This window comes from Vanessa atalanta, chromosome 24, assembly GCF_905147765.1.
Source record: "Vanessa atalanta chromosome 24, ilVanAtal1.2, whole genome shotgun sequence".
Classification (NCBI taxonomy): Eukaryota; Metazoa; Arthropoda; class Insecta; order Lepidoptera; family Nymphalidae; genus Vanessa; species Vanessa atalanta.
Window position 1 is genome coordinate 1507388 of NC_061894.1, and position 72089 is coordinate 1579476.

Here is a 72089-nt window from a genome sequence, read left to right on the forward strand (position 1 = left end):
GTATGTGGGACTCGCCGGTGCCCAAGATGTTAGCGGTACAGCGGAATACCCACTAAAAAACCCTCTCCGTCTCATCGGTGGGCGCCACGGGATCGCTTTCGCATGCTACCGTGACGGAGTTGGTGGTACCTACCCAGACTGCCTTGCACAAAACCCTACAATTAAGTTGCGTTGAGCGTGTAAGGCGTTTGGGAGATTTTGCACTATCATGCGTCGCATGAAAATCAAAATGTTTAACCACCAACCCGCAATATAATATCGTGGTGGAATAAGCTTGAAAATGGGTGACGTCGTGAGGCAATAAAAATACTGTATGTTGTGTGTAATTAAAATGATTTTATTATTTCAATTTTGAAATAAATTTATTTTATTTATCTATTATTTTAGCCACACTCATATTAAACAGACACAAATTTAAATAATATATTATTATAATGTTTAAAACATGCGAACTATAAAAATAGTAAAATTTCTAAGATAAAAATTTACTCATTCAAATTTTAATATTAATTAAATAAATATTGTAATTTGTTTTATTTCTTATCTTTAAGAAAATTCATATTTCATTTAGATGCATTTTTCATGAGTTGTGTGTTGGTTGGGCAGTAAAATAAAATTGCGGAATACAAAGCGTAAATATTATTGTTAAATAACACTCTTAATTTGACGTTATGAAAATGCTGATGTATTGCGTAATAAAATTCCTAGAATAGAATTATTCCAACAGTTTTACTATTGCTTTTTTTTATTATATATGTTGACGGACAAGTAAATGGTATCTGATGATAATTAGTCACCGCCCATAGACAATGGTGCTGTAAGAAATATTCCTTACATCGTCAATGTGACAAGTGACCTTCAAGCCGGAACACAACAATACTGAGTTCTACTGTTTGGCGGTAGAATATTTTAGAGTGGATGGTGCCAACCCAGATTGACTTGCACAAAGCCCTACCACCAAGTATATTTAAATCACATGTTAAGAAAATTTTGATCAATAAGCCGTTTTACTCGTTATAAAGTATTATGAAGATGATACAAAATTGTAAAGTCTATTAGTTTGTTAATTTCCATGGACTGTTCACTTAAGTTTAATTTAAATATATTATATCACAATTTTGAAAAAGTGTTCGCAAGAGTCTTCTCGAATAAAGTCAATTGTGATTTTGATAGTTTTACTGGTCGTTTAATTTTTTATGCCTGGGCGTCTTCATGCTCTTGGTTAACTGTGCCTTTCTAATATTTTGATTGGGGTTGTTTCATTTGCCTGCATGAAATATCGCATATAAATATATGGGATGTTAATATTTATATTAACATCCCATATTATATATCACAAAATTCACTGACTAATATTTCTAGGAAATTTAAAGTGAAAGATTCAAATAACAAAAATAAATACAGCTATACGAATATGCCAATCCACAATTTAGATTTATTAAAAATACACAAATGCACACACATCTACTGAGATATATGTACATAACACGTACGCACGCCTGCAAGATTCAAATTACACACACGCATACACACAAAGAGAGATAGAAATAGAGAAAGAAAGAGACCAGAGTTCATTGTAAAGATATTCTAAAATTATATGAGCATGCTAGTAGTTTAGGGTATGATGCAATTTGTGTGAACAAAACTACGAGCGGGGCCGGCGTTTACCATCTAAGCGCCCCGGGCTGAACATGCTTTCGGCACCCCCTTTATATTCCACCAGGGTCGGACTGGGCCGCAATGGCCCGGCTGGATCCAGGGCCGTCTTTGACAGTAATAATCGTGCATGAACTTTTTTTTTCGTAGCAACGAAGACAAACTCTGAACGGTTACCTCTTTTGTAATATCAATTAATTTACATTGACGTCTTCTATCTTCAGACCATTATTAAAAAAATTGCAAGGCTGTATAAGTAATGAATTAAGACGCTAAATATTATATAATTAGTGTACTGTATTAGGGACTTAATTTACAACTAGTAGCAAAATTTGCAGTCTATAAAGTTCTAAAGGTTTCGACATCAGTCAGTGAGTGAACGGTATTTGACATTTATAGATGATTTCAACAGAATTTGTACAATGATTTAGGAAACATTAAAATGATTTACATCAATATTACATTGTTTTAATAACTTGAAAGATCAAACGTTACAACGGGAATAGTATTACAGAACCCATCTTCGAGACTGTCTATATGTAACTTTTCATAATGACAGCAAATTTTGTTTTTTGTAATGTAAAACGAATTCCATTCCAGTTTCTATTGAATATAGTATTCTCTCTCTCTTTCAGACATATTGTTATAGAAAAAGTTTATCGCCGAGACTGTTTGTCTGTCTGTCATAACTCGATAAACTCAAAAAATGCCGAACGGATTTTCATAGGTTTTTTCCGGCCGACCGTAAGTTTAGGCCTTGGGCTAATAAGACATCTCTGAACGTAAACTTGAATTAAATTAATTGAATGGGTTTGATTGTTGAATTGCAGGACTTCAAACCATACGATCTGTTTAATTAAATATAGTTATGGATTCTTTCGCATTATCGTCTATTTTGACTTTGACTTGACTTAGCTGGGGGCCATTTGGATCCACGGGGCCCTGGGCTGAAGCCCAAAAAGCTATATGGTAGATCCGATCCTAGGTTTTTTATTAATGTACGGATTGAAAAGTTTAGGTATACAATTAAGTATATAGTGTTAATTGAAATATTTACTTCGTTCATGTTCGTCTGCGTAGATACCACCCACTTATTCGTTTATTCTACCGCTAAACAGTACTATAACTTAGTAATGTTGTGTTTGGTTTTCAAGGATGAGCTAGTATAATTATAGGGACAAGACACAAATTCTTGGTTTCAAAGGTTGGCGGCGCAATGGCGGTATAAGTAATAGTTAAGGTTGTTACTCTGGTGTTGGTGGTGACCACTGAACTATTAGGTGTTCCATTTACAATACCGCACACCTTGTATAAATGTTTGATACATTCATAAAACATACAGTATTTTTTTATCTTTTTCGTCTTGTTTATTTATGTACATATTCAGTTGAAATTGACTATATGTAGATTTTAAACATTAATGCAATATAAAAACATGCAATAAAGGTTAAACTAGCGGCATTTGTCACGTCCATAACTAATATTACTGCCTACGACCAAAATGATGTTGTGACCATCGCGAATAATGACAGGTCGATAAAACCTTCGAGATTGATGATACGTGCCAACAGAACTGAATTATCTGTTTCGGTACATAATAAGTATATTACGAACGTCCTTTTTGAATGGAAATTGATCTGGGTTTGACGTATGGTCCTAATGACTTTATTTAATATTGAAACTTTTATTCCTATGCTTATATTGGATGACGACCTAGGTCCTAGGAGGATTTTTAGGCCATAATTCCACTTTGATTGTAAAAGATCATTTTCTGTACTGTTTTGAGTTTATTTCATTGTTTGCTATTTAATACGTGTAATGATATAATAAATGTACTGAGAGGATAGACAAATATAATGAAGGCGCGCTAAAATCGAAAAAAGTTTTGTTGATTTTTCACGTATTTAATTTATGCAATTCGCACTTAGCCGTCAGAGTAGACTCGCACAGTATATTCACAACGTATGTATTTCAGTCAAAATTGACGTGTTTACGTTTTTTTTTTTATGTGGTAGGTGGCAAACGGGCAGGAGTCTCAACTGATGGAAAGTGACTACTACCGCCCATGGACATCTGCAACACCGGGGTGCTTGCAAGTGCGTTGCCGGCCTTTAAGGAAGGAGTACGTTCTTCCCTTGAAGGTTTCCAAGTCGTATCGGTAAAAATCGCCGGCGAAAGCTGATTCAACAGAGTGGTTGTGCGAGGCAGAAAATGTCTTAAAAATCGAGCTGTTGTGGTGTTTCGGACATGTGTTTTTATCGTTTGAGATCTTGAATAATTTACGTTTACGAAAATTTATTTTTAAATGTGACGTTCGAATTTTCAAAGTGGATAAGCGAATTGACATAAAGTTGTTCTATAATCTAAAGAAAAAATCAGATATTCTACCGCCAAATAACAGTACTCTGTATTGTTGTGTTCCGGCTAGAAGGGTGAGTGAGCCAGTGTAATCACAGGCACAAGGGACATAACATCTTAGTTCCCGAGGTTGGTGGCGCATAGGATATGTAAGGAATGGTTAATATTTCTTACAGCGCCTTTGTCTATGGGCGGTGGTGACCACTTACCATCAGGTGGCCCATATGCACGTCCGCCAACCAATGCCATAAAAAAAAAAAATCAAGATAAAAAAACTTTAAATTTCTAAACATTAAATTTCCTTATTTTACTAACCAAGATTATTCTTCAAGTTACATATTTTAAGCGTCATTAAGATGATAACATAGAATTACGACGTAATTAATGCACGTATGAAGATTACAAGCTGAATGCAAATCACTACACTTCAGTTTTATGAAAGACGCGTTCAAGTTCCGGGTGTGTTTTCTCTCATATATGCTCATTGGCATAATTTATTACTTAAAAAAAAATACATATATCTTATATTCTTATAAATGCGAAAGTAACTCTGTCTGTCTGTTGCTCTTCCAACAATTGAACCGATTTTGATTACATTGGTTATGAATATTAATAGTTTTGCTACGAGAAGCTAAGTAAACCTTTTGTCAATTCAAAATTAGAATTGATTATTTCTATTATTGGACAGTTTTGTGCGGAAATGAAGAAACACTAATAAAATTTGTCAAGATCTATGTTATCAACAAAGTTACGATATAAATAAATGTTTCGAAATATCTTTAGAATAATGCACAACATTATAGTTTTAGAGTTTGTGCACCCGTCTGGGTACAAATCATCAGGTATTCTACCCCCAAACAATGACTGAGTCAGTTTAGTTGGTGGCGCATTAGATAAGTAAAAAAGTATTAAAATTTCTTACAATGTCTTTGGGCGGTGATGACCACTTGCCATCGAGTGGTCCATTATCACGTCCCCCTACCATTTAAATGAAAAAAAGTATACAGTATTTAGGCATCAGCATCTCTAAAAGCTAGCTACTAAACCAACGAAGCGAAGCGATAACTTAATGTAATTAAATCGTAAACAAAAGATTATATAACAAAATATACAGAGTCTTATGTCTGTTAATAAATTTAAAAGGTCGTTTAAAGTAACAAGTACGCGTCAAAGGTGAGATGCTCGAGTTTATTGCAACACAAAATGGCGCACACATTAAAGAATGAATGATGAATTTATTACCTTCATAACTGTACAAAGTTAATATGAACAAACTCGATATTAACTAATTTTTATAATTTATGATTTATAAATTATAATACTGAATACAAATCGTCTTCTAGCAACCAAAGTATGACCCAGTGGGCATACACACGGACAGACAGACAGCGGGAAGCGACTTTGTTTTATACTATGTAGTGATAGCCCTTCAGTACACTCATCTATTAACTAGTTACGATATTGTAACCAAAATCGGGTACTACAAATAAAAACGTAATACGTTTTTAATTTTAATTTTCGTAATAAGTAGCAAAAATAATTAATTAGCATATATTAGTTTAATAAAAAGAAAGATTTGAACAGTACGTAACAGTTCCGTGTTAAATATGTATATACATACATATGTATATGTCTGTATATCTACGTTCTGATAAAACGATATTATCTAAGCTATAATCAAGGCATTCTAAACGATGTAAATAGGTATTTCTTTTGATTAAATTATTTTTCACTAAATTTTTTATTTGCATATTATATTAGTTTTAGAGATACGCAAACTTTATGAGTACATTTTTATAGTCCAGTCATTGTATACAAAAATATGACCGACATTGCAAATAATCCGCGAATGATTTTTGATGATGATGATGAAAATGGCATAACAGCAGGTGAAAATGTAATCGCCAAAAAACTTAAGCCTTTTTTCAAGATGGCGGCGCACGCACATAGAACATCGGAGTCGACAATTTCAAGTTAAGCTTTCCTAAGCCTTTACAAGATAACCAAAAATCAGCCTTCTAGGTTGACTTCATGACTGGACTAGTAATATATATTGTGAAATACATGTATATTTTATATTATTAATTATTGTTTTTTTTTTTAAATAAAATTATCACTACGCCTGAGTTAAGATCACAAAGGAGGACGAACTCTGGATATGTAATTAGGACCTAAACTATCAAAACATACTAGAAGTTAAAGATCAGATCAGATAAAGCACTTTAGAAAAACCTACAAAAAATATTTTATTACAACATAATTTAAAAAAAAAATTATACGAAACCCTCAAGACTGTATACCACGATTGGCATAAATTTCCGACGAATTATTCAGTGTAGACGGTTCAGATAAAAGAATTAACGAATATAAATTACTGTTTAAACTTATGTAATTGTAGATTACAATTCGTTAAGTATTTGAATATATTAAACATTCTATATGCACTGTTTCGTATAACTTTACTTCGAACTTACTTATGTATGACAGAATGTAATTTGAGATTCTAAAATATTGACTTACGACCATTTTTGGAATCATACCAGTTAATACATTTAAATTTAATGTTTAGTAACAAGCTTTTTAAATCTATTATAATAGGAAAAATATACTTTAAAGTAAATTAATCCCCGTCATTTTGTTTAGATTCTTAGAATAGACACAAGTCAAGTATTTATAAAAATCCAAATGACTTCTATATCTATTAATATTATTTGAAGAGATGATGTGTATTCCACCATGATGATGATGTGTATTTTTTTATGGCATTGTTTGGCGGACGAGCATATGGGCCACCTGATGGTAAGTGGTCACCACCGCCCATATACAAAAGCGCTGTAAGAAATATTAACCATTCCTTACATCACCTATGCGCCACCAACCTTGGGAACTAAGATGTTATGTCCCTTGTGCCTGTGATTACACTGGCTCACTCACCCTTCTAACCGGAACACGACAATACAGTGTACTGTTATTTGGCGGTAGAATATCTGATGAGTGTTGTCAATGTCAGAGTCTTGCACAAAGCCCTAGCACCAAGATCATCCAGTGATGATTAACCAGTGGTTAAAACACGTGCATCTTAAGCACCACTGAATTACATGTGCTTATTTGTATTTATAATTTATCTCGTGCTAAAAACAATATATTATAAAACATTAGAAAATGATCAGTCTTTACGCCCCTCCGTACAATGTAATCTTTACTTAACATACGACCTTTTAAACTAGGCGTACATAATTATATTGACATATGGCACACTTTTCATATACATTATTCTTTTAAAAATATTTACGTAAATTTATTAAGTCTTAATAGCTCTAAGATATACGAGCCGAGCAGCTTCGATCCTGACCCTCGGGTTATTCTCGTATCGAGGCCTAACATAAGCGCAATGTTTTACTAGACATATGTAACTGCGAATATAATTAAGAAAAATTTGTTTAGAAAACGGCTACCTAAGAAGACTATATAATAAATATTTCATAGGCAAAATATATACATAGTCATCCTAGGTAGACTAGAGAAACTACAGAGAAACTAAAGAGTAACTACTGAGTTTTCTACCGTTACTATTCAATACCTGTACCTGTTTTAAGGCATATGTAGTTTTTATTAGGTACCAATCATGGTAGAACAAAAAAATTACGCAGGACATATTCGTGTGTGCGCAAACACTGGTTCAATTTCTAGTCTCTCACTCTCAAAATCCGATGGGACGGCAAACCCAACACGACCGGAACCATTCAGGGGCTGGACTGGAGAATTTTTCGACAAAAGAAACCCAGTAAGTTTATCGGCCCGATATAGGGTTCGAACCTAGAATCTGTGACGTTATATCTCGCCACTAGAGCAACGAGGCATTTATTATGTATGTACATCATCAAAATGATTTACTTGTATTTTAAGAAAAAATCTTTTGCTTCATTCATTACAATTTTTTTTTAATGTTATACGTGGCAAATGAGCAGGAGGCACACCTGATGGAAAGTGATTACCACCGGCCATGGACATCTGCATCAACGGGGGTTTGCAGGTGCGTTGTCGGCATTTAATTAGCACTTTCAGCCAAAACCACAATAGTTTTAAAAAACTTAATGAAAGCACATAATTAGAGATTTTTATTTGATTCTTATTCTTTCTTCATTAACCTGAGTGTAGTGTCATTATAATTTTATTGTTTATTATAATAAGTGTAGAGTAATTTAATTTATCTTGTAAGCGCCTCTGACGTTGTGCTGGCCTACAATTCGTAATTTTTTCTAGTTTACTTTTTGAAAATCGATGTTATTTCTTCTATAATCATAAATAAATTTATTAATGGTTTTTCAGAATCAAAGCATTAAGCCAATGAAATGAAATGCTTTCTTAAAGCAAAGGTGACCTGGGTTGAGTTTACTTGGCGGTAGGGCTTTGTGCAAGCCCATCTGGGTAGGTACCACCCATTCACCAGATATTCTACCGCCAAAGAGCAGTACTCAGTATTGTTGTGTTCCGGTTTGAAGGGTGAGTGAGCCAGTGTAACTTCAGGCACGAGGGACGTAATCTCTAAATCTTAGTTCCGTTCTTAGGTGATGTAAGGAATGGTTTATATTTCTTCCAACGCCATTGTCTATGGGCGGTGACCACTTACCGATTCATCACCTACCGATTTCATAAAAAAAATGCTCATAGAGCTTGGTCACGTAAGATATGTGATTGCTGATATCGAAGATGCGCAACAAAAATTTGAAACTGATGTGTGATGTTGGTAACTTGATCCTGTAGTTATACATATATTCACCTCAACTATTCGTGCATAGGAACCTCGTTTTATGAAAACCTCAATAGCATTACACAGACTAGATTACATAACTTCCTAATCGTAAAAATATTGAAATTGTCTCCAAAGCTTACCTTCCGAATGATCAAATAACAGCTGCATACTAAATAAGTCACGATCAACGCTGAAGATACGTTTATAACGAATAAGAATACGATCGGTTGGCATAAAGAACTTTTTTGAGCGATAAGCATTCTTTAGAAATAATCTGTGCCCCTTGGCACAAATAAAAGCCAAAATTAAAAAAAAAAATCTTTAGAAAACAATCTTAATCATGAGCTAACTATAAATAAGAAATCGGGATATTACAAGTAATAACAGTAATTAATAATGCTCTGTTCCGGTTTAAAGAGTAAGTAATTATAAATGTGAAAATGACTCTGTCTGTCTGTCTGACTGTCTGTCTGTCTGTCGCTCTTTCACTGCCAAGCCAATGAACCGAATATGACGAAATTTGGTATGAAGCAAACTTGAACTCCAAGGAAGGACATATGCTACTTTTTTGCTTAACACAAGCCAAGTAACCCCTAAAACGCGAGCGAAGCCGCGGGCGACAACTAGTCTAATTACAGAAACAAGACCGTGACGTCTTAGTTCCAATGGTTGGCGTGAGTTAGTAGTGAATGGAATGATTAAAATTATTATAATATAGGTAAATATTTTAATGCATTTAAAATATTTACCGAGAAAGCCTTTGAATGTTATCCAGGCTCATGCGAGTCGAAGAAGTTTTTATGTAAAATTATCGGCTACGGGTTTGTTCAAACAAAAGTGATCTCGCCTCTCGCCTCTCGCACTCCTTAGTAGTGCCGAGTACGTACGGCAGCGCGAGTTTATGCCAGGCTGTCATATTTATAACCTAAATAAATTACCAGCTTCAACAGGACATGTTCAGTTTGTATGGTTGTGTCCTGAAATTTATGTTTTTCGTCTGGCCGGACCTCTATGAACAGTATGCCGTCTTTATTATGCTTATTTTCAGCGCGTGGTAGTGCCTGTGCAACATGAAATATCCGGAATCGTTAGTTAACATATTTATATACATACCTATTTATTTTCTATTATAGAAGACTAAACAAGTAACTCTACATTTATGTCATGATGACATAAACGAATTGAAATGACATTTACGTTTTTTTTTTTTTATTTATCACTTCTACGACCAAATGTAAACAGTACTAAATAAAGTAAGTCTGTAAATAATCCACAACTGTGTAAAGACTTTACCTGAAGGATGCCAAAAAGCGGAATTGTCGATACACATTCAGGCATCACTCCATCCTTACTAGCTAAACTAATCCAACAGGAAATTATAAGTCAATCTTTCTATATACAACTGGTCTATACATGTGTATGTAACTGGAACCTTCTATTTTTTTTTAAATCGTTGGTTGGTGGATGAGAAAGAAATATTTGAGTGGATACCCGATTTTATGAGATCCGGTAAGTGACGCGACATATATATTATTCTTATTTTACTCGGACAAAGTCGAGGCGGTCAACTTGTATTTAGTTTATATTAAATATTAGTGAGTAATAATAATATTACATCATTTTCTAATTATTTATTAAGAGTAGACTCTCCTCATGCATAGCCTACCAGCGTCTTATCAAATATATTATGTATATATATTAAAAGAGATTTAGTCATAGACAATTTTACTAATTTTTAATAATTCGTTTAAATCCTAAAATAATAAATTTTAAAAATTCTTAACCATAAACAAATCAAACATGTATCATACAAAATCATCATTTAAGAATAAACAGTAAATTAACATATATATATTTGTTGAATACATAATACACCATGCGACAGGTTATATGCCTAAGGTAAGATTTGAATGGTTTGTTGTATAACAGTCAATGTTTACAGAACAGCAATCAAACAGTAGTTGTAGTCTCGTTCAAGTGAATTGTAGACGATGTTACGTTATGGTGAAAGCTACCGTCGAGATGGATCTTTGTGTATCGTATAAGTTTACTAAAGCTAACAATTGCTACTTGAAACTGTCACTGAACCGCATTATAAATAATAGTATTTACTAAGTAATAAATATATACAAACCATAGATTTACATATTCCATGTGATTTGATGATAAGTATTCATCACAGTCCGTAGACAGATCTGAGACAAATTAACGATCCTTTACGTCGCTAAACCATCCTTGGGAACTAAGATGTTATATCCCTTGGCCTATACACAATATTCGATGGCAAGATGGTAATAATAAATAATAGCGATGATATCAATACTGTTCATACTTTGTGTAATATCAGCAGTGCCGGACAAGGTATTCTCAGTATGAGAATAGTTAGGCCAGTCCACACCGCTGGAGTGGGCCGGGTTGGTGGCAGTTTGACTTGGCAAACGTAAAGTTTCGTCATTCAACGTTAAGTCCATACAGTTATTCATAAAGCCATTGAAAAATCACTAATGATTTAATAGTAATAATTAAAATATACAATCTATGCATAATTCAAAAATATATTATTATGATTACATAATAATTTAATATAAAACAAAAAATTAAACCGAATCAAAATTTTTTCTTCATATTTAAATCGGAACCGGTGTATAAATAACTAAATTTGCGGAGTTCTGATGTAACGAACATAAATAAAATACAATAAAATTGATAACCTTCTTCTATGTAGGTTAAAATGACAGATTTTGATGGACTTCGATCCTAAATTGAATTCCACTCGTTTATTAAGTAGGTTTTCATTATATTTTATTTTATTTTTTTATATTTAAAGAAAATATTCTAATTCTGTTGCCTCTATAAATACCTAAATTATAAGATAAGAGATGTATTATTATTCTAAAAATAAAATCAATTATATACTATTCCTAAAAAAATTTTGTGTTATCATTGATAGTAATGACCATTTTCAATTATTATTTATAGGAAAAAATAATGCTCATCACTAGATACTTATTAATTTATCTCTTTTCTCATTAAAATAAAGTAATAAATAACTAAAGAAATGTAAAAGTATGTTTCCGCCCGGGATCGAACCGGGGGCCTTCTGCGTGTTAGGCAGATGTGATAACCGCTACACCACGGAAACGTTGACGAAGAATCTGAATTAGTGCAATATTAAAAAAATGTAACTCTGTTTTATTTAATACTATAATATCCTATATATATAATAATCGTGAAAATTTTATTCATTCTGGCATACTATAAAAACGAAATTTAAAAAAAAATCTCATAAAATAAAACATACATTATTGAGTACATAAATATACTTATCACAAAATTATTTTTTAAGAAAATTCCAATTTCAAAAATAACAGATATATGCGTATAGAATACAATGCATGCTGAAATATAAAACTAAGTTTTAATAATATCGATATATAATTGGTTCAGTAGGTATATACATAGATATGTAAGTAATAAATAAGATTAGTAAGTATAATTTATAAAATAATCAGTGTCAACCAAATTATTTATTACCTACGCTATATTTATTATTTATTTATTGGCTAAATTTGGATGATCATTGTTGAGAGGTCCCACGTATAATTCTTTGACACATATGCCATTTTACGGGACTAAAAGAAAAGTTTATAGCTTTGTCTAGGTAATGGTATTCTAATATTGTAAATACGATAGCAACTCTGTCAAATAGTCTAAGAGCTGACAAACAACCCCCAAAACGCGAGCGAAGCCGTCGGAAACTACTTTATTATGAGACACAAAAAATCTGAGCAAAAACACGTAAACGAAACTACAGTTTCTTAGCTATAAATTTAATGCAGCTTACCTTAAAGCTTATAAAATAATTATCATTTCTGAGCATCACCTAGAAAAAAATTACTGCACATATATTTTACAATTTGAGACTGGTATTTTCGAATATATTACACAATATTTTAATATATTTTTTTTCACTTTAAATTTACGTTTAATTGAAAGTTTAATTTTACGTTGAAAAGTAATAAAACTAATTAATCCTATACTTAATCGCAGGGTAACAAATAAATAATCAAATTAGAAGATCATACGATTTATTTTCAATACATTTTTATACAAAACTAATTTGCAAACTCGTTTTTACAAAAAAACGGCTTAGATGTTTTCAATATTACAATAAATAATTTAAAATTATTTTGTTGTAGAAATGGAACATGAAATAATAATACAATATTTTTATTATTTAATATCTTTTAAGAAAATTATGCCAGATTATTTAAATCTCATTCAAATTATTAATTAAACAATAATTATTATATATTTAAAGCAGGGATGCATCGATACGCCTTTTTGCTGATACGATATCGATACCGATACTCTTAGAAAAATATCGGCGATACACTTATCGAATTTAAATAAAGGTAAAATAAATGTAAGTAGACATGTTGATTGATTGTTTTTATTTTAAAAAATATATTAAAATCTAGACACGCGGTAGCGTGTCAGCCAAGTTCTAGTAACAGAACTGGCGTGCAGCACCGTGTGTAATATTACACGAACCATTTGGAGCCACTTTTGACCTCCTCATAACTTAAAAACTATTTGACATAAATGTGTCAAATTTGGCTCATATATTGAGACTCGTGAGATACATATGTGTTCCAAATTTCATAAACGCATCTCAAATGGTTATTTAGATATTAACGTCTAAAAATCGTCATTTTTATCACTGACTGACCTATAGATCAAAACTATAACCTACTTCCAGGTGACCTAGAAAGTTCAAATTTGGCATGCAGGTAGATAATAAGGCCATTATAAAGGAAAAAATCTGAAACTGGTAATTTTTTATCATTTTATTATAATTTTTCATTTTATTGGGTCTATAGGAACACTTATATACTTATTAGTTCCTGTAATAACTCTAATAAAAAAAAAATGATGTAAGAACCAGCAATCAAAACTTATAACAGCCGGTCTTAATGTAGATTTTAAGGTCTCCACGTGAATATATAACAAGTTGAATACCACCCTTAAGTTTTTTAAATCCAAATATTTCCGTTTTATTACTTATTAGTATAGCCGATTTTGGTATTTATTACGTTATTAACTAGCATTTAGCGCACATCAATGGTGCAAAATCTATATATATACTTTAAAAAAATAAATAATAGGCATTTCGGTACATGGCGCGCGACGTGACGCCGAAGCAGCGGGATAGAAGCGTTGCGATTAAACCTTAACGCGGACGTGTCTGAGCGAGTGGCAACCGCGATCATAAGAATTATTTCAATGCCTTCCGATGGAAGCTGCCTAGTCTATTCGACTGCATATTTTTTGTTTGAGTTTACTAGTATACAACAATAAAATAGGTTTCGTGAGACTGTAGTAGAGTATGTATATCGTAACAGGAATGATTTAAGTTTGTACTCTAGCGCTACAAACGGGGATCCTTATTGCTTGGAAGAACAGTATCGAGCGAGCATGCTGATGTCAGCAAAGGACTGGTGAGTGGGTCCATTGGAAAAATAGAGAAAGCACATTGAGGACGTCGACTACAGCAATAGCGCACGTAAAATAACAATTCGATTTAAACATAACTTAATTTGCGAACTAGAAGCCAAACCAAGATACAGATATTAAGTAATGTACATATATGTTCAAAGGAAACAATTCTCTATTTGCTTAGCATATTCTACTACTATACACAAATCACAAGGCCTTCGCCTTGAAGGTGCTCTTTTCGACATAGGCTCCTCTATATTAAGTAAAGAGCAGGCTTACGTTGGCCTCTCTAGAGTTAAAAACTTAAATGGAGTACATCTTATCAATTTAGGTCCAAGTCAAATCGAGACACAAGAGAGCTCTATTGTAGAGTACAACCGTCTGCGCACATTATACCACCCCTACTTGGGCAAATTAAGTATAAACAGAAAACGCTTAAAAAATATCCGGACACTGAATGGGCTATAATAAAATGACACTCGAACATTTCAGAGGTACCTACAAGAAAAATAAGAACGTATAAAAAAAAGACAATTATACCCCGTAAACATAAGAAAATAGAATAGCTTAACAAAAACCATTTGGTATTAAATTTGTTATTAATAAGTACCTACTAATAATTTATATACAAAAAGTAGTGATATCCCATCAAAAACATAAATGTAAAAATGAGAGCCAAGTTAAATATTATGATATATACCTTGGTTGTTGTCTTCAACGACAAAAGAAGTGAGATCTAAATTTGTGCCAAGTTAAATAGTCCTCTCTGAAATTTATTTATAACTACATAAAATATCATTTCTTCTTATAACTTGGGGTAATTTATTGTTGCCTAAGGTCTGACTTGGCTAGTACTTATATGTTTATAAACACAAATTGTAGTTTGTGTTTAGAATAACAAATTATAACTCAGAACATCTAAGAAGAATGGAGGACAACTCAATATTGCTTAGTTAGTATTAACGCACATTAAGAGCTGCGATGGTCCAGTCACTAGAAAACATGAATCTTAACCAGATATTGCGAGTTTATATCCAGACAAGGCTTAGAACTTACGAAGGCTATAATATAATTTGTATATGAGAACTAGCCAAGTCAGACCTTAGGCAACAATATATTACCCCAAGTTATAAGAAGAAATGATATTTTATGTAGTTATAAATAAATTTCAGAGAGGACTATTTAACTTGGCACAAATTTAGATCTCACTTCTTTTGTCGTTGAAGACAACAACCAAGGTATATATCATAATATTTAACTTGGCTCTCATTTTTACATTTATGTTTTTGATGGGATAAAACGTTACAGACTTGGAATGTGAATATTGGTAATTAAACTCAGTAATTAAGGTTCATTAATAAGAGTTAGTAACTAAAAAAAAACATTAATCAAGTTTTTGTTTAAAAAACAAAGTATTATCTCGTTTGCAACGAAAATGACAAAACAAGAGGCGCGTTTACACTACTTTTTTAAAACATGTAATTTGAACAGTATCGTTGTATCGGCCAGAAATATATCGCCGATACCGATATATCGGAAAACCTGCTGTATCGCCGATATATCAGTATCGGTATCGATGCATCTAAAGCATAATGCATTTAAGGCTTTTGAGGTTTGTTTTTCAGAAAACTATTTCTTTTCAATGATCAAAATTCAAATTTCATTCTAATTATTATTGATATATTTTTTTAATTCAACTTTTTTTTTTTTTCATTTGGCAAAGACATATCCAGATAATGACAATAAATAACTTTGTTTATGTGGATTGTTGACAAATCATAACAACTATGTACTATTATTACTTTATTTTATAAATAATATGCATTCTTATACAATGTGTTCGGCATAAGATAGGATCTATAAATAACATTTCATCTTATATCATTCTTAGATTGTATAAAAAGTGTTTTATATGTTTTGGAATGACAAATGAGCAAAAATATTAAAAAAATATAGTAGCAAAACTACTATTATGAAGTATTTGCTAAATTATATAAATACAAATTAAATATTACCCATAGTTCAACATTTATATTTTTTGAAAATATATTTTTTTTAGTTGTAATTTAGAATACATGCAATATATAATCTGTACAGTATCCAATCATATTATATTTTTTTCTTAAAGAATTATAAGCAAATATCGATAAATTAATTGTCATACACTATCTTATTCATGATTTACCCTAGATAATGCAACATAACTATGCTTAGTGTTCATGTCATAGTATCCAACGGGACCAGCGTCACAATCTGCACAGCTTAAATACTTGTAATTATCCACAGTGTGCGTAAAGCCTATGTTTTCAAAAGTATACATATTTTCAACGTGGTAGAATTCATTAACTTTTTCGTTCTGAATGCCCGCGTCTTTTCTTGTGTCTTGTTGCATTAGAGGTAGATCTTTCTGTAATTGAAAATAAAACAAATTTAGTTAATTTCTACCTATGAAAAATATTATATATACTTTTGTAATAAATTAGTAATAGAAAAATTAAACACTTAAGCAAATCAATCAGGGGTTATTCTTATTTTCTATATTTAAATTTAGTATCTTAATTTTTTTTAAATTTAATATCACTGTGTGATAGGTGATTTTAACCTAACTTTTAATACCAAAACATAAAAATTCGTATAAAAAAATGACAGTATTAACCTCTTGTTTCATGTATTTCCCGGACTTTTTATCCAATATTTTAGAACCGCAAAATTTACATTTAACGATAAGTTTATTTGTACCATTTTCCACATATTTATTTGCATCTTCAATTGCATTATTGTCAATATTATCTGGGTCTGACATGATATAATATTATTTAAAAATGAATAAGACACTAAAATCAATAGAAAGTTAGCTTTTGTATTAATTCATGTGAAAAGTTATAACCGGCAGCACAGAACTGAAAAATGCAATTTTGCATACAAAATGGCATTTACGAAGTTTTATTTATAGAAGTTGATGTACGGTAGTCTTTTTAAACGAAAGTATAGTTTTAGTTTATACTGATAATTTATGTTTTAATTAAATATTTACCGTTTTACGTTAATTAATATTTATTTTATATTATTATTTTTTGTTAAAAAGATTATTACTAACGATATTCGTAAACATACCACTTTGCAGTTAACAAAGGTGTTGACAGAGAAACTTAAATTTGATACAGGTAAAATATTAATTAAGTTATAACATAACTCAAAGATAATGACTGAATTTATTTATAGTAATTTTATGGCCTAAATATATATATTTATCTACTCCATTTCTGAATTCTGATAGAATTATATGAACACTTATTCTACTATATCTGATCAATGGTACATTAACAAAACAATTTTTAACAATGATAACACTTGTCGAAATTGTCAATTTGAAATTTTGTCAAAAGTGTGATTGTAAATTTTATCAACCATCAAGTCATCGATTATCGACTTAAATACATTTGTTTTTTGCAAATATTAAATATGAGTTCCGGTTTTATATCAGAGTCAGAAATATTAGAGGCCAGACGGCGACGTCAGGAAGAATGGGAGAAAGTCCGGACTGAAGATCAACCTAAAGGTAATAGATATATCTCATGTGTTTTTTCATCATATTTTCAAAATGTTTATTTTGATAATAAAAACTTATACATATTCACTACCTCTTTTAGTAACTGAACGAATATATTTTTTTTTTATGTCAAATTTTTATATGTTGAAATAGTATTTTGCGCACATCACATGAAAACTAATTAATCATATTCAAAAATCTAAGCATAAACAAAGAGGGACTTATTGTTTTTACAAGGGACCACTTTCAGACAACACTTAGACGTTGGAATAAAGTTCTAACCTGTGCTGTGTAAATAATTTAATGAATGTATGATTATCAACTAAGTTGTTAGGGAAATTAATTGAATATTATGATACCTTGATCTATCTCCAAAAATTAAGGAAACCTGGACATTATTAAATCACAATATGTATTGCTTATTCAAGTAGGCTGTAGGTAGGCTGTAGATGGTAGGTAGTACACTCCGACATGTTATCAGCCTATACTATACCTAGCCTATACTACTAAGAAGAACCAAATATGATTTGACAAATTATGTTCGAAGAAATAAATACTTTTAATTTTATATTAAATATTTAATTCATTTTGGTAGTCTAGTGGTTATAAACATGAATTAGTAAAAATGGCAAAAGATTGAATTCTGTAAATATTATATTCAAATGATTAACTTATGTTTGCAATTTATACATATAAATATATTTTTTATTTGAATATTTAAACTACAGGTAAGAGGGAAACATAACATATAGTATAATCTATGAATGTAAGTGAACTCTTTACCACCAGATAGCCAGGCCAAGCCAGGTTTTAGGTACATTTTTTCAATATTAAAAGCATCAATTTAATTTAGATAATAATTGAGTTACAAACATCCATCAAGATAATTCTTATTAAGTTATACATACAAGATATAGTTTATGATAATATCTATGAACAATTTGTTTTCCAATAACCAGAAGCTCCAGAGGAGGCATATGACAATCGGCCACTGTTCCAGCGGCTAGAAGAACAGAGATTGAAGAAAGAGGCAGAATTTGAGGAGGCACATAAACTTAGTAAGTGTAAAGTTTAGTTCCCCAGATCTCGCTTGTTGCTTTACTGTGCAGTTAAAATTACACCGTTTAAGCTATTATATTGTGTTTCGAGAGTTTAAGTTGACAGAATAGTTTTGATTTATAGGGCTCAAAGATTAAATATGAAATCAATAAAATAAAGTAGTATATGATAATATTAAATTTCATGTGAGCATAATTTACATAAGAGGTATAAAGATACTGTATGCAATACTTGGATTTATTTTGTTAATATTGTTTTAAATCAGTAATATCATGGTAAGGTCATGTGATATAAGTTCATTGGGAGACGGTAACTTCAGGGTTAGCATGAAGCATGTGATCATTCATCATCATTTCAACAGCTTTTATGTTTTTTTTGAGTAGAGTCAGCTTTATTTTACTTTGTCAGTTCATTGGATACTTATATTTAGTCAAAAATATTAATTTATCTTCCAGAGAATATGATCAGAGGTCTGGATGACGATGAAGTTGGTTTCCTAGACCTCGTGGAGCGTACTAAAGCTGAAGTCGCTCAACAGATTAGCATTGAAGAAAAGAAGGAGATGCAAGAATTCAGGTTAGATTCATGCCTTTAAAATAATTAAAAAATAAATAAATGAGGCATATCAGTATAAGATTATGCACATGATAAAACGTGTTAAATTAGTATTATTTGATTAGAGTTGATACAGGATAATGAAAATGATTGTATTTGGTTTATTATGTGATTTAATTTGTAAAATTTTACTAAAAATGTATAAAAAAAGAAAATATGTAATCAATATTCGTTATTAGCAGCCCGTAAATGTCCCACTGCTGGGATAAAGGCCTCCTCTCCCTTCGAGGAGAAGGTTTGGAGCATATTCCACCACGCTGCTCCAATGCGGGTTGGCGTATTCGTTATACAATATTCGTTACTAAATTTAATCATTGCCAATAATTGAATCGAAATCTACAATCTTGAGATTGTAGATTTCTTGTTCTTTTATGAAAAAAATATTTTAGTTATGTTAATTGCAGGGAAAGAGTCTCGAATTTGGCAGAAAGTGAGGAATTGACGCGGCTGAGAGCACAACTAGCCCCCGCTCGGAGCACGCAGACCACAGCTCAAGCACAGAAGAATAAGTTACAAGGGGTAATTACAGTACACATTTTCCTGAAAGATTTCGGCCTAGGCGGCTTTCTTCAAACGAGCCAAATGTACAGGAGATATTACATTATGAACTAACACAGGTGTACTAATTCAGGCGCAGCCCCGTCTTGAGCATAATAAGTGCCCGGGTGTAAGTAGTGCTCTGGTGATCTACCCTTCCCCCAAAAAAGATTTTTAAAAGAATTTAGGGCTGGGATTTTTTTTCCATTCTTAGACATGGAAATTATCACACTGCCAACTTCAAACTTCAGAATTCATGGCAGAATAGTCCAATAACTTTTTAAAGTCACAATCTGTGATTCGACCCCGGGACTATGAGATCTATATAGTCAAATAAATAACTACATACATAATGTGTGATGTGTGAAGTATTGAAGTTTTTAAATTTACTTATTGAACAATTTCGACATTGTTCTATAACCAAAATCATGTATTTCCGAGGCATTTAAGCTTAACATGATCATTTGATACTTTGTCAAATTTAAATCCTTAAGTTAATAAATTATGCCCTCAACCTAAAAATTAAATATTTTAATTAAAAAAAGTAATATTATGAAAATTTTGCATCAAAGTTATACCCAAACGTTGCAATAAAACGCGACACACAGACATTTTATCAAAACTGTAGATATATAATTGAAATGGAATGTTATATATAAAAAAGTATAAAGGCCTTGGATCTCATGACAGTAAATGTCATGAGATCAAAAGATTTTACCCTTAAAAAAGTTCATTCGAATATATTTTTAACTTTACAGGTCGTAGTAAGGAAGCGAAAAGCGAGTGACATGGACGGTGATAAGGAAAAGGGATCGCCCCCACCCAAAAATGGAGTTGTTCACCATAATAGCAGGTTTGTGTTTGTTTATTATTTTACAATAGACAACAATTTGTATTTTTCTATATGTTTATAATGTAGTTATGCGAATGGGTTAAAGAGCCAGTTGGTGGTACCACCATGGCTTATCATTGCTCATGGATATTGGACATAGAACTAAGTCATTACCTCCCTCCATATACTGAAACAGGGGACATAACATCTTAGTTCCCAAAGTTGGCGACTGTAGTTACACTGGCCACTTAACCTTGAAAAAGGAACACATCTTGTCTGAGTATAGCTGATCTGCTATAGAATATGTGATGGTGCTACTCACCCAAATGGGCTCGCACAAAGCCCTTATACCAAGTGAATATGCTAGATAATGCATGTGCATTTCTGCAGAAATTATTAAAAAAACAACTATCATAATCTTAATACCAAGGTAAAATAAAAATCAGCTATACAAACAAAAATACTTTTATCATCACAAGTTAAAATTGCAACCATTCACAAATTGTGTTGACAGCTACCGTTCTGTACCAAGCGAACGAGCGGAATGCCCCTGAGTCAGGCGCACTCTGCCTTATAAAGACTTGTTTTTTTTATAATAGAAATGACTTTCCTACATATACAATGTAATACAGTATGTATAAAAAATTAATTAATTTTTTTTTAATTTATTTCCAGTTTTCTTGTATTATAAACTCATAATAATCATCATTAATCTATTAAGATTGATTAAATCTTAAATCTGTGGTGACTCTTCAACCCTCAATATCTCACTCTTGACTCCAATAACACTAATTTACATCATTTCAGTGCTGATCAGAACGGTCTGTCATCACCGGGGGAGACGATGGGAGCTCTGCGGTGTGTCGGCGTGCTGCCCGGCCTCGGTCACTACGATACGGATACGTCGAGTGACACGGACGACTCCAGTGATAATGATTCTGTAAATATGCTTTTTAATAATTCATCTAATAACAGTTGAGATGGCCGGTATAAGTACATATGAATCTTCGTAGGAAAATTTATAGGTTATTTTTAATTTTTCTACGTCGTTTCCAAGCTGTAGTCTATGAGCTGAGATGGCCCAGTTGCTCAGTCCAATGGTTCTAATCAAGTCAAGCACCACTGAAATTTCATGTGCTTAATTTGTGTTTATAATTCATCTCATGCTCGACGATAAAGGAAATCATTGTGAAGGAACCTGTGTATGTCTAATTTCAACGGAATTTTGTCACATGTATTTCCACCAATCCGCATTAGAGCAGCAAAATAAGCCAAACCTTCTCCTCAAAAGGGAGAGAAGTCCTTAGCCCAGAGCTGGGATATTTGCAGGCTTTATTTAAGGCTTTAGATGATGTCTTAAGATAATAAACTTAAGCCCAATGTTTAAAATTTTACATGCTGCAAATATCTAATACATTTTTTAGGTGTCAGTATGTTGTTCCTTATGACTCTATGGCAAAATTTAATTATTTAAATTAAATTACATAATCAATTGTTTCAGACTGACAAGTGCTGTTTGAAAAGGGATCTCCTCGGTCGCAGGCCGGACCAGACGGGCGAAGGGAAACGGAAGGAGGAGGAGAAGAGTTAAATTTAATTTTGAACTTTATTTCTTGTGTAGTAAAGTTGTAATTGCATTAAATAGCACATAGATATAAAACGCCCATTGGCAATTTTCGATTGTTTGTTATGTAAGGCTGGTTTTTCTTGATAAGGTATCTCGTATAATTTAATAAATATGTGTACATTTATGTTGTAATATAAATACTGAAATTTGTTATTTGTATATCTATATATATAATAAAAATTTGTATTTCAATTATTTAGTAGAAAAGTAATACTTTAGCAGAGGTCTGTCCGCAGCGTTGTGTCTTAATGGCAGTTTTTAAATAATTATTGTATTATAATCTACTTATGCCCGGTTCTCGAAGTTTTGCCCATTAAATATATTAGTCGGTCAACAACAGGTCTCCCGCGAAACTTTGCGTTTATTGAAAAGTTTTTTTTGGATTTTCGAAACCTGTCACAGGTTTTGTTTGTTTTGTTTTTGTCAGGTTTAATTTAATTGTAAACCAAAAGTCACTTATCTACACTTGGCGCGAAAATGATGAAACCTTTTTGGAATTAAGTTTTTAATGTTAAGTACATTACTTCAGTTACAATAAGAGTTTTTGAATAACAATTTACTTTAATTTTTACGTTATTAATGTTTTTTTTTTTTATAAAGACGTAGTCCGCCCTCTGACCGGCCCGTACCTTCTGTCCTCTCTCTAAAATTAAAGATTTGTTAAATTGTAACAATTAATAAATTACAATCAAGAATCCTCTTTTTATGTGCAGCTACGTGCAGCAGCTTTTTGTTTAGCAGCACTAGGACAAAAATCGGCTTACGCTATTAATATATAAGATACACTAGCTGAATCCGCGGTATCAGTATAAACTCCTTCAAAAACATGGATACAAACCAGGGCCGCATCTACCGTATGGCATTTTTGACTTCAGCTCAGAGCCCCGTGGATTCAAGGAGCCTCAGCTTAGTCAAGTCAAGTAAAAGTCAAAAATAGACGATAATGCGAAAGAATCCATAACTTTATTAAATTAAACAGATCGTATGGTTTGCAGCCCTGAGAATCCTGCAATTAATCAAAAACATTCGATTAATTTAATTCAAGTCTACGTTCAGATGTGTCTTAAATGGGGCCCTTAAGTAGTATTAGCCCAGGGCCCCCTAAGCTCACGGTCCGGCCCTGATACCCTTTCATCTACAACGTTACCGTTGTAAGGTAAGAAAAGTAACCATTATCCGTTCTTGGAGTTTTACCAAAGTTGGAGTTAGTACTAAATTTTGTCCAATTTGGTTCAGTGATAGAGCCGTGAAAACGTAACCGACAGACATACTTCGACATTTATAATATTGGTATAGATTATTTAAAACTAGCTACATATCCCAGCTTCGTATGAGAAGGATTATGGCCTACATAGATCGTTTATATTGAAGGACAAACATTTACTTTTATAGACAGCAGACTGGCAAAAGGATCTGAGGGTAAGGTTAACGCCGCCCGTAAACATTGGCGCTGTAAGAAATATTAACCATTCCTTAAATCGCCAATGCACCACCAACCTTGGGAATTTAAATCTTTGTCCTTATACTGATATGACTTATTTATGCTTCAAAAGATAAGTTAAATCTCGGTTACAATACTTTCGTGGGTCAAGACAAATTGCGTTTGACAATAATTGAAGCGATTTCGACCTTCGCTGTAATTCCAAATCCTTTAGTTAAATTTAAAAGTGGCACCGGTTAGTAAAAAACAATTTTCCGGCCCGATAAGAACTCTTTTATAACAAAGATATCCAGGAATCAATTGTTTTATACGCAAACGCTTTCTGGGTTCCATTGTAAACTGCCACAAAAAAGTTACTGGCTGCCCTCAAAGGAGACTTAGTATGCGTTTGCAATTATCGTACGTACGTACGTAATGTTATGAGTATAACATTTTCTCAGAAAATCAAAAATATTTTCTTTAAATAACAATACAGTTGTACATGTACATGTGTATTGTGAAACATGTTCATATTTAATTTCTTTAAATGTATGCCTCAATGATCATTTAACATCTACGTTAGAAATTGCGCGAAAAGCCGTTTCTATGGCAAATATCGTATGAATAGCGGCTGCGCTACCCCAAAGGGTTGTGTCGTAAAAACATTATACTGTGAAAGTAACTAAAATATATCAACTAAGCGAGTCGTATCAACATCGGCTTATAGGCGTTTCGGCAAGCTTCGTTTATTCTCCAATCTGTATGTATGTTGACGACCTCCGTGGTCGTTTTTTACACCGGTTTTCATGGGTACGCCACTCCGAGTCGATATAGTAAAAGTCTAGAGGTTTTCTATGTTGTCTTGGGTCTGGGTGTATGTGGTACCGTCGTTACTTCTGATTTTCCATAACATAAGTGCTTTAGCTACTTACATTGGGATCAGAGTAATGTATGTGATGTTGTCTAATATTTATTATTATTATTTATGTATTTTTTGGTCATTGCTATTAGGCATCATCAATTCATCTGACTGAACTAGATCTATCGATTCTACGTGGACATCTGTGTTTAAATCGTGGTCATTTGTGTTTAAAAAAAACGTATCGTATAATAACGATTCGTTAAATGTTGGAACCGGGCATAAATGATTTCCCTAACGTTAGAAATATTTTTGGAGTCGCCATATTTATAATTGCTTATAACTCAAAGTGTACATTTTCGAATTGTACGATACTTTTAACGTCTACTTATGGCAAAATGAAGCACCATATTGAAAAACCAGTTATATTAAGCGTGAAACACAAACTAGTGTTTTATGAATTTTAGCGTTTTCGATGTTTTAACTTGAATTACAAAAATATTAAGTTTATCTTTAAATTTGAATTAGCGTATATTCAAATATAAATTTTAATTAAATATAATTATTAACTCATACTGATACTGATCACATATTTTCATACATTCGTCATTTTAATATTTGTAATGTAAAAGGAAACTATATTTTAGACTTGATATACGGTGAAGGCTACTATTAATGTTGTTCTGCAGAACCCGAGGCCCTGGTTTCAAAACTCGAGACAGTAAAATATTGGATTTTTGTCGCGATCACGGTCCTATATAAAGGCCTTGCAGCAGAGGAATTCGTAAGTAAAGAGTCGAACCGCTGTTTAAGGAAAATACCGATAACGTTTCGATCAAATCAAATCAATTTTATTCAAGTAAACTTCACAGTGAAGCGTTTTTGAATTGTCGATATTAAAATACTAACACCGTTTCGGAGAGCAGCCTCCAGCGAGAAGAAACGACAAGAAACTCGCATAGTTGCTCTTTTCAAATAAACAGATTCACAATGCTGTTTTTTTTACAATAATTAGTGTCCTGTGATGGAAGCCGAGCCTAATTCCAGCCTTTTTTTTTAAAAGTACTCTTAATGAATAATAAGATTAAAAGATCGTGGGGTGCATTAACATAACCAACATTTAAAATGAGTAGTTGCGAGTGATATGTGTGATACGCATGCGCGACTATCGCCATCTTTGTCGCACCGGGTGTCCCTCGATCGTAACGACGTTCGCAGCGCGTTGACATACGTCAAAACAGATAATTGCAAGATCTGCGGTCAAGAAATTCTCTAAATTCGGACTCTGGATGTTATAAGTGTACGTAAATCAGTTGATCCTGCGTCCGAACTCTTCAATCCCGTCGGATTATAAGAGTAAGATAATAAACGCACACTTGTGCATTAAAATATGTCCTGCGTTTCGGGTTTTAATTAAAAATCATGAAAAACATTTCGTTCATTTAAATTTTATTATTGTGACTTAATACGGGATGGGATTAAAGTCGAGGCCCCAGGTATCCTGCTCTAATGCTCGCAGTGTGTAAAACTTGCTATGCAGGCTTGGTGAATATACATGTATATTTCATGAATTATAAACAAATCAGAAACATAACAATTTAGTGCTGCTTTCTTGTGTATACACTCCTTAATGTTTATACACAGCCTAAATGGTTTTTAATGTAATTTCATGAACATCCTATAACAATATTGTTAAATATATATTGTTTGTAAAAGATATACAATTCGGTATATATAAAATTTTGATCGATACTCTTGTCTATACAGAAGTGAGATGTCTTAAATGTCTTTGTACTAGAGAATGTGATTTATTTAAATCTTACAAGAATATAATGTTGTGAATATAACTTTATAAAGTTGTTTTATTATTGTTATTATTTTGTGTTTGTTTCCTGGCTGCTCCTCGAGTTGTTTAATTGGCTTTACTACTCCTGATGGGCACAGATCACTTGTTTACTAATCCTGATGGCCACACGGGACGGGCTTAAACTCTAGGTCGGGCCGTTAAATAGTGCTTGCCTGGGTTTGAAGCCGTAATCATCGATTAAGATGAACTACTGGGTCATCTCGCTCTATACTAAGCCAGATAAAAACCTACCTCTTAGTCCAAGACACAGACAGAGAGTTGGACTTCACCGAGCCATGGACTTAATCCAGGTTTGAATCCAGGGTAAGAAATTTTACAATGATTTTCAGTTTGAACTTTTATTAAAATATTAAAATTAAATAATTTACAATATTACAATTTAATTTTATTAATACTTTTGGTAACCGAGCGTTAGATAGTCAATTTCATTGTGTTCGATCACAATCGATTCAGACACAGCGTTCACCGGGGCGACCGGATCGACCGGCTCCGGTTCGGTCTTGCTATCTGACACCTTCTTTGGTGAAATGTTGCCTTCATCGCTGCCCTCGTCCGATATGTTCTTCTTATCTTCAATTTTTTTTCTCCGATTTCTAAGAAAAACATAAAAAGTAATTACTGTGTATAATAAACGTAAAATTAATACAAATATCTTCGTGTGAGTGTGCTATTTCTAATGACGCACACATGGGCACCGGCAGGATTATTTTAAAGCAGATGCATCCTTCACATTATACTATAGGATGTTGATATATACAGAACGTACGCACGATAATGCATTTCGTGCGGTACAACGTGCGAACACGTGACGTCGGCCACCGGTGAGTCGCGAGGCAGTCTGTGCTTGTGCAGCGTTCACAGAAACCGGATAGATTAGAGAGGAGTACATTGAATACACGACGCATTGCAGGTGAGTGAACCGCCTTGCATCCACCTTACAGTGGCATTTTTTGTTATCTCGATGGAAAAACACATACACACTTTCCCAACTTGAGGGAGATTTCCACGTGGTTATCACCTGACTAAAATACCCGTCTCTATTGGGGGGCGTCACGAGATCACCTCTACATGCATCCATACGCCACTATGGGCGTACACTATAATATGGGCCACTATAATATGGGCGTACTATATAGTAAGGTGTATATATATCACATAAATTCTAAAATAGTATCATAATACCTTTTAGGATAAGGTTCTTTCAGATGGAAAGTCCTGTAGTGCAGCTTCATACTGTTGCTCTGTGTGAATCTTTTGTCGCATAACGTACACGCGAACGGCTTCTCTCCCGTGTGCGTCTGCGTATACAGGAAAGACATTTCAACCGACTACAACATAACTAAAGAGGTTAATGTCATTATGCCTCTAATCGAAATCGGATCTTAGAATAAACATTAGTTTGTAAGGTAAACGATAACGTACAAACAGACATACCCATTATATTTAATCAAATATTTCAAATATAGGAAATAGACAGTTCTTGATTAATATATCTTCATTATTTATAATACAAAAATCTCTTACTTCAATCTTACTTCCGAAGTTTCGATAGTGACTTTGCAGACATTAAAATGGCATCTTTTCAAGGATCCATTATGAGACATAGATTAAATATACCACGACCAAGGTCAAAGGTTTTTATGTATCTTTATTTCTATAAATCTAAGCAGTGCAAGGAATATTACAAATAATAAATATAAAAAAGACACAAGAAGTGTCTTGGAGCCCAGTTGAAACGAAGTTATAACAACATTTAAGAATAATGAAATGACAAAATAATTATTAAAAATTCCATTCGAATTAAAACAAAAAATAAAGTTTAAATAATATCTTTTTAAAATCGTTTACAATAGAAAGTCACCTGGGCGGCTTTTTTCTTACAGAAAGATTACTACCAGTTCACCTTACTGTAAGCCGTAAAAGAACTTCGATCTAATAATATTCGTTTAAACGATTAATGGTAACACACAAACGGACAATGCTGTTTTGTACAATACGACACATACCAACATGTGACGCTTCAATCCGATGTTCGAGAGAAACTGTCGCCCGCAAGTCTCGCACGAGTGAACCTTTTCCCTCGTGTGGAGATTCTGATGGACTGCGACGCTACCAGGCTAGATATTATTAAATATTATTAATTACTTTTAGCTTGAGTGGGAGTGGGGAGGGGGGGTGGCAATCGGCTCAGGTGTGATCATCAACGTGAGATCGTAGCACACAAATAATCACATGCATTTATATATTTCAGGATAATGAATGTTACGATCTTATCCGGTTTATTTTTTTAATTTAAAACTACAATATTTCAATCTTTTACACAATTAACTAAGAGAATATTTTTAGTATAACATGAGGCATTAAATGGTATCATAACACCATTGATACCACTATCAGTAATTTTTAATATATATATATCACCGCAGAATTGTAAATACCGTTAGATCGTTATCTATCTCGGTGAACGGTGATTTAACTCAAAATAAAACGTCAAAAATTTCGATACTTTGTTATATTTAGGTTAAGTTAGTTTAGAGTTTATAATTTAACTGAAATTACTCACTTCAATAGATTATAATCTACTGAAAAGTAATGCGTTAAATTGTAAGCAGTATGTTACGGTTCACACAATCTCGCGAGATAGTTTATAATCTAACGGTATTTTCAATTTTATCTTTTATAGTTAAAAAAAATATGTAAGTAATTTATATTCATTTGTATACTAATATATTAGTATTTGTAACATAAATGTATATTCATACCGCTAAGGAGGCCCCGCAAATCTCACAGATGTGTCTCTCGTTGGGGGGGCAGAAAGACGTTCCGGGATGTTCAGCAAGGTGATGCTTCAAACACGCCGCTTGAGTATCGAAGTGCTTGCCGCACTGGAATTTAATCAGTTTTTTTATTAGGACTATTGTGATTACAGATCTATTGTATACTAGCTGTACCCGCGACTTCGTGTGCGTTTGAATTTAACAAAAAAGTTATTGTTGTTGCCTAATTTACTCCTTATGACTTCAACATACAAACATACACTACAATTTTATGTATATAGATATATACTTGTTGATTTCCAACCAGAATATATTATACATACATATATAAATGTAAGTAACTAACGTAACTTTGTTTAAATGTTGGAAAATGGTACAGTAGTTTCTTGCGGGTTCTTCTCGATAGAATCTACACTCCGAACCAGTGATAGGTTAACTTAATATAGTTTGCAAAATTACGATACAATAGTATTTGTAGAAGGCTACTTGAATAAATTATATTTTGATTTGTCAAGAAGTTTTTAAACGTTGAAGTTTAGAAACGTTCGGAATACAGATTCTACCGAGAATAACCGGCAAGAAAATCAATTAAAGAACACAACAAAATTGTTGTTTGGTGGTAGAATATTTGATGAATGGCTGGTATCCAGATGGGTTGAACGAAAAAAAAAGGTTAATTCTTATTATTAAATAATAACTCACCTGGTGACACGTGGTTGGTTTCGTCTTTTTTCTTCTCATCTTCTTGTTTCTTCTTATCTCGGGCTTAATTGGAACTTTTTCGAACTTTCTGGAAGACAAGTTATAGGACAAAAGTTAATCCTTTGTTTATTTATGTAAAAATTATAACATACATTGTAAAGAATTAGATATATTTAACTCGAAAATTAGTGAATTTAAATTTAGTTTACGTCTTATTACTAAACTATAACTGTTTTACTGGCTTTTTATACTTTCTCTTTTTGTTTTTATTTTTAATGTAAGTTGTCATTTGTTTGTATTAATTTTAAGTGGAAACTTGATTGATTTATGTATTTCTTATATTTGTTTTTTTACTATTAAGTGTAATTATAATTGTTTGTTTCATAAATAAATAAATATCTAGATAGACTGTCAAAGCTGAGAACACGTCGGAAAAGATACTGACCAACGGTTGGTCACTAAGTGCACGCACACTAGTAAAGTAGTATGACGTTTGGAAAGTGTAACGCTAGATGCCACGCACACCAAGATAATAAACTCGGCTCGTTTGTTTCAGTTCCTTTGTATTGCGACACTCTATCTAAATGTATAAGTAATCTAAGAGTTAATCATTCAACAAAGTTAAAGCAACATTAAATAATCAACTAGAAACTCACCTAGATTTTAATAAACTTGTAATCTGAAAGAAAAAAAAAATTAATTTCACTAATAATAAAACAATTACATACAAGATAACACGCTTACACGGCGAAACAGAACATTTTCTGATTATTTGAAGTGGCAACTTCTTATGGGCGTAGTTGAACGTAGAAATGGGCCATGCTTTTAGAAATATCAACAATTCCTTACATTACGAATATGCCACCAAAATTTACACTGGTTCACTCATCCTTCAAACTTGCACACAACAATACTAAAGTATTAGTACTTAAACGATTCGTACGAAATGTAATGTTTCTGCTATCGTTACCTTATCTTGCATTTTCTTCCCCAATATCTTTCTGGGTTGATGTTCAATCTGCAGACCTTCACTGTAATCAAGATGTTTTATTGAATTTATTTATTTAATTTCTATATAACATAAATAATACTTTAAAAGTGTTACAAAATTATTAAATCGTGTAATTCAGAACTGATGCCAAGCTTAGCCCAACAGTTTCATGTGCGTTAAACCAATAATAAGAGCATCCTTGATAGTACCTATATCGTTCAACTAGAGAAATAATTTATTAATAAATAAAATGTTATCTGTGTTTTTTTCAGGATTGGATCATTAGTTCCGGAGCTTACCTCATACATACAAACAGACAAATTTAACCTCTATATAGTATTAGTATAGCTATGCGTTTTTGATTCTAACTTTATTTGAACTTAGCGTAAACTTTGTCTTTATTTATTTATAGGCAGGTTATATAAAAATATAATTGTTTTTATTTGATATACTCTGTATTAAAATGGTTGAAAAGTAACTAGTGAGTTTCTTGTCGGTTCTTCTAGGTAGAATCTACTTTCGGAACCGGTGTTTTATATTTAATTCAATACTGTAACATGGCGATTCAAACTTTTATGAACTTGAATAAAGAACATTTTGATTTTCTATTCTTAATGTGTGCGTATTTAAACGTGTCTCTATCCTATTCCAATGGAAGTAGGAAAAAAGATAAACAAACCTTACATTTACGTATTTAATGCGATTCACTAATAACTCAGTTATATTGCGCACTGCTAATAGTTTATAATTAATATATCTTTATTTATAACACAACACTATTGCACTCAACTACTTATTTCCACTTTAATTCTACTTCCAAAATTCCGATAGCAGTTTCGTCGACGTTCAAAACGCCATTTTCTCAAGCTATCGCGTCAAGTTGCTGTCAAATGTTATTTATTTGGCTTTTTTCCTGTTATGGTTGGAATAGAGTATATTTATGTTGATGTGAACGTGTTTAAACGTGTCCGTGTCTGTCTTAACTTAACTCACACGACAACTTCAGCATGCATCGCTGAATGGAAGAGATGTTCTTCGTACGCCTTCCTCGTCTCGAAGCGGATGTCGCAGCGGGAACAGAACGTGTTCACATCTTCATCGTCGTCTGGACTTTCCTGAAATAATTTTAACATCGATATCAAATGTAAAATATACCTTATTAAGCTTTAAATAAGTATTTGAATTGTCTGGAAGAGATGGCTACTTAGCTAATAATAATATAAGTCCGCCCGTTGTACAACACATCAAATTTTTTTTTTTGTGTTTAGTCCTAAGATTTCTGTATTTTATATCTGTGGTGTACAATAAAGTATATTAACAATAGCACTTTAATGAAAATATCAAATGTATAAATATTTTAATAAATTCATTATAAGGAGAAGAACCGATAAGAATCTAAGTTGACGACAGTCAGTAATTTAATTTGAACTCTATAAATTAATCTTGTATGTAAATCAATGAGCACCAACTCCACCCCTAAATGACTTAGCAGATATATTGTAAAAAATGTGATATATTTTTATTTCGGAAGGTCGATAGTATCAGCGACAGAAAGAGTCGATTGGCTCACAATGTCGCGCGTGCAGTGCTTGATGCGCTTGTGCTGGTGCAGGCCGGCCTCGCTCACGAACGACGACCCGCACAGCGCGCACACGTACGCGCTGCGGTGCGTGCGCAGGTGCGTGTAGTACGTCGACGAGTGCCTGCCGCCCGGATACGAGTCTTGTTGTTATGTTATCGGGAGGAGTGTCACTACTGGTCATAGACAATGTCGCGTGAGAAATATCTACCATGCCTTACATCGCCAGTGCACCACCAACTTTGGGAACTAAGATGTTATGTCCCTTGTGCCTGTAGGTACACTGGCTCACTCGCCCTTCAAACCGGAACACAACAATACTGAGTTCTGTTGTTTGGCGGTAGAATATCTGATGAGTGGGTGGTACCTACCCCAGGGGCTTGCATAAAGCCCTGCCACCAAGTAAAATACTCGAAACACAGCTTATTGTGCGCTTCGAGTATCGAGGAAGGCTCGATATTCTGTAAAAACTACTGCCATGGGGCGGTACAGTTATGATCTTAGCATAAGTAAGGAATTTTACAACTTAACTACTCAAACAATTATCATAAAATTGTGCATACACGTTGTCAAGTTTACAGAAAGGGTCAAAGTGTCCTACCACACCTACCACACCCCCCACACCCCCTCACCCTTACACTCAGACAGTGACTAGTTTCCCATAAATATATCATTATCTATACCAATATTGTTAAGCTAAACAATATTTATTTACTAAAAGTACAAAATATCAAAAGGCAGATTTGACCACCAATGACTTACCATCAGGTAAACTCATACCATAAATAAATATATAACCTTACCTAAATTCTTCATTGCAGTACGAACATTTTCTTATGACACCGCTGTGGTACTGTTCGTGGAGGATCGCCGTGTTCCTTAAAACATTGAAAATCCAATTTTATTACAATTTCATAGAGACAGATATTGTAACATTTATTCATATAAAAATAATATAAACATTAATTATTCAAGTACTTTTGAAAAGTAAATTAATATATATTTACTTATTATAATATAATATTTTTTATTATTCTTCGACAACGTTTACTTTTGTTAAAATATTCTCAAAACATTTAATACGTTGTTAGTTAAATCGATTAGGTCACGACGTTGAAGAGGCTGTATAATGCAATACCTTTGCCAGTTGTAAAGCATTGTCTATGATATACTTACTCCACCGGACACACGAGATGGCAGCGCAGACACAGGTACTTGGTGTAGTGCGCTCGCATGTGTTTGCGCAGATCACACTTCCACTTGAAACGCATGCGACAGAACCGACACTCGAACGAACCGATCGACTGAAACGGTTCCATTTATATATAGGTTAAAAGCGCACATGAAAATAGGTCATCTTGTGTCGACACTGGGAAATAAAGACATCTCTCAGAGTCGGGTTTAAAGGTCTGGAGGCCTTGGGGCCACAATGGAGGGGAGGCTAGACCAACAGAGACGTTGCAACGTTGGTCTAGCTATCATTTATTAAATTATGTAGTTTGATATGATAGTTCCATCGGGCGCACGGCTAATATTTCTATGACTTTCTATGAGTAAAGCTAAGGGAGACAAGGGGTGCTTATATATACTAATATTATTATGTGATAAAATATATAATGTACATAATTGGTATATTACATAATTTCAATTTATTTAAATTTATATTTTAACTGTAATTTATTATTATTTTATTATTATATAAAAGAGCACCAGACTGTATTAATATAATTGTTACGAGCAAGCCGTGTACAGGCTAAGGAATGTAATCCAGCTCAAAATTGTTCAAGTCCGTAGTTTTAATGTATGTTCTGATTGTATTATGTTTGTGTGTCTTTGAATAATAAATAAAAAAATGAATAAAAGTTATCTGTAGAGGGTAGCTTTAAAAAATATCACAGGTATATATAACAGGTAGGGTACAAATTATATTAAAATCATAACACATGTAAGAACATCAAGATATACCTCCTTATGTCTCAACTTATTGTGTCTCTTCAGCATCTCCTCTTTAGAGAAACCTTTGAAGCAATCGGTACATTTGTATGCAGCTGCTTTATATTTCTCATCATCAGCTCTCGATCTGTGTTCCTGAAACCGATTACACGTAACAAAACTTTAACGAGGTCACATCGCACTTTTATTAAAACTTCGACAAGTTCGAAATTTGAAAAATAATAAACATTATTTTTTTTTGTTAAAAAAATACGTATTCGTCTCGGGACGAACGACAGAAGTGATAACTTAAACAGTCCGAAATACGACTAGTGCTGTGGGAGTGAGAGAGGAGAAGCCTGCCAAGCGTTGCCGTATGTGTAAGAGAAAGGGAAGAAAGATAGACAGGCGTCGTAACGCGTTACGTAACGAAGCGGTTTACCCTCAAATAAGATATCACTTAAATAATGGTTCAGTTTTAAGTGGTCAAATTAAAAAACATCTTTTTAAATTAAGGAACGATACTAACTTTATTGTCTTAACTACAACTAAAAGGTTATATATTTACGATTTTACGTGTGGTTTCTATTTTATCTAACGATTTTTAGATACACTAACTAACACTTAATTATCAAAAGTTAGTGATTTTGATTTCGGTCAGTAAAATTTTTAAGTAAATATGTAACTATAGGCACAAGGGACATAACATCTCAGTTACGAGAGATTAATATTTCAAATACAGCCAATGTCTAGTGACCACATCAGATGGCAAATTTGCCGGTACACCTAACATTGCCAGCAAAAAATATTATAAGCATAATATGTAAATAAAAAGAAAGTAAAAAAACGGCATTTTTTTTGTAAATATAAACTAATCCGCTTATATCCAGTTACATCCAGTTACATTTGAATCTTTGCCAAAATATATCTGATCACATATCCAGTTATATCTGGATATATCTAGTTAGCAGTCGATAATACAATACCTGCACAGCCTGTTCTTCTGTCAAATCAATCTTTTTCCAATTATTACCATCCATTAAATTAATCCTTTTGAATTTATCCTTTGTTTTAAACCCATCTTTATGCTTCCAATCAGTAACGTCATCTTTATCTATATTATCTATGTATGGACTAGTTTCTATCTTTGCATCAACATGATCATTGTCGTGAATATCTTCGGTGTTAAATGAATCATCGACGGTATCTAATTGCACGCTTTCTACTCTTTGTTCATATTTGATTTCGTCTTTAATGGCTTCGTCGTGTTCAATATTTAATTGTTTAAATATATTAGACGTGAATGTTACTCTTCCTAAAGGTGATTCTAGATTATGAGCAGATCTATTTATTTTATATACTGATTCATATGTAATCTGAAAATTTAAATTCATTGATTCAATGCTACTAGCATTACAATTTCTTTTTAGTTATTTCATACATACAATAAGAATAATAATATATTTATCAAGAGGAAGATTTGATCAGAGCAAGAATTTTTTTTTAAATTATAGAGTATGTTAATGCAATTTACTTATTGAGAGTCAATGTAACTATCAAATACGTCTATGTCTATGTAATCTAGGCTAAATATTTTGAAGGACTAGATAGACCTAAAGATCTAGATTTGTAGGCTCAAGATTTGTACTAATACTTTGAGTCAGACCAATACAGTAAATAAATTTAACATGGTAAAATTATTTAATAGCTTCCTAGAACCTCATAGAAAATCAACAGCATTTTATCCCCGCCCCAAAAACATTAAAACCCGTTTATTCTGCACATGATATCAAATTGCTTTCATGTCTATCTATTTACTGTCTTACTATTTTAAAGACTTACCGGGCCTTTCCTCAACATGTCTTTAAGTATTTTTTGCCCGCAATAACTCTTTTCTTTGAACTTGTGAAACTTGTGCAACTGCATTGCACATTCGAAACAAAAATAATGGGGTAGGTTGTCTGATTCGTTCACCTGTAAAGTATTCATTGTATAAGATTAACTGAATATTTATAAAATATACTATGTTTATTTTATTATGTATTTAATTATGAGTCATGTATGTTATCCTCTCAATTGTTGTAAAGATAATGAATGATTTATTTTATTATACTACTATATAAATTGATGTTTCCGTCAACAGACTTGTTGTCAATGCTTTAGGAGTATCTACCTATTATTTTGAGTTTAGTAATTAAATGTGTCTGTTTATTTTATTTCCAGGCAGCATCGTAATAAAAAGTTCAGTATTGTTTAATATTTTTATGTCATTACTTTTCGTATTCTCAGATGATACGTATTGTTCACCTAAGTATGTGTTTTTGTTGTTATGAATAAAATTGTTTAGTTATGTAGTTGAAACAAATTATTTAGTTACTAAGAACCTTAAATGTAGGTTTTATTAACACTTTTATAAATGATCTTAGACCATATAATCTTTGATAATATTACAATAAACAAATAGTTCGCCGAACTAACGTAATGGTAAATGACTATTTATTGAATGAAAATTATAAAATAATACTTACTTTTAAGGCTAAAACTTCTTCGTAATATGATTTTAACTGATGCTGATCATAATTATAAACCTTTGATTCGGTTCGAAGACATATTCTGCATATTTTTAATTCTGCCATTATTGAAACCCATGAATATGATACACAAAATTTAAGGTACCCTTAAGTTTTACATAATGCAAACAAATTACAGAAAATGTATTTTTTATTTAAATAAAAGCCGTAAAATCCAATGTTTTTATTTAAAAACAACAAATTATGACATTGATTGATCAGAGAAAACACTATAGACAGAGTGTCTGAGTGAGACGTGTGTTGCCTGTTGGTTTTTCTATTTATGCTGCGTGTAGATCATGTAAATTTACTTCTTAATCTCACCCAAAGCCCTTAGAATTTAGAGTTCTAATAACATTTATGCGAAACATAATATTTATCATAAAATATGAAATTTAATAGGCATATATTTATAGCTATTAAATTCTGTTTTGTAAAGAAAAATCTTAAAAGAATAAATATCATACTAAAATATTTTTTTCATATAGTATTTTTGTCTAATTTTTTTTGGGTTCCCAAGTATGATTAGGTGTATAATACATAAAATAAATAGAACAAAATCAGGGTTCAATCTCAATCGGAAGAAAATGCAAAAAGATATTGTGGTTTGCAAATTTATTTAGTGTAAAAATATAAGTAAGTAGTTTATTATAAACTTGTTAAATATATTATAATTCCATATCAGTTTAGATTTTGTAAGAAAATTATTATTACACATTTACATAAATAAATGACTAAGTAAAATAACAATGTTTGTGCGATTGGCATCTTTGCAGTGATTTTAATGAAGGTTATAGCCACGTTGAAAACGTGGTTTAACACATTTCACTGCTATTAAAATACTTGGTTTGCTTTTAAAACCGATAACTTAAATGAAACAAAACTATAACATGAACAAATCATATTCAGTCGGTTGTAGGGCTTATCAAGCCCGTCTAGGTAGGTAGCATCCTCTCATCACATATTGTACCAGCAATACTCAGTATTGTTATGATCCGGGGTTAAGGGCGAATGACAAGTACAACTATAGGCACAAGGGAAATAACATCTGAGTTTCGAGATTATAATTATTATAGTTTATATGCAGTAATAAGTATAGTTGTTTTTATACATAGGTTCCTAAATTATGCACAAACCTTTCTAACGAAATCATGTAATTTGCACAAATAATGTAATTAAAAAAAAAAACGTTAAGTTAAGTTGTATATATTTTTTTATTAAATAATACAAACTTAAGAACAACAGATCTTTATTATTTCTGAGATATTATTCCTAGATCTATTATTTTCTAGTATATATAACAAATAATTCTACTTCTTTCATAAAATATTGCAAATTCGTTAAAAAAAACTACATTTCTTCTGTTTGACACAGTGTCCATTGAGTCATTCAGCCGATTTCTTCGTTCAGCCTTTTTAAGGATGTATAGATTACTCCTTTTTTCTTCTATTTCTGAAAAAATATTTTGTACAAATGAATTAAAATTAATAATAAAAAATTTTTTTTTTTTTTAAATACATTTCATTTTAAATAGCATTTATATATGTGGTGTTTATTATAAATGACTTTAAATGGTAAAAATAGAGGAAAATATTTAATCTAGACATGAATCAGACTTATTATATTATTACCGATTTCAAAGCGTTAATATATAAATATTTAAAGAGAGTAAGTATAAATAATTAAAATTATAGTTATTTCTCAGGTATTATTAAAACATATTATGAAATTTGAAAAATACATGTATTGAATTGATTTAATAAAAAATATAGATAATTAATAAACAATCTACAACAGGTCCTAATATTATAAATTTAATTTAATGATTTCTTGCCATGATTATTTGCTTAAGTATGAACTTTTTATATACCTTTTGGGATAAGGCTGTTTCAGATGAAATGTCCTGTAATGCAGCTTCAGACTCGCGCTTTGTGTAAAACGTTTGTCACAAGAGGTGCAAGCAAACGGCTTTTCTCCTGTATGAGTCTGAAATATAACGACGATGATGTAGAAGGTTTATTTAACATTTAAGCAAGATTTTTGCATATGCCATACAACATAATACATGTCGAAAGCAAATATCTATAAAAAATCATATTAACTTATTTTACAAAGACGAAACCGACATTAAAAACATAGCAGTAATCGCGTTTTGCTGGCAATTATTGAAGAAATCCGTTGTCTGTCTCTGAACTCAATATTAGATCTTTACAAAATTTAAACGGAACCATTTCGAAATAATAGCATAATAATTTTGTAAATCCATCTGTATATAACTGTCTAACATCTGAACATACAATAAATATATATAAACATATTCTTTTATGTATGTTTTTGTAAATATAAAAATATAGATATAATAAATAAAAATAAAATATCACCCTAACAGATTGATAAAAATATTTTTGAGTATAACAGTACCAATCATATAATTATACAATCAATATCTGGTCAAGTAAGTCATATAATAATTCCAAACATACCAACATATGTCGTTTCAGACCGACACTCTCGTAGAACTGTCGTCCGCAAGTCTCGCAGGCGAATATCTTCTCGCGGGTGTGCATGTTCTTGTGGACGGCAACACTGCCGGGCTGAATAAAAACACCTTAACACTAAAAATCTAAACTAAAAAGCGACACATGTGTGTCCATGATTCATAATTTCTAAGCATGACGTATTTGACAGGTCTTGAACATTTATTAGGATTTTCAGCCTTTTAAGTAGCACTAGAAAGAGATAGCAGTATTTTTTTATCCTGTCAAATAAGTTTAGCTGTTTTTTATAATTTTATTCCACATACATTTGCTTCCGTTGCTTGAGATACATTTTTTGCTTAAATATATAGACAATTTTATGACTTTTAAATACAAACAAGTGTGTACTTATGTACATCTGTGACGTATACAATTCAATTTTGATACCTGATAATATCAGAAGTGGTATTCAATTAACAAATTGTGACAAAAAAATTAGTAATGTAATTGAAACAAGAATTAGAACTTAGAAGTCATTTTGAACTTTTACAAATGTGTTGTGTAAATATGTACTCACAGCAAGCGACGCACCACATATTTCACATATATGCCTCTGGTTGGGAGGGCAGAAGGAGGTCCCCGGATGCTCCTCCAAATGGTGCTTCATACATGCGGATTGGCTATTGAAATGTTTCCCACACTGGTGACAAGTCGTTGGCTTCTTGCATCGCTTCCCTGATTTGAACGAAACATCATCGATCTTTCTGGAAAGAATATTAAATGTAAAGAAACGGCCCGTAATAACACTGCTGGTGGAAGGCGTTTGTTTTAAGGAGAATGAATTATAGAAATAAATTAAGCACATGAAAACACGCAATCATCGGTTAAGATGCACGCGTTCTAAAAACTGGGCCATCCATCCATCTATCCCACTGCTGGGCGAACGTCCTTTCTGTTTGAGGAGAAGATTAGACTCTTAAACAACCACGCTATCCCAAAATAATTTTTATATACATTAAACTAAATAATTACTCACCGTTTTTTGAACAAACTTGTTATCTGAAAAAATTAAAAAAGTATTTATGTAACGGTTATAAATGGAACATATATGAATATAATTATAAAAATAAACATTCATAGCCTTCGTTACCTTTTCTGGGGCGGTCTTCTCGAATACTTTCAACGGTTTTGCAATATCATTATCTGTATCGTTTCTGAAAGATTATATACATGTAATACATATATAAATTGGCCAAGTTTATCTATACATATAATAAAATTGGAGTGTCTGTTTGTAATATTAATCACGGTACATATATACATATACAAAATAACATATTTTTCAATTTTTCTCCGTCTGACTAAATAATTAAATGACAAGGACAAAATTGTTATTAAAAATCCTGTCTGAATTAAGACAATAACAAAAAAAAAAAGTTGAAATAATATTATATAAAGCCGTATACATTAGAAAGAGACATAGAGAATGAGAAAGAGAAGCAAAGGTCGCCTGTACGCAGAGTTGGGCAGTAATGTAATTTGTATTTCAAATACTTGAGGCTTCAAAATACATTTAAATATTTAAATACATTTAATCTTCATTTAGCGATCGTGTGACGGTAATGCAGCTATTAGAGTTGGCAATACTGCACAGCAAGAGGATGTTTGTCGGACAATACATTTAAAAATCTAGTTTTTATAAAAGGGAACATTGGTCTTGAAAATTCCCAAAAGTATTAGAAAAAATTCGACACCCCTTCACATGCATCCCGTCGGTCGCAGATCCTGCTCGTGTATATATGAAATGGTGTCGAATTTTCAAATACTAAGCATAGCATTGTGAATGCATATGAAAAACATAACTCATTCACATTTTCTTATTACGTATTTTGTCATTTGTATTTTAATTAAAGCAAATCATGTATTTTGCCCAGCCCTCCCTTAATTTAATTTAATTTAAAGTCTTAATGCTTTTTATTTACGTAACAATTTCTGCCAGTACTTTTACGCGGCTTACAGTACCTGTAAAAGTACTTCCAAAAAAATAGTGTTCCAATTAACATTACGCATATTCAAGCTTTAAACCCAAAGACTTTGTAAATAGCTCACTCCTCGATTTCAGCGTGCATCGTCGAGTGGTATAGGTGTTCCTCATACGCCTTGCTAGTCTCGAAGTGGATGTTGCAACGCGAGCAATACTTGTTCACTTCTTCGTCGTCTTCTTGATTCGTCTGCTGAAGGAATTTGAACTTTATTCCAAACACATAACGTACCATATCATTCAATATTAAAGTGAGACTAAAATCGTTTATTAATATCAAAGTTTACTTAACATGTTCAATTTATAATTAGCAAAGTTAGAGGATTTGAGGATTTTTATTATAGATGCGAACACTTTACTTGGTGGTAGGGCTTTGTGCATGCCCGTCTGGGGGGGGGTACCACCCACTCATCAGATATATTACCGCCAAACAGCCATACTTAGTATTGCTGTGATTAGTTGGAAGGGACAGTAAACCAGTATAACAAAAAAAATAATACCTTGTCCAAGAAATAATTAACTTTGCGGATATGGAAACTATTTTCTTGTTCTGTTGTCTTTGGAAATTGTTCTCTTGTTTCTACAATTCAAATACGTATGTGTTGGTGGAATCATGTTTTGTGTAAATATAGCATATGTATGTGTGTGTGTGTCGTAGTATAAATACTCACGATATCATTAGTGCAGTGCTTAACACGTTTGTGTTGATGCAAGCCAGCCTCGCTCACAAACGATGATCCGCACAATGTACACACATACTGGCTTCTGTGTGTACGCAAATGTGTGTAGTACGTTGAGGAATATCTGGAAATAAAATACTCGTCTTGTTGTAGTGGAATAAGACAGCTTATAGCAATAGATATTATACGACGAAATAAAATAGTTTCAAAGATCCAAAAAACTTTTATGCATTGTCTGTAATTAAAGTGAATAAAAATCCACAGATATTTAACTTTTAAAAAAAAATATAAATAAATAAGGTATTTTATTTTCATTAGGACAACCAAGAGTAAATACAATATCACATCCAAAATAAAAAAAATAAAAAATTACATTTCAAAATTATCAAGGCAAAAGTTCTACTACTTACAGGTAGTCTCACCGTGCATTATCATATTACACAGTGTAATTATTGAAAATATAAATTAAACATAAGAATAATAATTAAAAATAAGAAATATAATAGATTTTTTAAACTATTATATTTTTTATTTATTTATTTAAGGCTCATTTATTCCTTAGTACAATAATAGTAATAAGAGTTTTTTTTTTTTATAAATCTAATTTTAACTAAGGACCTCTCGACGAGTATAGGCCTCCTCCATCTCACTCCATTTTTTTCTGTCTTGAGCTATTCCCATCCAGTCTTTGTTTAAGAATTTTAAAAGTTCGTCTTCCCATCTTTCAAGGGGGCGACCTCTTTTCCTTTTTCCAGGAGGGCCAGCCCATGCAGTGATTTTTCTGGTCCACCTTTCTTTTTCCTGACGTGCAATGTGACCAGCCCACTTCCACTTTAGTTTTTTGCAGTGGGTAAATGCATCAATAATTTTTGTCAATTTTTTGTAAAATCAAACCAAAACCCTCCAAAACTATTATATAATAAATAATAATTAATAAAACCAATAAGATAAACCATATGATTAGAAGTGAGCACAAATGAAATACTTTATTTTTCGCTCGAATTGAGGTCGACTATCGTGACATATGTCTAAATCTTTTACTTTAATACTGATGGTGACGTATAACAATGATAATCTCGATATGATGGAATTCCTACCTAGTTACGTTTTATATAATCCGGTATAAAAGAACTCATATTACGGGAATTAATGTTTGGGGGGGGGGGGGGGGGCGTTTAAATAGAATAATGATGAAAGTTCCGTACAGTCAATATTATTGTTAAATTGAGTTATATTTCTCTCACATGATTATATAGAGAGGATTATACAGAGAGGACAAATATTGATATGCGAAAGTAACTCTGTCTGTTACCTCTTCACTCTTAAACTGCTGAACTGATTTAGATGATATTTGCTATGGAAATAGTTTGAGTCCTACGAAGGACATAAGCTACTGTTTTCAATTCACCCCTTGAGTGGGTATTTTTGTGTGCTATAGGCCAAGCTTTATAGATTTTGCGCGAGGGTAAAGCCTCAGGTTCAGATAGTATTATAAAAATTTAATTGTATTTGATTGACTAAACTTTGTAATACCAATGTCGGAACAGATTGATTACTGAATTTCTTGCCGGTTCGTTTAGGAATGTACATCCCGAACCCGTGGTACCTTTACGTTTAATATAACGCCGTAAAATTAAGCCTACTTGAATAAAGTACATTTTGAATTGATTCGATTCTGAGATATTCTTTAAAATCTTGTTTTATAAAGTTAATTAATAACCACATATTATTAATATTATTACCTGAACTCTTTGCCGCAGTACTTGCATTTTCTCGTGACGCCATTATGGTACTGTTCGTGACTTAAAGCTGTGCTCCTGGCAATAGCAAAGTAAATAGAAAAGTTAAAAATTAACCGAAACTTCACATAGTGGTAGCCATCATGCTTTTTAATAATAATAATAAATAAATATTGGACAACATCACATACTCAGCCGGGCATCGAATCCGGGACCTCAGAGTAGCGCACCCATGAAAATCGGTGTACACACTACTCGACCACGGAGGTAGTAAATTTAGGAATATTGAATATTAGTAAAAAGTTGTAAAATTGTCTATGTCTAAATCTATTGCCTCTAATTAGATTGGGGGGCTCTGCAGTCATAGACACTACATACTTGTATAAAGTAGAGTCTGAACAAGATCAAGAAAGAAGAAGAATGATAATTATTCAGTTCTCTGTGCATCGTCTGGGTCTACCCACTCATAAATGATCCTACTACCAAACACATACAAGACTCTGTATTTACGAGGTGAAGTAATTTGATAACATTGTTTGAGGTCGCTTGTATGGTGTGATTTTTTAACTGTAAGGAATATTAACCACCATTTAAAAAGCCGATGCGTTATCAACCTTAGTAACTACAATCTAAGGTCCCTTGTGCCTGTCACGTGCTCACTCACTCTTCAAACCGAAACATAGCAGTATTAAGTATTGCTGTTTGGTGTTCGAATGGTAGATGGTACCAACCAAAAAGGTTTTACTACCGATTTATTATAAATCTTATTTGTGTCCAGTGCTGTGTTTGTCTCAGCTATACTGAGCTGGTACCCTTCCCACAAAACTTTTAACATTAAATTCTTATCATCATTGTTTCTGTAATTCTGCAGTGTGTATATGTTACTGTGAAAGCTCGAACTAAGGTAAATCTTAAGATTTTCCAGTAAAACCTAAGATTTACCGACATGAGTTGGTAAATGTAAGTATTTATTATAAAGGGACGACTTTTTCGGACTTTTACCATTCCAACCTAACCTAACCTAACATGTAAATCTTAAGATTTACCAAGTGAATGATGGTAAAAGTTCGAAAAAGTCGTCCCTTTATAATAAATACTTACATTTACCAACTCATGTCGGTAAATCTTAGGTTTTATTGGAAAATCTTAAGATTTACCGTAGTTCAAGCTTTTACAGTAACATATACTACTTACATACATTGGCGATATTATAAGACCCGCAAATAAAAACAATTAAACAAAGTATTAAGTTGTAATAAGTTATAATACTTACTCGAGAACGCATATAAAGTTACATCGAAGACATTTAAACTTAGTGTAGTGTTCCCTTATGTGTTGACGTAATCTGCATTTCCTTTTAAACCGCATGCGACAGAACTGGCATTCTATCGCTCCTTTTGACTGCAAGAAAAATAAATAAAAATGTAGATGATGTAAATGGCGCCAGATTAGGATAGTTCCTGACCAGCTAAATACGCAGGATATAATGTAGTAATGAATTTTTAAATGAATATGGTTATTTTTATTACTATAAGTATTTAAAACGGGATATTTACCCTGTATTTTATTTGGATTTTTATTTGGAGTTTCGTTTGTAAATCACGGGATCGAGTGTCGAGTGCACAAAAAACAAATAGTAGGGTTGAAAGTGACAATGATAGTAGTGACCAGTGTTTACGCAGCAAACGTACAAGAAAGGAGGTAGTCCGATATAGACACTTTTAATGCCGTCAACATCTACCCGCAAACTTCAGTCTCGTGAACAAGACATTCGTAGATAATGTCGAAATATCGAGCTCCATCAAATAAAAATAAAAAACACTTATAGTATATATAAATACTTATAGTAGTACTGAATTGTCTACGCAAACACATGTACACTCTTTTAATCCGATGGGACGGACAGGAAACCTGACAGGATCGGAGAGAGTAGACACCAAATTTGAGACTTCATATGCCTTCCGAACTAAGTGAGTGAGGGAATGAGATGAGGGATGTACACTCTCAGTGTACACACATCCAACACCCAGACTCCTCTAACAACGGCTTCGTAACTGTTACTGAGTCCGACAACTTGACTTGAACTTGGGACCTCAGGATTGACGCCTTTTATAACTAGCCACCAGAGCAGCGAGGCAATGCAGGCAGCGAGTCAAATAAAAATGGTAAATAGCATATAACAAATTGGGTGTGGTCATTTAAATTGATGATGTTGTCCTGACCAAGTGCGGCCATTCTCAAGCCTTAATCTACATTACGTTAATGGCAAGATGTTAGAAATATAGAGCAACTGCTCAAAGTTTACTAGTTATCGTATGAACGATACATAAACATATAAAATACGAACACTAAAAACTATCATTAATATTTCTTTACTAACATTATAAATGCGAAAGTAATTCTGTCTGTAACGCTTTCTCGACAAAACCCTGAACTGAATATTACAGGGTTTGTTTCAGTTTTTAACTTTGCCGTTTCAAAAATTCAAATCATTTGTAATAAGTACATTGGTAAAGAAGACATATTATTCAATACAAGATTATACAGACGATAAAAAAGCGTGGAGTTAATACTTGTTGACTTTCAGGCAGGATATATTACATACATATATAATTGTATTTAACTAACATGACTGTATTTTTAATTGTTGGAAGAGAGTAACTACTGAATTTCTTGTCAGTTCTTTTCAGTAGAATCTACTTTCTGAAACGGTGGTAACTTCACTTGATATAGTTTGTTAAATGACGATTCCAAAGTGCTTTTAAAAGCCTACTTGAATGAAGTATATTTTAATTTGAAATTTGGTACAATACAAGCTTGAACCCCAAAGGAAGTACAAAGGCTTATTATTATAACTAACCACTAGTACTAATAGCATTAGCATTAGCATTAGCAGACTGTAAATTTTCCCACTGCTGGGCTAAAGGCCTCCTCTCCCTTTGAGGAGAAGGTTTGGAGCATACTCCACCACGTTGCTCCAATGCGGGTTGGCGGAATACACATGTGGCAGAATTTCGTTGAAATTAGACACATGCAGGTATCCTCACGATGTTTTCCTTCACCGCCGAGCACGAGATGAATTATAAACACAAATTAAGCACATGAAAGTTCAGTGGTGCCTGCCTGGGTTTGAACCCGAAGTCATCGGTTAAGATGCACGCGTTCTAACCACTGGGCCATCTCGGCTACTAGTGAGTCAATATTATATACTTTTTTATCTAAAATGATACCTCACTATGTCTAATTTTGATGTGCCGCTTCAACATGTCCTCTTCAGAGAATCCCTTCAAACAGTCCGTACATTTGTAAGCAGCGCTTGTGTACTTTTCATCGAATGCTTTCGCTTGAAACTCCTGAAAGATAAATATTCATTTATAATAATTGAAATCAATTATAAATCAAATTACAGACATACAGCGAGGTAAAGTCAATTTAAAATCAAATTCTTATATTTAGTATTAGTACTATACGTGCCTTTTGTAGCATTAGCATTATTAGCATTAGCAGCCTGTAAATGTCCCACTGCTGGGATAAAGGCCTCCTCTCCCTTTGAGGAGAAGGTTTGGAGCATATTCCACCACGCTGCTCCAATGCGGGTTGGCGGAATACACATGTGGCAGAATTTCGTTGAAATTAGACACATGCAGGTTTCCTCACGATGTTTTCCTTCACCGCCGAGCACGAGATGAATTATAAACACAAATTAAGCACATGAAATTTCAGTGGTGCCTGCCTGGGTTTGAACCCGAAATCATCGGTTGAGATGCACGCGTTCTAACCACTGGGCCATCTCGGCCTTTTGTAGAACAATATGTAATTATTTTGCTCAGTAAATTTGGGATCACTTAAAGCATCAAATAATTCTTTATTCAAGTAGGCTCCTAAATGCACTTTTGAATTTTATTGTTACAGTGTTGAATTTAATGTAAAGCTACCACAAGTTCGGAATAACCGAGAAGAACCAGCAAGAAACTCAGTAGATACTCATTTCCATAATTTTAATTACAGAGTATGTCGGTAAAGTATGATTAAATTTATTTATACCCTTCCTAGAAATCAATAAATACTAAGTCCACACTTTTTTATCTTTAATATAATCTTGTATTGAGTAATGTGCCTTGTTCATCACTATTATTTTGATGTGAGCTTTTAATTTATTTAATAGGCGAATTTAAAAACTGTGGAATTTTATTATAGAAACAAATACTGTGCCCCAGGAAGGTTGTATTATTTTTGCAAAGTCAAAAATTAGGTTAGGTAGTTATTAGTTTACGATCTTGCAAAGAGAAACCTTGGCCATACTGATCTGTCTCCATCGCACATTTGAAACAAATAAAAGCCACAATAAAAACACCTATCTTGCGAACATGGATGACACATTGAAATAAAACTAGTTTTTAACGGATTTAATCGCGTATATTAATTTTTTTTTTTTTTTTAACATCCCGACGTTTCGAGCACTTTGCAGTGTTCGTGGTCACGGGCAGACTAAGGTGACATTTGTCTGTTTGAATTAAAAAGAAATATTATTTACAACTACCGCCAACGATTTCTTAATTGGTATCTTGAGTAGCGTTCCGGTTGCACGCAGAAGGCACTAACTGTATCTTTAGGTCTTGCAGTCTCTTGGATTTGGGATTTTAAATTTTTAATAAGTGGATCCCAAGTGTTAGAAAGTCTCCAACCATCTTCTCTATTGAAGTTCGGATGTTTTTGAATTTCAATGGCCTCGCGTATCATTCTAGGAATGAATCTGTGTTCTCTAGCGAGGATCTGTGGTTTATCAAATCGAATAAAATGGTTAGGTTTATCCAGAGCATGTTCACAGACTGCAGACTTTGAAGAACGCCTATTTTTGACATCTCCTATATGTTCCTTGACCCTAGTACCGATACTTCTCTTTGTTTGGCCTATGTAAGATAAACCACACTCACATTCGAGTTTATATACTCCCGCAGTTTGTAAAGGGATATTACTCTTGATAGGTCTCAAGAACTGGCTCTAGTGTGGGTTTCACACACACTAATAAATACCTCAATGGTGACTCGCACCACCACCCTAGTCAGTTAGCTACCGTTGGCAAATCTTTGTTTCAGAGAGCCCACCATCTCTGCGATGCTGAACACCTAGAGGACGAGCTACTTCAGGTCAAGCTTGCACTCCACCAGAACAAGCTGCCCGTGCCTCGCCAGCATCGCAGAAGCCGTATCAAGCCACCCACAGTTGAGCGACAACCTGCATTTCTACCATATGTGAAGGGAGTTACAGACAGGATTGGCAATATCTTGAAGCGAGCTTCGATTAAAACCATTTACAAGCCTCATAAGAAAGTGAGCCAGTTCTTGAGACCTATCAAGAGTAATATCCCTTTACAAACTGCGGGAGTATATAAACTCGAATGTGAGTGTGGTTTATCTTACATAGGCCAAACAAAGAGAAGTATCGGTACTAGGGTCAAGGAACATATAGGAGATGTCAAAAATAGGCGTTCTTCAAAGTCTGCAGTCTGTGAACATGCTCTGGATAAACCTAACCATTTTATTCGATTTGATAAACCACAGATCCTCGCTAGAGAACACAGATTCATTCCTAGAATGATACGCGAGGCTATTGAAATTCAAAAACATCCGAACTTCAATAGAGAAGATGGTTGGAGACTTTCTAACACTTGGGATCCACTTATTAAAAATTTAAAATCCCAAATCCAAGAGACTGCAAGACCTAAAGATACAGTTAGTGCCTTCTGCGTGCAACCGGAACGCTACTCAAGATACCAATTAAGAAATCGTTGGCGGTAGTTGTAAATAATATTTCTTTTTAATTCAAACAGACAAATGTCACCTTAGTCTGCCCGTGACCACGAACACTGCAAAGTGCTCGAAACGTCGGGATGTTAAAAAAAAAAAAAAATTAATATACGCGATTAAATCCGTTAAAAACAAGTTTTATTTCAATGTGTAATAATCGCGAAAATCTAAGACAACATTATGGATGACACACTCAAAATGCTTCAAATTGAAATCATTTTGTGCAAGCTAACATAGTCGTGAGCCACCCTTTCATATTCCAGGACATTTCCATAACATTTAATAATAATAATAGTAATAATCTTTATTTGAATATAAGCATTACAGTAATTACACCAAGTCACTTATATCTACACTAATTACTTAACAATATATATATTTTTTTTAATATTCATACTAATTTGACTAAAAACATACTACTAAAGACGAAAGAGATAAAATTTAGTAAAAATAAAATTTATAAAAAAAAAGTAAACAAAAATAAGCTTAAATCTATTTAGGAACTACAAAACATCTTTAAAATTCTGGAATATATAGAATTGTTTGAATATAGTATAAAATATGTCTACATCTCGACAACAAAGTAGGAAGTTATTTATAAGTTTAACAGCCCTAGCAGTGGGGCTGTTGCTAGCGTGGGGAGAATGCCACATAGGTGGGTAACAAAATAATCTATGTTGCCGTCTTCTTTGATGTTTAGCGGCTTAGTTACAGAATAACTACAGATAAAAGGCCATAACTTTATAGCTTACTATGTAATGTATCGTACATTATTACATAATGACCTATTCATTATAAATTCGTATAGTGCATTTCAATGGCAAGAGGAGTAAAAACAAACAAATCTTAGATTTACAAATCACTATATTGTGTTATTAGAATTTCTTGATTAATTTTATTTATGATACTACACTATTCCAGTTAACTATTTATATCAACTTTAATTCCAATTCCAAAGTTCTTATGACAGCTTAAACAATATACCATTATTTATAATTACCTTATGGTGACAAATTCAATGCTTTGTTTTGTTATTCCGAGACTAAGTTATTAATTAGTTTGAATTTATTATACCTGTAAAGCATCATCTTCAGACAGATCGTACTTCTTCCATTTATTGCCATCCATTAAAATCAATCTTTTAATTCCTGTTTTCACTTTACTTTCCTCTTTGTTTTTGCAATGTCTTTCTTTAGTTTGTATTCTTTTTTTAAATTTGACATCCTTTTGAATTTGGAGCTTATGCTTCTTTTTATTGATTGGCTGTTGTTTTTGAATTGATTTTTTTACATTTGTTATATTAATTTCAGAGTCTCTGTCATCAAATGTTGTATCATCAGTGCTGTTATCAAGCATGTCTTCTATCTTTGCTAGTTTATTATCTTGTCTGACTTCTTCTTTAATTATCACATTATCATCAATAGAAGAGGCCTCATCATTGTTATAAGCTAATATGATTCTTTCTAAAGGAGATTTATGTAAGAGGTAAAGATTTGTTCTATCTACAGAGTTGACTAAATCATAGGTGATCTAAAATTTGATATAAAATATTACTGAATAACTAAGATAAGATATCCTATTAGTTATGTGAGTTTATGCATTTGATAATGTAATAAAATAACAGTTAATAGTACAATTATTAATTATTTTTAAAGAATTGAGAGAAAAATTCAAAATTAGAATCCAAATCATTTTCACATTTTAAAGAAAATAAAATTACCTGGCCTTTGTGACACATTTCTTCGAGTATTTTCCTTCCAATGCAACATTTCTCTTTGAATTTGTGAAATTTATGTAACAATATTGCACATTCAAAACAGAAATATTTAGGCAACATATCCTGTTCCTTTGCCTAAAAATTATATTTTTACTTTATTTTATTTTAGTATTTTATTTTACTTAACCATAAAAGGTTGTAATCATAAACAACTACTTCAAATCTTCTTAATAAAATCCTGTGTTATACACATTAGGACAATTGTTTAATTGTCTATAAAAACATAATTTTCAAAATTGTTTACTTACATCTAAAGTCAAAAATTCTTCATAAAAAGATCCAAGTTTAAATTGATCATATTTATATACTTTTGCATCCGTACGTAAGCATATTCTGCATATTTTTAAATCTGACATATTTCATATGATTAAACTCCACTAGATATGTTAAAAAAATAATAATATAAAATTATTCTACACAAAACAATCGTACACTTTACTATAGAAACATGTTTCAAGGGTTGAACGAATTGTTATACTTTGTTTATCGATACTTTGATGACACTATGAAAAAATTTTTATTTCACTTCGTCTGACTCAAGCCAATAAGATTATTTACTTACTTCGTAAGTATATCGTTTAATATATACCAGTTTTGATAACAACATAAAAACGAATTAGATTTTTTATTTTTAGATAGTCGAATTTAAGTTAATTAAAATATTATGATCTTCTGTGATGCATTTTCATATCGACAATCGATGACGTAAAATAATAAGCAACACTAACAGTTCAACTGTCATAATTGTGATAATTGTAGATTAAAAACCGTAACATTTCATTTTAAGCAGTTTTTTTTTAAATCAAGGTTATGTATATTTATTATATTGACAAAGGTTGATATTTAATTATGAATCCAAATAATAAGATAAATATAACTGTATTTTCTAAGAAAGAAAACGTTTCTAAACTTTACAAAGAATCTTACTTAAACTTTGGTAGATGTCGCTAGACGTAGCGTAATTTAAATCTTTTACTAAAAGCAATGTTAATGTTTATAATAAAGATTCAATTAAGTATAAATGGCATAAACATAATTTGGTATTATAGAAGAACATTTGACGTCAGACGGTCCAATCCCAAACTAGGTGGACCCCGTTCTGGTTTCCACAAAATATAGGATGAAATCCAAATGAGCTTTCCACGCGGATTTTTTTTTCTATGGCACTATTTACAATTTAAGTCTTTTATAGAATTATTCACCTAGAGATACATTTCGAATTTCGAATACCTATACTTGGATAAAAATGATAAAACCTTGTGTAATAATATAATTGTAAAGTCCATTGTTTTATTGACATATTATTGAAATTTATCGTAGATATAAATATAATTATCGTTCAATAATTACGTCGTTACGGTTTTATGACTCTTTTATTCTTTGCTATTAATAAATAGTTTATAATCTTTTGTCAATTATATATTTTTATATCCTGCTAAAGTAAAAATATTCAATCATCTTCTCTACGTGTTTTGCGTCACAATGTATTTTTTTTTATAAAGACTTAGATAGTTCGTTTTTCATGCGCCTTAATAATAAGTACAAATGTGTGTGGGAGGCAGAAGCCCCTAGGTTGCCCGGTACTAAGGGCCTTCTGGATTCTCCTCTAGGATACGAACTGTTTATTTATTTAGTTTCAAATAGGATAACGATTAAAGCTATGATTTTTATTTATAGTCAACCTGAACTTAACACTGATTTAAACTTATATTTACGCGAACGAGATGAGCATGTTGCTAAAAGTAAAGACATTGACACCACAAAGCTATAACATAAATTACTACGCAGTTCTTAATGAGATGGGCACTAAGTCACAAAGTACCTACCTACATAAAATACTCTAAATATATTATAAGTATGTTTAGCGACACTTGGTGAGGATTTGTACAAGCCCGTTTGGGTAGGTACCACCCACTCATAACATATTAAGCAGCAACAGTTAGTAGTGTTCTGGTTTTAAGAGTGAGTGAGCCAGGGGCATAACATCATTGTCCCCAAGTTTGGTGGCGGATTCGCATTGTAATAGTTAAGGAGGCGAATAGGGGAATTTTCGGTAATACTCGAGCGTGGCAGTTTAAGATATGAGAGATACCTTAGACCTAATAGAACAACCTTGTAAAGTATTTAGTTCTATATGTAGTGACACGCGCCTGGGATAGACTATCAGATTAGTAAAAAAAAATCGATAGTCTGAAATACTCGAGCGCGTCAGATTAAGATATTGGGGGTTGATTTTAGTGTTTTAAGACTAAATTTAACTAATTTGACAATAAGTCCTTGACGCCGCCGAGTTATAGGGTCGCGAACTTGTAAAAAAAAAACGTAAATCCGGCATTCTCGAGCGCGATTTTTATTTTTTTTATTTTGAAGAATATAATATAAAACTTACTAAAAATACAAAATCTGCCGGTTTCCGCATGACCGGAAGTGTGGAGGAGCCATTTCGTCTTCCGAAAAACGCGTTGCGGCATATAAGTCGCGAACGATACATTTTATAAAAAAAAAGTTTAAATAAACAAAAGAGGTAATTTTATTTTACCCAAAAAAGGTCTCTTTACATTTTTGTCCAAAGTTAAAACTTTTTGACTTGAAGCATCATAAAAACTCAAACTCCCGGTTTTTTGAGTATATCTCAAAAACTGAGGGTGTTAAAAAAAATTGATATGAAATAACGATGATTAAATTATGTGACTTTTATTGTATCTCATTTTTTTTTTTCTGAAGCTTCTCGACAATTTTCTTGGACTCGGAAAAAGTTACGCGTATCTGTATACAAAAGTATTCGTATGTACAGTTTCATGTATGTATATTATTCAATGCCCAAGTAACTGTTTTTTTTTAACATTTTTGAAAAACCGTACACGCCAAACCCACCGCTAATATGGATTTTACTATACGAGCTTTTCTTTTCGAAATTATTTTATCTTTCGATTTTGATAGATATCGACGGCGCCGTTGAATTACGCCATTTAGCTACCTCGCCTCCCTAACTATAAGGAATTGTCAATTTCTATACGAGGTGGTGACCACTTACCATCAGGTGATCATTTGCTCGTCTGCCTAGTTAGCATAAATAACAAAAATAACTATTTAAATATATTATTGTATAATGTATTAAACCCATTAACGAAATTAAAAAAGGAGTTTATCAATTAATCTTCATTTACTTTTTGTTTTCTATCTTACTTAATATTTTCGCAGATTGGGACACGACCGACGTGCTTTAGGATAGAGGATAATGCCATTTCAATTTAAAAAAAAAAATTATTGTCCTTCAATCCATATTTTTGGTCACACCAGCCATTTTTATCGGTGATTCCTTCATACATAATATGTATACATATCACGGATATCGGGACGCCAACAGAGATTTTGCAGCTTACACATGGCCCTTTGATTCTCACACATGTGTACGCGATTTGTAGACGTAATTTACGTCAATATTTTTATAGCATAAAAATTTTGACAGTCGTTTATTACTGAAATAGAACAGTATTTCCAGGCGAGTAATTGAATAGAATTGTTGCCTAATTGTGCATTCATGCTCTCTTTACATTTGTCAAGTAGAAATGTTCAAGTAGCGTGCTGCGGCTGCTTGTTAATATATATTTTGTGAAACGAAACACTGTGAAAATAATACGTTAAAATTTTGTTCGAGTTACGTAATATATTTTATTTAGAGAAATTGATTTCATTGTTGTGGGCTTAAAGTTACAGATTTATTAACAAAGTCTATAAAAATGATATTAAAAATAGTATTTAGTCATTTGTTACAGATTATATTAAATTAAATTCTGTATAATATAAATTTGACAGTTTAATTCAGTGTTGCCGCTTAAAAAACTGAGACATTTATCGCAGCTATAACATAAACGAAATTCAAACTGCAGTGTTAACTGAAGTTTTATACACCGTGCAAATTATGACACTACCTGAATTACTAGTATGCAGAAAGTAATAGCGCTTTAAAATTATAATTTAATATCCTACACCTTTTGTAAATTTTAGCCAGTGAAACGCGGTCCAATCTAAATAAAATTCACATTTACTAAATTAGTGAAGAGGTTATTACAGCTCATTATTTCAGACAACGTGCAACTTAAAATGGTCTACATTCACGCGATGTTGTTTCTTTTACGGGAAGTAAAAATGTACTGTAATTTATGTGGTATTCTTTGTTTCTTTAATATAATAATGCTAGACAAAAATAATATTAAGTTTAAAAAGACTCGCTGAAACAAAATGTACAGACGTTAAGATTTTGAAGACGGATATTCATTTGGTAGGTACTCGAATAGGTTTAGTAGCTAATTATATAGAATTGCAGTTTACACAATCAATCGTTTTAGGGCTGGAGGCTCAGGGCAAGTGGAGTTCTATCGTTATTATTTTCAATAATTTATTCCAGAACAATATAAATCGTTGTAACTAATTAGGTAAATGATTTATAACATTTAGTTATACTTGTTTTTCACGACAATTTTTTTTGTATTTTTTTTTAACGTCTATTGTAGGGGTTGCTTTCTTGTGGAGGCCAAGAGATTTAGTCTCAGGACCTGGTTCATCTATTTTCTAATAAGATATGTACAGATGATTCAAAATATATATAATGTATACAAAGGAATTTTAAACAAAAATACCGTTCTTACTTTATACAAGTATTTTCGGATTTATTACGCTATGCTTAAAAAGTGTTTTTAAAGTCTTCGGACTACAAATTTTTAAATATGTAATTTATAAATTTAATTGCAGCTTGCATCTTCTATATTTTAAATATTGTAATTATATTACTATGATTCCGTATCATAAGAAATAATATTTTTTTTTTACGAAATTGTTAGTATGAGAAGCCTAAAAATTTCACAATGTGATAAATTACTTATAAATTTAGATATGGCAATGAGAAAAAGATGAAAATTATTTAATTTAATCCGACAAGAAATATTCGGACATACAGTTAATACACGTAGTATTTTTAAACGTTGATACGTTTATTCGTTAAAATTTGGACGCCATCATCGCATTGACGCTGAAATGGTTATATCGTTTTATTATGCACAGACTCTGTAAAGATTATCATTTAAAATCAACTAGACGAAAATGATTAGTGTTCATGCTATAAATACGAATTGATGACGTACGGCGACATGATGAGTGTCTTCATTTTGATGTATTATGTAATTCTGATATGACCGCAATACGTATGACATTCTCACACAAGATGTACGTTGTTTATGTATCTACATAAACCTGCGGCTTTATATGCGCGAAATGTATAAAACTTCATAGCACACAAGCTTTCCCATTTTGCTCACTCGTGAGGTGATTTTTTTTTTAGGTCATAGGTGGCGAACGAGCAGGAGGCTCACCCGATGGAAAGTGACTACCATCGCCTATGGTCATCTGCAACACCGGGGGGCTTGCAAGTGCGTTGCCGAGGTCCTGAAAGGTCAGGAAAGAGTACGCTCTTTTCTTGAAGGTTCCCAAGTCGTATCGGTTCGGAAAAACCGCCGGCGAAAGCTGGTTCCACAGAGTGTTGAATTAAAGCCTATGTCGTTCTTTAGGACTCGAACTATCTCCATACTGAATTTCATCTAAATCGGTACAGCGGCTTAAGCGTCAAGAGGTAACAGACAGAGTTAAATTCGCATCTATAATATTAGTAGGGATAAAAAGCGTCGTTGCTATGTATCACCATTGTACGTACCTGTTAATTTTTTCTCTAAGCGAAAGAATAATCGTTCATATTAATACGTAAAATAAAGTGTTAAATAAAGATTATAATGACAATATGTAAAATATATGTTAGTAATATATACTTTATTAATATAATAGTATGAGTCTCTGTTTTTATTTATTTTACTACGTATTCATTTATTGGTTATCTTTATTTGTAAAATATTTTTTAATTACCATAATTTGTCGTCGCGTGACGCCCTTTTTGTTTATTATTCCTAGCTGAATGACATGTGAATTATTATTATTTTTTTAATCAAAATCAAATTATACTTTTTTCAAGTCGGCTTTTACAAGCACTTTTGAATCGTCATTTAACAAACTATATTAAGTGAAGCTACCACCGGTTCGGAATGCAGATTCTACCGAGAAGAACCGGCAAGAAACTCAGTCGATTTTTAATATCACCATTTCATTGGTAGCACTGCACAATTGATGACGTAAAGCACAACACAATACTAACGCACATAAACATTCGTTTTTATATGAGTTTATAATAAAATTAAATTAGACAAGAATTATTCAAATCGTACATATAGTTTCTGAGATTAGACTCATATATGTTTCATTTTTTTATTATGAATACAGATTACATTATACAGAGAATATTTCTGATGTCATTAATATAGTAAATTTATTTATATTAGTGGGTGTTATGTTATATAATGACGCAACAGAAACATCGGATCCTAAATTAATATTATATTCTTTAGTAAATACTGATATTCGAAAAGGTTTTATAACAAGGGTTCTTGATTTATTTATAGTATAAACTGTTTGGTTCAAAGAAGACAGTCATCTTTGATAAAGTTCGATAGACAGCTACGATGATTAATGGGGGCGATTTCTCGGCCTATTCTAATTTATATATTTTTTTAAAAAACTTATTCCGTTTACTTTGATTTAATAATAATGTAATATAGTAATATATAATAAGTTTTTTTTATTTTTATTTAAGATTTTAATTTGTAAGTAATGAGTTAAATAGTATCTTTGTAAGTTTGTTTTAATAATAAATTGGATTGGTTCTGTTCAATAGTAAAACACCAATACTACGTTAATAACCGTTTTTCAAAGATATGATAAATTGAATGAAAACATCGTAAGGAAATCTTTATGCTGATTGGGGAAGCGCTCAGCAGTGGGGAATTTACTGGCTTGGCATATTATGGTTAGCAGTGCATTACCATGTTAAGATTTGTATTTTTTTATAAAACACCTATTATGTTTAAAGACAAGACATAATTTATCTGGTGATCCATTTTTTTTTGATATTTCAAATAAATAAAAAAATATTGTTAAATTTAAACAACGAATTCTAATAAAACTAAAATAAAATGAAGCTAAATAAGTTCGTTGTTTTAATCTGTTATGTTAGATACGAATCTACTTCTAAGCTACGAAAAATACTTATCCACATATTAAATATTATATATCGAAGTTCAGTGTATAAAAAAAACTACAAATAATCTGATAAAATAAAATATATATCATATTCGAGCTTATATAAATTCCAATCCGTATTTTAATTAAGTGAGGTTCTTCAAGTTTAAATGGAACCAATCGGGAAGTACGTCCAAACAAAGAAAGGATTTATCCAAATCGTTTCATAAATAACGGAGTTCTGAGTTAACGAACATAAAAGATACAACCGAATCGAGAACATCATTTTTTAATGATTAAAAACAAACAAGATTATAATAGCAAATCATGGTCCCTACGATGATAACGTATGATCCCATTCGTGTTATAATTGATTTTAATTTATATGCAATGTGTGCCTTTAGCAGTAATTAATAATATCACGTATCGATATCACACGCTGTGGAATAAATAATGTAATACGAGCGGTCCGCCCTGACTTCGCACCGGTAAAATTAACCATCGATCGTATGGACCACCTGATGGTAAGTGGTCACCATCGCCCATAGACATAGGCGCTGTAAGAAATATTAACCATTCCTTACATCACCTACGGCACCAACCTTGGGAACCAAGATGTTATGTCCCTTGTGCCTGTGATTACACTGGCTCACTCACCCTTCTAACCGGAACACAACAATATAGAGTACTGTTATTTGGCGGTAGAATATCTGATGAGTGGGTTACGCTTTCATTTTATTTTAATTGGTGGTAGGGATGATTGCAAGCCGGTAGGTTGCAAGTAGGTATCACTCAAGATTATGTAATTAACCCAAATAGGAGAATATATAGTTTTTTTTTTTAATTAGAGCCCGTATAACTACAGGTTAAAGGACTATAACATCTTAAGTCCAAAGGTTGACAACGCATTGGATGCAAGGAATGATTAATGTTTGTAAGAGGGTCAATGTCTATGTGATGGTTATTGCTTACGTCTAAGTATCTTGTTTTATAAATAGGATCCCTCGCCATCATCACATCATCGTGGCAAATTCATAATAATAGTTTTAAGGTTTTAAACTCATAACTTTTCAATGAAGCGTGTTTCAAAAAAGAAGTCCTCCTTCTTTTTTGATCGTTTAATTCCCAAAGTGTGCTATCAACCATGAACTCAGTAATTGAATAAATAATCTTTCACGCACAAGCGTTTTTCAATTTATTTTTTTTAAATAAAAGAAGTCACATTTGGCAACAGAGGCAAAAAAAAAAAACTATTTTCGAACTAAATAACTAAACTGAAACTAAATAAGAAGTAATAAATATAATAGTAAAAGTGTTAGCCGAATTTAGTTACGTAGTAATATTTATCGGCAGACTCCTAAGGCTGTCTCCAAAGAAACCTTTATACTAAAAGTCTTCCTAGCTGGGATTTTTGTGGGATAAATTGTGGTCAGGAAAAGGCATTTCTTAGACAATATACTATAAGACTCAAAATGGGAAGTTAACAATGAAATATTTTAGTTCTTTCACTTTGTAGCGTTTTTCGTCAAGGACAAATATTTGCTTTAACAAGATTTGTTTGTTTATAATTTTGTCTCGTTAGATTAGATTTAAAGTCGACCGTGATATTTATATTCTGATCACGGAATTGTTTAAGATTTTCAAACAAAACTAGATACAACAATATTTTTTTATAACTGTTTTTTTTTTTTTTAATTATACTAGCGACCCGTCCCGGCTTCGGACGGGTGCAATGCTGCTACTAAATATACTACAGAATGTTTTACAACGTTCAATGTTTTTCGGTCGTTAGACAATACTAGAGCCGAGATGGCCCAGTGGTTTGAACACGTGCATCTTAACCGATGATTATGGGTCCCATCCCAGGTAGGCACAACTAAATTTTCATGTGCTTAATTTGTGTTTATAATTCATCTCGTGCTCGGCGGTGAAGGAAAACATCGCGAGAAATCCTGCACGTGTCTAATTTCAACGAAATTCTGCCACATGTGTATTTCACCAAGCCGCATTGGAGCAGCGTGGTGGAATATGCTCCAAACCTTCTCCTGAAATGGAAAAATGGCTTTAGCCCAGCAGTGGGAAAATCACAGGCTGTTAATGAAATATTAGACAATACAAACCGCTATCTCCCTTGCTCCCTCTCCACAAAATTATAATTAAATTTGTAAGATCTTCGAAAATATTTATATTTAATATTATAATAGCCAATCCAAAGGAAGACCACTTAGTTACGCATGTATGTATGACATGAGTGTGTGAGCAAACATAATTCGAAGGGGCGTTAAATCCGACACGATAGGAAAGATTTAAGATGCGAGGCCAACGTCTTTACGCGCTATCCGAGGCACGGGGTATACATACTCCCAACTTCTAGACTGTGGGAATTTCATTTAGAAAAACACAACAACTTTTTATCGGCACGATTTTGATTTTGAACCCAGGACCTCGAGATTTTCGGCCTTATACGGCGACTAGATACACGAGGCAGTCAATGTCTGTCTGAATTCTGTACGACTTCACGCAGTTTCCTGTAAATCATGCTCTTAGGAGCGGAAGCTTTTAAAGGCTCTTTTGATAGGACAGTTAATTGACAGGATCGGGTATCGAATGGAGATATATTAGTTTTGTTTTATAGAAGGCTAAGGGCGGCAGCATTACGTCAGATTAGAGCTGATTAAATGCTAAGGATTCCTTTTTATTTATAGACTATAAAGTGTAGTTCGATTGATGAAAATAAAAAAATGCCGACTAGTTGAGTCGATGTGAGGGACAGCTACGCTCGAACCTCACCAAACATCACATTACTTACAAGTGTGCTTGTACTTAGTGGCCAAATTTTTTATATATATTTTACTATCTAGACGATAAGCAAAGCATCCTACGTACATACAAGCCAAGATGTCCCAGTGGTTAGAACGCGTGCACCTTAACCGATGATTACGCGTGCAAACCCAGGCAAGCACCAATGAATTTTCATGTGCTTAATTTGTTTTTATAAATCATCTCGTGCTCGGCGGTGAAGGAAAACATCGTGAGGAAACCTGCACGTGTCTAATTTCAACGAAATTCTGCCACATGTGTATTTCACCAAGCCGCATTGGAGCAGCGTGGTGGAATATGCTCAAGCCTTGCAGCAGTGGGAAATTTACAGGCTGTTATTGTACTATACTGTGTAGGTAGTAAATAAGGGAGGGAGGGGGAGGGGGGTCATGACGCCATTGGGGAGCGTCATAGCATTTGCCGTTTCGGCATATGAGTCAGTCTTACCCATAAGGTACGTCAATTATGTTTCATAGCAATCATATTATTTTACATTATGAATATGACTATAAACTATCTAAGATGCACAATCAGACAGCCTTGTCGCTAAATATATCTTTTCCAGACAGCATCATGGGCTTCAAACTAAGTTAGAATAAAATTAAATATATTACTCATTTCATAAAAATAATATAATTTGACTATCGCCATTCCAAGCTGTCACGATTTATACAGTAACTTTTTTCAATTCTTATTTATATATATTTAAGGACTTAATGTTAATTTTTATGAAAAAAAGTATGTATGTTATAGATCTGATTATATTTGTATTTAGTTTTGTGTCTTTGTCGTTGGCTGCCACGGTAGTCTAGTAGCTAGATATAAGGCGGATCGTCCTGGGTTTAAACCCTAGGTCGGGTCGATAAAAAAAATATTGGATTTTTCTATCGAATTCTCAGTAGTGGCCTGGAGTCTGAAAGTTGGAAGTGAGTACTCTATCGTGCCTTGGAGAGTACGTAAAACTCTTGGTCCTGCATCTGCATTCTTTCCGGTCGAGTCGGATTGTCCGTCCCATTGGATTATGAAATAAGGGAATAGAGAGTGTGACTATGGTTACACACAAGTGCAGTATATATATTGGCTGGTCTCCCTTGAGATTGTCCGCCGTGCTCGATGGTATTTCTCCATTTAATCTTGTAAAATAAAAAGTGCGATTTAAAATTCCGAATTGATTTAAATATATAGAGAAGCAGATTTATGCCATTCAGAGAGGTCATAATGCCACAGGACCATCTTTTGGGCAGCGTGTTTGTACATAATTTATATAACGTCTGTATAGTTAATATTTGTTTAATATGTTGATTTACAAAGTAATTATTCATATTAAAGCCTTAATTATATACACTTCTAAAATAGTTACTGTATAAATCATGACCGCGTGGAATGGTGGCAAGAATGCTAGCAGCATTTCCCCGTTGAATCGCAATTCAGATCCTCGGGGCGTAAAATGAGACAGAGACAGCCCTTTACCACCAGTTGAGGCAATAAGGCGATGTGTTATATATTATATAGTTTTATTTAATTAAGTTTAATTTTATTATTTTTCATGGCAATTTAACTCTGGTCGTGACTCTTTCACGACCAAATTTCTGAACGAAATTTGATGCAATTTAGAATGAAGTAAGCTTGAACCTCACATAAGCACCTCTACTAGGCTACTTTTTATTCCCAATACCTGATAACCATCCAAAAAGTATAAAACGAGCGAATAAATAGTAATTAATAAATACTATGAGCATGAAATGAAATAACCAGATAGTTCGTCCGATCTAAAATTGTAAATTGGTTAAACACGGAACACAAGAGCAAGATAAATGTGTATCCATTCGTGAGATTTGTAACATTTTCTAAGTGGGTCAGCTAATAGAGGATACGAGTAGAATTGATGTTATATTTTGGTATTTGTTTTGCGTCTATTGATACCCGATTAACTTGTAAACTGTCTCGTTGGTCTTGTATCATTTAAGGCTACAGACTTTGATTCAAATCTGGGATCATAGCAATAAGTTAATGAGTTATAGGCGACAGTTAATGGCAGTAATTTTTCAGAAGCAGCCGATAGTTTAGAAGTTCCTAAGCTAAAGCTTTTGGTCATGCATCACAATTGTCTCCAGTTGCGATGAATTGGTTACCCATTATGAGAAACATAGAGAGTATTGAAAATACGTTTTAAAAGCTTGTGATATGTTTCTCCAAAAATGTTTCTTTTATGTTGCATGTTCTCAGTTTCAAGTTCGACTTATTTTTTAATGAAGTTCTTTTACGGGGCTTACAATAGAGTGAGCTGGCGGAAATCATCACGTAATCTCACTTTTTCCAGTTCCAATTCCCACAAGAATTTAAATAGAGGTTTGTAATTTTTTTTAATTCCAATGTAATAAATAAAAATAGTGAGAGCATCTTCGAATAAGGAGTAAAGCTTGTGGTTGGAATAGGGACGATAATGACCTAAAGGGTTTGTACCGAATCTACGACTTTCAAATCGCTTGACTGCCTTTGAGCCGTTGGTTTGACGCCTTATAATTAAATATCGAAAGTGGCAAATAACCAAATATATAATATATAGTTTATACATAGTTTAATTAGTATATGTATATGGAACAATGCTTAGACAAGATCTAGGATATAATTCCTTAAACCAGACGAACATGTCTAGATAGTAGCTAAAGTGCTTCATTTGCATTTGAAATTCATTTCGTCGCTTGTGAAGAACATTATGATTGAGTCTGGAAATTCGAAAACGCTTAAACTTCCTAATATATATTCATATTTAACAGTAACTTTATTTATTTGTAAAAAAAAATGCAAAGACAGACGACATAATGCCAATTTGAATCTTCTATTTATTTTAAATGTAAAATTTGAGATGGAATATATTAGAACACCTGAATCTTCAACTGAAAATTGCTTGTTAAAGCCTTGGTTTTGACCGGCACTTGACCGGCACCACTTCAGGTATCTTTGTGCAAGCCACGTGGATGGGCATCTCCCATCATTTAATCTACCGCTGAACAGCAATACTTTGTATTGTAGTTTTCCAGTTTGAGCTAGTAAATTCAGGTACAAGGGAAATGAAATTTTATTGTCCTAGTTTGGTGTGGCATCGGTGTTTTAAGGGATAATTAATCTTATTTACAGTACCAATTTCTATGGACGTGATTTTTTATCAGATAACCCATTTGCTTGTTCATTTATCTAGTTGAAATAACGTGTCCAATTGAATAAACTATAAAATACGAAAAAAATTATGAAACTGAAAACCTAATAGTTACCTAAGTTTTCGGCTGTAGTTCCGGGCAAAACGCTACGTGCACGAATACTGGAATCCAGAAAATAAAACAAAAAAGATAGCTAAAATCGAAAATAATATTTGCCGCGCTTGAAATTTTAAGAGTGTTTTTTTCAATTTACTTTTTACGTATGCAAAAGCGTATTTAAATCGAAGTGTCCGTTTCGGAACAAAAGCCAGATGTATTTGTGTGCGTAAACGACTAAGGGTAGAGACAGCAAAAAACACAAATTTGATTATATTTGTTAAAATAATTTTATTATGAGTGAATCATAGGAAAGTAATATTATTGGCGGGATTTACGTTAAAATGTTTCGCAGATTAACTTTAAATGTTACAAATATGGTTTTTGAGCTGCGAAATAGATTGAGTGAGAGAGAAGGAAACAGTGAACACGAAACAAAATATCATTTAAACACTGCAAATGGACAATTTAACCTTAATCCAAATATCTAAACATATTGGAATACTATACTAACAAAACGAAGGTACATTCATATGAAAATTCGGTCCCACCCTAGCGTAAGTTTATAAAATGAGCAGTGTGTTATACAGAGTGTTCCATTTTACAAATTAATACAGTAGGTGCGATAAATTTGCAAACAGTTCACTGTTTATTTACTGAATATGTAGGCAAATTGGTAAATGGGCCACCTGATGATGGCACTGTAACAAATATTTACCATCGACAATGCACCACTAACCTTGAAAACAGTAATGTTATGTCCCTTGTGACCGTAGTTACTTTGGCTCACTCACCCATCGAATCGGAACACAGAATTACTAATAAGTATTCCTGTTTGGTGTTAGAACTAGTGGTGAGTAAATGATGCTTACCCAGATGGGCACAAAGCCTTAACACTAAGTATGTGGATGATGCCGAAACGTTCGAGTAATTCGTATAAGTCTACATAGAATCCATAGTAGCAAAATTACTACCAAACGTTAGGCCGAACAATTTAAGGCCGGTTGGTTTATGGGACATTCTGTATACCGATATACCGTATATACAGGCCGTTATAATAAATTCAGTAACGTCAGATCGTTGACACGAATTCTTTACTTTCATTTATTAAGGTTGCTTATGTTAATGCGATTGCGAATTTTTAGCGACGGTGTTTAGGTGGAAATGGCTCGGAATGTCTACGTAATGTTTCATGGTACTTATTTAAAGAACATTGATTCTGAATAATTTGGTAGGACGATTTAAATTTACTGTTTTTTTTTGGTTTAATGAATGTTTAAATTAATATGTTTAATAGATATTTAGAAGAAAGTTCTATATCTATAAGTAACTGTCTTAATGCTGGGAAAAGCGTCAATCTCCTCCAATGTGATTGGAGTCATATGTGGCTAAATTAATTCGACAAATGTTGTTTTAAGCCGATTTCAAAAAATAAGGGAGTTCTCAATTCGATTTTCAAATTTTTATATAATACTTTCCGCTATTTATATTGTAAGTAAGAGTACTTATATTTTACATGAATCTAAATTTTAATTGGTCGATGGCAACAGATTATATAATAGCAACCAATAAGCGTTCAGTTTTAGTCAGATGAGTAAAACTTGACGAAATATTAGAAACTGGAGTCGAGTATCAAATATCCGAGTCAAGTTTCACATTCATAATATTACTAAGGTGTACGCCGTTTATTATTTTTATATATCTTATTTCTATATGATACGAAAAAAATATGTTTTTTCCCTCAACAAAAAGAATCATATTCTTGTATAAGTACAAGAGTGAACTTCACACAATATCGATTCGATTTACGCAATTCACGCTCTTAAACCCTTAGAAATACCACACATATTTCTTTAAGCAAATTTATTTTGGAGCTACCTTATCATAATATTTCGTATATCGTTCAAATCCCGTACATCCAGGCTTAAATGTCGTTTTGCGTGTTGACAGCAGTTTATTTTCTCGTAAAATATACGAGGGATGAGAGAAATAGTGACCCTTAGCATGTTGCCTACATCGTCACCAAATATATAGGCTTGTTTGAATGTCTATAAAACTTTTATTAAAAAAAAAAAACTTCAAAACCACAGATGAACACACTCGCATAAATCTGATGTACACACTCTAAAACTACTAGATTTAATTAGTCTAGTTTCGATACGCAAAAACGAAAAGATTATCGTTTTGTCAAATTAAGAAAAATGACAATCAAGATATTTATAAATATTACAGAATTAGTTGGTAAAGGAGTAGCATCTGAAGCTTTTATTTTCAAAACAATGAAAGGTCACGCACGTCACTTGATAGGCTCAACAAAGACTCCAAACTCAATCTAAAATTCCTTTATTCAATATAGAAGCATTATACTTATTGATAGTCAAATTAAACACTACCACCGGTTCGGAAAAGGAAACACCCTGACCTGAGAAGAACCGGCGAAACAAACTCAGCACTCACTCCGTTATTTGACAATCGCAAAAGAATAAACAGCCTGCTTTTCAACCACCCATCGAACATAATTAATAATTATATTAAAATATATATGAGCAAAAAGTTTTTTCATATCACACAATAACTGATTCCTCGTTAAATCTTTGTCGAATGCTCCTTGGTATGTGACATCAGGAAACACATAGACACCAACTGTGTCAACGAGTTTTCCAACTATCCGAGATAAGTTGGCCAAACTTAAAACTTTCGTATCCGGACTCGACACAGCAACTAGCTGTGTTCGACACTACAGATCTAGAACTTAGTGTTAGTTTAATGGGTCATGAGAAAATTGTTGACGGCCTCGTTCATATGTGTCTTGATTTAATTTTGAATTATACGGGGACATACAGTAGAGCGCAAGGTTGTTATAAACTTTCTTAACTTTATACTATTAATAATATTTGTATGCTGAGTTCATCTGACGGGATGCGTGGATCCTGTATCCTTTAGACGCTTTGTCATGTATAATAGCTGAATACTCCATTTAACTTTTGATTTATAAAACGCAAATATATTTTTAAATATCTTAAAACTTGTATAATTAAAATAAATTATACAATAAGTACAAATTGTGGCACCAAGTTTTTTCCTAATTACAGTTGAATTTTTTGTCTTACTTGGAATTTAATAGTTTTACGGCTAGACTTGTCTTGCATTTAAATCAAATAAAATTTATCTCATTACAATTTTCATCTTAAAATCTCACAAAGACCACAATTTGAGTATGAAACATTGAAGAGATTTTCAGCGTATAACCTTGGGTTATTTCTTTATACTTTTTATAACCTGTCACAAGTCGTTGATTTAGATTTTAGTCGAAACAGGTGTTTTTAAGGTTACTTCCTTTACAGATGTTCAAGTCAATACAATATTTGATGAGATAACTTTGCAAACGGTTAAATGCCCTTTATTTTTCGCAATTTCTAAAATTATCTAGACGATATACGAGACAGAATATTTTAGAATTAAGAACTCTCCAATGGGATGTCTTTGTTGCAACGAGTCCTGAACGAGTATTTATAGAAGTTATATTTTAGATGCGGCTTAAAGTTGCTTATCTGGTCGACGGTCCTGCAATTCGTCATTGTTAAATTGCCTTGGACTGAATCGCTGCAGAGGTCTTTGGCATTGGGATTTGATATATTTAAGTCGCTATAAATACCGTTTAATCGCTTAAGAAATGGCATTTTTGCTTTATTTTGGTAATATCCTAGTTGATAAGGCTAAGAAAAATATATTTGCTTTTTGTGTTTTATCAATGTGACAAATAATATCCAATTAAGTAATTTATAATATTTTAAAGGAACATTTTCAGTCCGTTCCAATGTAACTTGATAAAGATGATTAACTTTATCTGATATAAGCATTGACATAACCAACAGTGACTAATGCGATCATTAGTTTATATTATTGTAAACGAAATTTTAAGTCCCTTCAATTACAAAGACTGAAATTTAAACAACCGGTAGCCGGAACTCGTAACTAAAATAAATTATGCACTGCATGTATACCTGTCCCGTTCGTACGATCCCAAGGAGGTTGATATCCAGAATAACCTTACATTGCAGTAGGTACGCATGTACTGAGACCGCTTATTCTCACCGCGAGGTCTCCACTGAGCGGCTGCCGAAGCACAGCACAAGAGCGAATTGATATTTGAAAACAAAACCTTTCCAATTCGTGCCGAAACCTACATTAGCGAGTTATCCATAGGGAGTACAACCTACAAGATGGACCGATGACCTTGTAAGGGTTACGGTAAGCCGTTGGGTACTAATAACGCACTTTGTCAGATATTTGACGTCGTCCGGCTAATATCATGAAAAGCAAGTTAGCAAATAGGAATCCCCCTTACAAGGGTTCTCTAATTATTAATTATCTGGTAATTAATTTGCTCATCTATCTTCCGGTTCTGAATAAACAAAAAAATAATGTCAAATTGTCTCAAAATCCACTCTAAGTGAAGTGGTTTTTTTAATTAAATCAGATTAAGCATGGTCGCTGATAAAATGTCGACAAATTGGCGGTCAGCGGTGAAATTAGCAGATAACGTGACAATGTGGACCTTATCTGTCCATATGGAGTGATTTTAAGGGACGAGAGGCTTTTTGACAACGCAATATTAAAAATTAAAGTGTTATAGCTTGATTTATTTAATTAATTTCACTTGTCTTTTGTTTATGTGTGTGTATATTAGAATGTGTATGTACGAATAAGTATGTGAAATCGTTTTGAAATAATATTTTGTTTATTGGTCAGTATCCAAAATTTTGTTATCAGAAATTTTATGTTATAATTTAACATGGATGGATGATAATGGTTTCTATATTATAATTTTTTTATTACTTATTATTCTGTAGTCGGGTTTTTAGACTAATAAGCCAGAGGCAAAGTTAAAGTCTAAGTTTATTCAGCATTATCTTTAGCCTTAATCATCGTCAAAAATCGAAACATTTTAGACCTAAACAGAATCAACGAAATAAATTCTGGTGGCTATTCTTTACATTTTTTGGCAATTTTCTGTTCAATGTAATGATTAAAATGTCTGTTCAGAAAAAGTTTGTGAAATGGCTTGCAAATACTGTCCTATATTACGGTATTTCATTACCAACAGCAATAAAACTTCTAGTGTATTTAAAAGGCTTTGAACACAGTTAGATGATAAAGTTCAACAAGTGCCTATAAACGTGATTGGAGAGTTCTAATCGTAAATTGCAAGATGCATTGCGGCAGCTATTATTTATCCCCTATCATTGGTCCTAAAAATATGTTAAATACTTTCAAGATTTAATAAGTTATTTTTTATATATATTTGTGTTTTCTTGTCTTGCGTGAGTGTTGACCCGTGGAATAATTTACTTCATCCGCGCGAGCAGAACGCTTTTAAGGAAGATAATCTGATCGCGTAAAATAAAAATACATACTTGGTGGAGCTGGATGACCACGCCAAGAACTTTAAGTTCATCACGAACCATGATGAAGTGAGCCATATTTCGGATAATAAAAAAAATCATCATGTGGATTATTTATTTACCCTAGGAAGTAAAATTTATAGAACATTAATACAAACAAATTATAGAACATTAAACTATCAATGTTTGTTAAGAATTTAAATTTAAAAGTGAAGTTAGAATTAAACTCTTGGTAATTTTTTTGCTCATTTTTGTCGATTTAAACTATGTCGTTGCGCATCAGTAAGCAGTCTTTCTTGACGTTTTGTATTTGATTCACTTCCACGAAGATTTTCTATTCTGTTTTGATGTTGACGCAATCTTATCTCTCTTTCATTACGTAATGTCTGATACTTTGCTTGATGAACTTTTGCTTTACGACTTTCATGAGCTACAACAGATTCAGATTGTCTAGCAGTTCTATGATGCACGATCATGCACTAATAGCTTCACTCGATGACCATCGGATTCAATAGAATGCACAAAAGCATGTTGCTCTCGTGAGTTTCGTTCAAACGCAATTGAGAATGATGATCGCAATCATTCAATTCAATTCTTAGTTTAATGGTTTTTAGGATCACAATCTTCGCTTTTTGACACAGATAATGACAGGTATACATAACCTATTGAATTTCAAAATACAAATTCACACACACATACTCTCTCTCAAAAAAAAAAAAATAGACAGTACACACACACACATTAACCTAAAACAGTTGAATAATGCTTCTTAATTTATTTAAGAAAAAATACAATAAAAAATACAATAATATAAAATATAGACATTATCAGGATTATTCAAGATACTTATCTTGAATAATCCTGATAATGTCTATATTCAAACTATTTTATATTTGAACGATCCACAAATTCAGTAAGCTTTTAATTAAATAAATCAATTACACAGATAAATTCACAATAGATATCAATATCGATTCGCTAATAAATCATATACACAAACATCAATAGAACAAAGAATAAAGATAATGTAGGAAATTAGTGATTCGTCGCATACGTGGTGCGCGGGAAATTTTGAATGTAACTGTTGATCCAAGATGGCTGCCTCGTTACCAACGAGGAGACGCTTCACTAGAGCGCCGTTCAACTCCCATTGACACTCTTTTCCAACCAGTATGCATAATCAAGATGGCGCACCATGCGCCGTCATATATATAAAGCAAGAATCAGTAAAAAAGATTCGACAAAATCTTAACAACTGTGTCAAATGTTTATGACCTCAATTGATGTACTACATCTAAAACGAGAAAACGTATATAATTTCAATTTTAATACCAAGACGAAAAGCAAAGTCATTGCGAATAAACAAACCCCTTTAACAAGATGGCGTAGGAAGCACTTGAGAAATCTTGATCGAATATTTCCAGTCAAGCTTTTCTAACCTTCACAATATTCAAAAATCTGTATATAATTATTATTAGATGAATTTGTATGACTAAACTCGAAAGTCACCGCAGAACATAATCGTGAATAATCAGAAAGATGTATTCGACATTGGGTATAACGATAATGATATTGTGAGAAAACCTGCGTGTGTTGGATGATAATCTGTTACATGTGTATCAACCAATTTGCATTGCGTGTAAGCGTGCAAGAGTGGTGGAGTAAGTTCCTAACCTTCTTGTTACACAGATAAGGGACGGCTCAGTCTAGAAGTGCAGTGTAGGCTGTTCATCGAACTGAAATAAAGTTAAAATTAAAATAAGCACTACGAGAACCATTAGTAGCCG

At 32.6% G+C, this 72089-nt stretch overlaps 4 protein-coding genes and 1 non-coding gene across 7 annotated transcripts; 1 reads left to right on the forward strand and 4 right to left on the reverse strand.

The window, feature by feature from the left end:
* Positions 1 to 11836: 11836 nt before the first annotated feature.
* On the reverse strand, positions 11837 to 11909 carry Trnav-aac. The gene has a single exon. It is a non-coding gene; the product is annotated as a tRNA-Val (tRNA).
* Positions 11910 to 16109: 4200 nt separating this feature from the next.
* On the reverse strand, positions 16110 to 17166 carry LOC125073451 (guanine nucleotide exchange factor MSS4 homolog). Its single transcript, XM_047684287.1, has 2 exons — positions 16923 to 17166; positions 16110 to 16673 (listed from the first exon to the last, which is right to left on the reverse strand). Exons 1-2 carry the CDS (start codon positions 17067 to 17069, stop codon positions 16437 to 16439), a joined length of 384 nt encoding a protein of 127 aa, XP_047540243.1. The 5' UTR covers positions 17070 to 17166; the 3' UTR covers positions 16110 to 16436.
* Positions 17167 to 17650: 484 nt separating this feature from the next.
* On the forward strand, positions 17651 to 23128 carry LOC125073393 (PSME3-interacting protein). The gene is made up of 7 exons (XM_047684207.1): positions 17651 to 17825; positions 18776 to 18874; positions 19331 to 19451; positions 19895 to 20009; positions 20786 to 20880; positions 21667 to 21799; positions 22361 to 23128. Exons 1-7 carry the CDS (start codon positions 17729 to 17731, stop codon positions 22448 to 22450), a joined length of 750 nt encoding a protein of 249 aa, XP_047540163.1. The 5' UTR covers positions 17651 to 17728; the 3' UTR covers positions 22451 to 23128.
* A 3837-nt stretch (positions 23129 to 26965) lies between these two features.
* Positions 26966 to 37404, reverse strand: LOC125073505 (zinc finger protein ZFP2-like). The gene is made up of 15 exons (XM_047684365.1): positions 37142 to 37404; positions 36456 to 36587; positions 35600 to 35989; positions 34647 to 34769; positions 33858 to 33985; positions 33485 to 33559; positions 32673 to 32805; positions 32096 to 32217; positions 31082 to 31142; positions 30768 to 30790; positions 30112 to 30199; positions 29395 to 29517; positions 28639 to 28749; positions 27815 to 27930; positions 26966 to 27225 (listed from the first exon to the last, which is right to left on the reverse strand). Exons 1-15 carry the CDS (start codon positions 37247 to 37249, stop codon positions 27021 to 27023), a joined length of 1938 nt encoding a protein of 645 aa, XP_047540321.1. The 5' UTR covers positions 37250 to 37404; the 3' UTR covers positions 26966 to 27020.
* Positions 37405 to 38601: 1197 nt separating this feature from the next.
* On the reverse strand, positions 38602 to 52278 carry LOC125073506 (zinc finger protein ZFP2-like). 3 transcript variants are annotated; one of them, XM_047684367.1, is made up of 14 exons: positions 51953 to 52265; positions 51648 to 51779; positions 51002 to 51457; positions 47351 to 47473; positions 45394 to 45521; positions 44124 to 44198; positions 42373 to 42505; positions 41770 to 41891; positions 40811 to 40874; positions 40697 to 40719; positions 40238 to 40424; positions 39667 to 39777; positions 39054 to 39169; positions 38602 to 38635 (listed from the first exon to the last, which is right to left on the reverse strand). In XM_047684367.1, exons 1-14 carry the CDS (start codon positions 52058 to 52060, stop codon positions 38614 to 38616), a joined length of 1800 nt encoding a protein of 599 aa, XP_047540323.1. In that variant the 5' UTR covers positions 52061 to 52265; the 3' UTR covers positions 38602 to 38613. The 3 variants fall into 3 exon arrangements, 2 of the variants coding, with proteins under 2 accessions (XP_047540323.1, XP_047540322.1); XM_047684366.1 differs by having other exon boundaries at positions 41770 to 41894; XR_007120043.1 differs by lacking the exons at positions 38602 to 38635; positions 39054 to 39169 and having other exon boundaries at positions 40238 to 40420; positions 41770 to 41894; positions 51953 to 52278.
* Between the last annotated feature and the right edge of the window lie 19811 nt (positions 52279 to 72089).

What these genes read in the sequence shown, in the direction of transcription:
- LOC125073393 (XM_047684207.1), top strand. Translation starts at nt 17,729, where the DNA reads ATGAGTTCCGGTTTTATATCAGAGTCAGAAATATTAGAGGCCAGACGG. An exon ending in GACTGAAGATCAACCTAAAG is followed by an intron (nt 17,826 to 18,775) that starts GTAATAGATATA and finishes TCCAATAACCAG; the next exon opens with AAGCTCCAGAGGAGGCATAT. An exon ending in AGAAGAATAAGTTACAAGGG is followed by an intron (nt 20,010 to 20,785) that starts GTAATTACAGTA and finishes TTAACTTTACAG; the next exon opens with GTCGTAGTAAGGAAGCGAAA.
- LOC125073506 (XM_047684366.1), bottom strand. Translation starts at nt 52,060, where the DNA reads ATGTCAGATTTAAAAATATGCAGAATATGCTTACGTACGGATGCAAAA. An exon ending in AACTTTATATGCGTTCTCGA is followed by an intron (nt 44,199 to 45,393) that starts GTAAGTATTATA and finishes TGCTATTGCCAG; the next exon opens with GAGCACAGCTTTAAGTCACG. An exon ending in AGAAGACCGCCCCAGAAAAG is followed by an intron (nt 40,720 to 40,810) that starts GTAACGAAGGCT and finishes TAATTTTTTCAG; the next exon opens with ATAACAAGTTTGTTCAAAAA.
- LOC125073505 (XM_047684365.1), bottom strand. Translation starts at nt 37,249, where the DNA reads ATGGCAGAATTAAAAATATGCAGAATATGTCTTCGAACCGAATCAAAG. An exon ending in AAGAAGTTTTAGCCTTAAAA is followed by an intron (nt 36,588 to 37,141) that starts GTAAGTATTATT and finishes AATACTTTACAG; the next exon opens with GTGAACGAATCAGACAACCT. An exon ending in GATTGAAGCGTCACATGTTG is followed by an intron (nt 27,931 to 28,638) that starts GTATGTGTCGTA and finishes CTGTATACGCAG; the next exon opens with ACGCACACGGGAGAGAAGCC.
- LOC125073451 (XM_047684287.1), bottom strand. Translation starts at nt 17,069, where the DNA reads ATGTCAGACCCAGATAATATTGACAATAATGCAATTGAAGATGCAAAT. An exon ending in GGAAATACATGAAACAAGAG is followed by an intron (nt 16,674 to 16,922) that starts GTTAATACTGTC and finishes TTTCAATTACAG; the next exon opens with AAAGATCTACCTCTAATGCA.